The sequence below is a fragment of the Pecten maximus genome, chromosome 11 (assembly GCF_902652985.1).
Source record: "Pecten maximus chromosome 11, xPecMax1.1, whole genome shotgun sequence".
Lineage (NCBI taxonomy): Eukaryota > Metazoa > Mollusca > Bivalvia > Pectinida > Pectinidae > Pecten > Pecten maximus.
In genome coordinates this window covers 26475770-26528214 of record NC_047025.1, presented here as the reverse complement: position 1 = coordinate 26528214, position 52445 = coordinate 26475770, and the positions used below count along the sequence as shown (strand labels likewise).

Genomic DNA, 52445 nt, shown 5'->3' with positions numbered 1-52445 from the left:
ATGATGTTTATAAGATGTCGCTATATAGTCGAGTCACAGTTTACCGTTAACATATTAATTACAAGAGAGAGCGAAATTGAGTATCTTTACAAACCTAACGTTTTAATACAATGTGTGTAGTCTGAAATAGCTGGTTGTCTGTGTGTAAATGACAAACGTGAGAGATGATGCAACAGAGAGTCGTAGTAAGGGGCGTGGTTACAAACACTAGACCTAGCCAATAAAATCATTGCATTATGAATGAATGAACCAACCAGAGTCACGTGACTTGCCGTATCAACACAATATTTACAAGCAGCACTGGAGCGGTCCACAGATTCATTCGAACCACGTGCGTAAAGTAGGGTTTTCGTTGTAATAGACGAAAAGATGACGAAGGACAAGTATGATGTTAAATCGAGAAGTAAAGAAAATGGAGAAGATTCTAGCCTGACACAGAAAGACGGAGAAAAAGTAGAACTAAAACGTCGAATCACACTGTTCAATGGCGTCGCAATCATCGTTGGATCGATTGTTGGAAGCGGTATTTTTCTAACCCCGAAAGGTGTACTGGAAGGGGCTGGATCGGTAAGTCTATGGCATGTGATGTTTCTTTAGTATAAATTGTCCGTCGTGTTAAAATATTGTACATTAAAGTTTTTGCGTATTCATGTATACATATAAAACATGACCGTTGTGTTTACTATCGGATTTAGACGAGGCGAGCACGTGTTCACTCAGGACTATCAGCTAGCTGTTGGCTGGCTGGCTTTAATGACCTATTTCCGTATCTTGGTGTCGATTTCAGTTACTGAAACACTGTCGTTTTCGATACCATATGTGATTGTTGACATTAGACTGTTCAGTAGAGGTCAGATGCGTGCATTTTGATTTGGATTGTAATCGATAATGGTCTGGTATCATCGATTTTGTTGAGGCAGCGAATGCAAAAACAACTTATTTTCCATTTATAGAATACACACACATGATAAGAAAAGAACTAGATCAAGTCAAGAGTCAGTGTTTTTTATACGTTACTCGTTAGAAAGGTTGCATGGAAAACATGTACAGTAGCTATAGGGTACCTACGAGAAAGGGCTATATATAGCTCATCTGGAAACATTAAAAGCGATGTAAGTGCGTGTGCGTAACAGTGGCACAGCAGAGCGGAAGTATTCCAGTGTATCTGTTACTTTTTATATAGACTGTTTGGAAGTACTAAAAAAGTTATTAAATTTGTTGATTTAAAATAGACACCATATAAAACACATTAAAAGCCCTTTTCAAAACAAAGTACATTGTATAGAGAAAATGTCACGTGAAATTTTATTACAGTTGTGATTGGGTTATCATCAATTCTTGTTTTAAAAATCCATGAAATGCATTTGCGAGGGATATGAAATTGGGCTCCATCTGTTTGTCATGTTTTTTCTGGGCTTCGACATAAAGACTGTTCGATCGATATCTATGAAATTTGTACTCATTATCAGACTTGTGCCCGACTTATAATTATCATACCCTTGATATTGAAAAGATTTCATTTTTGATATTTCTCTGTTACTAATTGGAATCAGGTAATCATAAAAACAATAATTATCGGTCCTGATCTTGAACCAGACAGTATAGATATCTATTGTGGTACCTAGTCATCTTAACATTTGGAAATCCACAAACAATGTTGAATCATCCAGACAAAACTTTTACTTTTCACAAGAATTCAGAATTTCCTAATTTGACGTGAGATTCTCTTTTTCAAGTAATTATATGTAATTATAATATAAGCATACACTACTTTTTCTCCACATGGGGAATGCTTCCACACTTGGGGACTCCTTATTGGTGTTATTTGATGGAAATATAATCTTAATAAAATTTTACTTTGATTCCATAGCTACTTTGATTTCATTTATCAATTATAATCTATTCACTACATAAAATGATTAACAAGCAGTTGCTTTGTGGTAATTTCTCAATCTGTGTTATGTATGTAATTTGAAAAGATCAAATTTTAAAAATTGTATAAATGAATATACATGTATCACTATATATAAATTTATATTTATAATAAATATTAGAAAGTAAACTTAATAAAATGTTAAATTAAAGTTAGTGGCTGCAATAGCTGAGTCGGAAGCATCGGACCCTTGATCAGGTGAAAATCGGAAGTATATATATGCGGTTCATTCTGTATCCGTGGCGTTTCTCAGGAAGCTGAATCATGGATGGTGTGCAGTACGTTAAACGATGCACTGTGGAAGTCACCATGCTGAAGACACTTAAGCTCAATTGTTCTAGGATGCAACAGGCCTTTGTTAATTTCTTGTCATAACATTTGGAATTCCACAATGATTGTTGAATCATTATGACAAAAGTTTTCTTAATTCTCTGAAAAAGCCTTTCTTGGTAAATTCTTTTTAATAACAGGATACTGGTATGCAATATCTGTCTACAAATTAACCTAGTGCGGTCTATGAAGTGTTTCAACCAGCACTTTAGGTGAAGTATGTACTTATTGATTTCATGATGTGATTACATTCATCATCAACCTGTAGTTGGAAAAGCTGGTGACAGACTGCAATTTCATCATCAACTCTACTTTAGTTGGAAAAGCTGGTGACAGACAAAGCAATTCATCATCAACCCTGTTTAGTTGGAAAAGCTGGTGAGACAGTGCAATTTCATCATCAACCCTGTTTAGTTGGAAAAGCTGGTGACAGACAAAGCAAATTCATCATCAACCCTGTTTAGTTGGAAAAGCTGGTGAGACAGTGCAATTTCATCATCAACTCTACTTAAGTTGGAAAAGCTGGTGACAGACAAAGCAATTTCATCATCAACCCTGTTTAGTTGGAAAAGCTGGTGGCAGACAAAGCAATTTCATCATCAACCCTGTTTAGTTGGAAAAGCTGGTGAGACAGTGCAATTTCATCATCAACCCTGTTTAGTTGGAAAAGCTGGTGACAGACAAAGCAATTTCATCATCAACCCTGTTTAGTTGGAAAAGCTGGTGACAGACAAAGCAATTTCATCATCAACCCTGTTTAGTTGGAAAAGCTGGTGACAGACAAAGCAATTTCATCATCAACCCTGTTTAGTTGGAAAAGCTGGTGACAGACAATGCAAAGTTGGTGAACAATGCCCAGTACATGTTTACTCTGTTGTGATCGACTTCAGGACCCAGTTGCAATTGTTCAAAAGGTGATTGACTAATCACTTGATTAGTGAAAATTTCATTTCTCCTTTACTTCAAAACCCTTGCATTTTTTGACTGTGTGTATTCTTTAAAATAGGCATTTAGGAAGAGAGTGTTACAGAATTTCATAAAATTTCATCTTTTCAGTTTTACCAGAAATGATATTAAGATTGTTGCTAAATGGTGATTAGTCTAATCACCTGAATACAATATAGCACTGTTATTGGCATAGATTATTAAACATAACTGATAGTATAATATCAATATTTACTATTTCAATAGAGCTCAGGCCAGAGGTACAAAAATAACAAAGCATCACTTCTGACAATACCATGTCATCTCATTGTTTGTCGGAGAGATACATTGTATCAACAATACCATGTCATCTGATTGTTTGTCCGAGAGATACATTGTATCAACAATACCATGTCATCTGATTGTTTGTCCGAGAGATACATTGTATCAACAATACCAGATCATGGTAACAACCATTTCCTCTACAAGGTACTTAGCACCATTTGTATGTGAGAATTAATAAAAACATTCTTTGTTGTCTAAACTGTGGAAATGTGTGGTCACTGGTGTATTAATCTTGCTGGAAGGGATATCATTGGTGAGTGTTTATAGGTGAGAACATGAGCAATCCGTACAGATCGTACAGATCGATCAAATAGGAATTAGTCATGAACTGCTTAAAAAGATTTAACAAAAACCAAATTAGCCGCAGACTACTTCAAATAGATTTACTGGAGCTGAAGACTTGGTATTGTTCAGTACTTCGCCAATATTTGGATCATATCCTGTACAAGTTGGGCCTAGTTAGTTCATGGTCTGGCTTTGTCTGAACTTCTTTAACCAGTGTCCAAATTACAACCATACACAGTAGTTCTATATAGGTATTCAGGTAAATATAGCTCGGGATTACCAGGTAAAAACTTGCATCATCACAGCATTGTTTATAAAAGAATAGGGCCCATGACCTTTTCACCTATATTGAATAAGCGACAAGGTAAACTTGAAAATATCCGAATCATTGTTTTGTCTGTCTAGAGCTTAAGACTGACCTATACCTTAAAAGTGTGTCAGCCTAATGTACATGTATGTATGTAAACTTGACGATGATATTAGTCTTATGATATATCATATAAATGTCTGAAACACTCATATTAAGGCTTATTTTGCCATAGGACTTGGTTTTATATGCAACATAATTTAATGGAAGAACAATGGTTGTAGGCTGAAAACCTCTATGTTCATATCACAAGACATTCACAATATATATAATAATCTTAAGTAGTTGTTGATGTACAAATGGTAACCATCAAGTCAGAATAATCTGATAACAATATGAAAAGTAATACATGAAAAATAGCAAATTTAAGGTTATTCTGCAAAAGTCAAACATGAGAGTACTACAACAGTGTGACTACCTGGTACTGCTGACCAGTATATTACATTGTAATACGGTACAACAATAGGGTTTCTACTGTTGACCAGTATAAAACAGTACAATAGTGTTTCTGCTGTTGACCATTAAAACAATACAATAGGGTTTCTACGGTTGACCAGTATAAAACAATACAATAGGGTTTCTGCTGTTGACCAGTATAAAATAATACAATAGGGTTTCTGCTGTTGACCAGTATAAAATAATACAATAGAGTTTCTATACTGTTGACCAGAATAAAACATATACAGTATGGTTTCTGCTGTTGACCAGTATAAAACTATACAATAGGGTTTCTACTGTTGACGAGTATAAACAATACAATAGGGTTTCTTCTGTTGACCAGTATAAAATAATACAATAGAGTTTCTACTGTTGACCAGTATAAATAATACAATAGGGTTTCTACGGTTGACCAGTATAAAACAATACAATAGGGTTTCTACTGTTGACCAGTATAAATAATACAATAGGGTTTCTATACTGTTGACCATTAAAACAATACAATAGGGTTTCTACGGTTGACCAGTATAAAACAATACAATAGTGTTTCTGCTGTTGACCATTAAAACAATACAATAGGGTTTCTACGGTTGACCAGTATAAAATAATACAATAGAGTTTCTACTGTTGACCAGTATAAATAATACAATAGGGTTTCTACGGTTGACCAGTATAAAACAATACAATAGGGTTTCTACTGTTGACCAGTATAAATAATACAATAGGGTTTCTATACTGTTGACCAGTATAAAACAATACAAAAGGGTTTCTGCTGTTGACCAATAAAACAATACAAAAGGGTTTCAGTTGCTGACCATTATAAAATAATGCAACCACACATACATTTATTAAAAGAATATGTGATCTTGATAAGGACAGTAATTTGATCCGAGATCTGATGAACTTGTTTAAGTCGCTACTGGGTACGTCACCTGAGTAGCTGGGTAATCGCATTCATTCACATGATTAGTCATTTCATTCTATATTTTAGACAAGAGAAGTTTGTTCAGGAAGGCTGAATTCTAAAGTTGCTGTTTTAATTGGGAAAGAAGCTTGTATTCAAATGTTATTGGCTGAATTTAGAATAGTGTGTGTGTGTGTGATGTATATATATACAGGCATATCTAGCAATATCCCAGCCAGAGGGAAAGAGTTTTAAAGTTCAGATGAGACTTTTGACTATTTCCCTACCACACCTTTTCTGTTAACATTGTACCTGTAAATTAAGGTAAACAATAAACTTAATTGTATTGGTAGGAAAATACCCACGGTATTTTGTATTTATATAAAAAACAACAACAGCAGGTAATATGCAAGTGAAAAATGAACTAGATACCTATTGCCGTAACATAATAAGGTACACCTGATATATATAGATATATATATAGGATCCAGTGTTATCTGGATTATACTGTTTATATTACTTCTTTGACCTATATATATACACATTTCTACCACAATACCCTGTGTTATTCAACTCTCAGACCATCAGTTAATCATTACATCTGTTGATTAACAATCTGTTTATACCACACGTGGTATAAACTCTGTACGCATTTCGATTGGCTAACACGGTGAACTTTGACCCAAGCTGCAATTGTTATTGACGTCATCAATAATCTAATGACGTCACATCACCGGGTCCCGGACGTCACCGGTACACTTTATTTGCATACGCGAAATTATACTTGGCCACGTTTCCCTTTGATTCAAGCCGATATTATTGTGGTAGAAACAGGTCACACGACTCGAAATTGTTGGATATGGAATTTATTTCACACTCGTAAGTTATTTTTTAAAAGTTGCAAAAAACACTCGCTAAAGCTCGTGTCTTTTGTCACTTTTAAAAAATAACTTACTCGTGTGAAATAAATTCCATATCCAACAACCACTCGTTGTGTAACCTCTATATATATAATGGTACACTTTTAAATGACCTTCACGGATCTCTGCAGTCTACATATAGATCTCAACATGTACAGTCAATTTAGGTATACATGTACTTGGTCTCTGGAGTTTAACAGTCAACCTTAAAATCTAAGTGTTCCTCATTAGGGATTAACTCCTCAATACATTATAGATATAATCAAGTAAATATCAATGGAATTTTCTGTTTCAATTTATTATAAAGGTTTAATAAGATTTCAAGATTTCTTTATTCACTCTGACACACAGCCTGTGTAACAAGAGGTCAAATATTTTTTCTATGTTACAAGCATGACAGGCAATATTAATTCTTACAATATTGGAATCATTTAAAACATTATAATATAGATAAAACTGGTGAAAATACTGAATGCAAAAAAGGAAAATAGTACCACTAATTATTGTGATGTCATCATAACATATTACATAGTTTTTGGACATATAGGCTTACGTTTATTAAGTTTTTTATTAAAGATTGTAAACATTCCTTTCATTTTATAGTAATTGGGTTTTTTGTAAAAGTAGGCAGGAATATATTTGCGTCATAACTGTATTACGTTATAATTATTACAAATAAATAAAAAATGGAATTCATCTCCTATACCCGTAGAACAAAGTGGACATATTCTGTCTTGTTGTTGAATACCTGTCCATCTTCCTGTTTCGACCAGAAGCTTTATGTTGGAAGTTCTAAATTTACAAAGTACCTTTCTGTCCTTTATGTTTAATCGTTTAAGGTAATCTTCCATGCCAAAGTTGTCTTTAAATATACTATATAAGTTTGCCCTCGTGACGAGTTTTCCAGCTGATCAAACCAAGTCTGAATGAACTGATCGTGTATTTTTTGTGCAATTATTCTTTTTAAGTGATTAATATCAGGTAAACATATAACAATAGATATATCAAAATAATTTGGCAAGACTTGTCAAATTTATAATTATTATCCTTATAAGGAAATATGCACAGCAGGAAGGGATTACTGATTAATATGGGATTATACTACATGTATTGCTGACAGACTAATAGTGTGTGGTGTTTCTTTGTTAAAATCTGTCATAATTCAAACCTAATGAAACCCATCAAGGATAGCAGGAAACAAGTTTGAAAAAAAAGTTCACAGACAGGATTATTTTTTCAGTTAATTAGTAGATTTCACAAGTAAGGAAACTGAAGCTATTTGGGGATTCTGAAAGGTCAATTTTAAAGTAAAAGGATTTTTTTTGGGGGGTGGGTGTAAATGTTTCTCTTTTAAAGGGAGATTCTTTGGTCCAAAGAATTTTTTTTTAATTGATTCACAGTTTTTTTTCTATTCAGACCATGGACATTATGATTCAGAAGTCTTCCATCTAATGTATATAGCATTTATAGATGGAATCGGAAATTGAGTTCTAATTTGCCCATGGGAGGTCTCATCCTTGATCTTCTGACTCTTGGTCAAGGTTGTGTAGGAGTCACTCACCCTGACTCTGACCTCTTATACCCTGGGGGTTAGGTAGGGGGTAGCTGGGATCATTACTGTGGACGTACCATATGTCTACTGGACTGTTTCAAGGTATTGTATATGTCTTTGATTATAATTCACAGCCTGTCAGAGAGTTACTGAAGCAGGTCCTCTTGGTTGCATGATAACAGGAGGATTTTCACTTGGACAACAAAAGCAGTCTTGTTAGAGGGTCGATCATCACAATGAATTCACATCCGAGGCATATTATACAGATACTGTATACTTACCAAGTTTTTTTTATTTGACCTTTGAAAATTCAATTTTTTTCCTTTTAATTATTTTAGATAACAGGGATAGTTTACCAGAAGGTATGATGTATATTTAATTAAACTCTTTAATCTTCTCAAGTTTAAACAGTCCTGAGAAAAAAAAAGAGTAATATTATCTAACCACTTTTTTTTCTATAATCTTTTTGTATACAAATCTGATTGTTTATTTTATAAATACATGTGTATATGTCTGTACTGTAATAACAGTAGTCATATGGGAAATATTTTTAAATTGTTTCTAAAAACATTAGATTTATTACATGTGTAATATGTTAATTAAATAAACAATTGCTGAAAGTTTTTGTTCATTAATGTAGTACATGTATAAATTACGATGTATGCATCTGAAGTAAACATGTTGTTCAGATAAAACGTCAAAAACAGTGACATTCATAATTCGAGGACAAAAGTCCATTACCATCTGTATTTTTGGTGGGATTTTTTATTACATTTAAACTACTGAATGAATTGACTTCTGAGAATTTTGAAAGATTTTTCAATGATTAAAAAATTGCTTCAATTACTGCACTCTGGAAGGAGCCGATCTTCCCCAGAACAGCCAAAAAGGGCGTAATAGCTGACACTGTGTCGTATCCTCATAGGTTGTTTGATATACATGTATACCAAAGGAAAAATAACATATTGTTTTATACTTTTTTTATGGAATTTAATTACATTTTTATTTCAAACAATTAGAGATAAAAAATGTTATTTTTTGGCATTCTTGTTGTTTGTGATCTTGTTATGTCGGCAGTAATTTATGCTGTTTTAATTAACAATGTAACAAAACTGTCAACATTATCACCTGAACGACAGATTTAGTCCACAGTGATGAGTTAATGATGTGTGCTGTTGTTAGGGTTTAATTTACAGCACATGACTTATTTACATGTGTACATCATGATGAGGTAAGAAAATTTCGTCCAACATCTATGTAAACACTTGACATCCGTTGCTTTAATACTGTATATCTTTCTGTTAACCTATATAGCTACTGGACAGAAATACGGTGGTGATCACAAGATCAATTGTACATCTAGGGGAAAAAATCTGTTACTCTCAAGTAAATCTTATGGATTATAATAGTGTTTAATTATGTAACTATGTATGTTAATGACATGATGGATGTCAGACAGGAGCTGGTAGTAAAACTGACATAGATACAGGGACCATGAGAGGTTAATGTTAATGACTATACTAGCTACTTACCTGCACTTAGACTTTAGATAGATAAATTTACCTAATTTGTTCACACAAGAAATGTGTATTGTCTTGACTAATGTACATGTGCACTTAGATTTGTATGCCCCCCACCCCCACCCCCCTGCCATAAAATGGGGGGGTATATAGTGTTACCCATCCTGTGCGGATGAAATGTAAATAGCTTATCTCCTGAATTGCCGATCAAATTTTCACAATCATTTTCATGGATCAAGCATCCATGATGGCTGCCTATGCCTCTGATTGGCTCAAATCATTTGCAGTAATAACTTCTGTTCTATTTGATGGATCTCAATGAAACTGGATGGGAGGGATGAAAACACGATAGTCTTCATTTTAAAAGAAAATGCTGAATTTTGATTCAAGATGTCCATTAAATGGGGGCTTCTGATTGGGCAAAATGTAGATAATGACAGATTCAAATGAAAATTGGTATGTACATTTGGTTGGGTAATACATATCCAGTAACAACTTTTGATATGCTCCCGCCTTAAAAGTCCCCATGCCCATGTTGTCAAATTGCGTCCTGTCCCAATTCAATTTTTAACACCTAGCAACTTCATTCTTTAACAGATTTTCATTAACTATATACGAAGGTTAAGTATGAGTATACTACTGACAATGACGTGTTTCAGGGTTCAAATTATGTCAAGGTCACTGTTGCTAGATATAGAAAATCATCAACTGTTTGAACACCGATAGCAACTACATTAATTCTATCATAGATTTCCATCAAACTTGATACAAAGATTGATTATGAGTGTACATGTATACGTCTGACATTGTTGTATTTCGGGGTGTCAAGTGGCAGCGGGGGCAAATATGTCTTACAGAGATTTTCTAGTTTTGTCTATCTTTGTTATGTAATATCAGGTAATTTTGTAAACACATTGAATTGTGTTTTATACTGATGGGTTGATATACAAACCTCAAATTGTATTTCATTTTTCATATTTACTGAAAAATGTACATTCTCATGTTGAAAAAAAGTCTCAAGGATGCACAATGACCTAACACCAGCATTTATAACTTATTTAAGTGGCTTAAAAACCATAAAAAAATTCAGGGAGTTACTGGCTTACTACTGTTTCATAGTTTTAAACATTTTTTTTTCTATATTTAGTGATTTTTTTTCTGTTTTGATTACAGGTGATGTTTTTAGGTGTAGATTCTTGATGTTTATCTGTAATATCTAATATTTATACTGGTTAAGGATCAAATCACATTCCTGACGATATCTGATGTTAAAGTCACTGAACCATCAAATTCGATGTTTACAGATAACTAGAGATGAGGAATTTAACATATGTATATTATCTGATATAAACATTTAAAGTTTGATGATCTCTCCTTCTTTGTCTTGATGTTGAACAGGACTGAGGTCATGACCTTAGTGACCTTGTCAGTTCAACTCCTATTTACAAAATGTACTACATATACTGGCCATAACTATGATGTATATGTATGTATATATATCATTCTTTCTCTGGAAAGTTTGTTGTTTTCCTGTTTGTCACAGCTAAAAAGTGTTGTTTTCCTGTTTGTCACAGCTAAAAAGTAATGGCAGCAATAGCTCAGTAAGTTAAAATGCAGACCACGTAACCTCAGGTGAAGGTCTGAGGGGCGTGGTTCGACGCTCCATACCTAGCTGTGTCGGTTTATGTTTCTCAGGATGCTGAGACATGGGCCAGTCTGTACTGTCATAGTGGTGTAATTGGGCAAGACACTTTACCCTAATTGCTCTGGATGGCATATGACGGGCCTCCTGTACGTTGTTCAGTGAGGTGGTCTCAAGCTACTACAAGGAAACCCCACCTCAAATTGACCCTAGCTGTATATGGGGCAATAAACCCAGCAAAAAAAAATAAATAAATAAATAGTCAGTAGTGAAATACATTGTTCAGTTACCTAATGCTTATTTCTGGGGGTATAATGTGGCCGAATACAACATAAAAATTTAAAAACGGAGATGGATATCAATTTTCAAGGTAAAAAAATGGTCACAAACATAACGTGAAAGAGGTGTCATATACCAATTCTAGACAATGAGAAGGAACGCTATGATGCCTAATTTCAGATAGTCATCCAACATGTGCTAACAATTTAGATTTATTCATGATTTAAGTAGAAAGTTTTATGACATAATGCTAGTGTCTGAATAACAGTTTACAATACAAATTTTAGACCATTTGCCTTACGGTAAAGTGAGCTTATTAAATATGTTTACGAAAAGAAATGACTTAACTGCACTTCTGATTACATGTAAGAATTAGGATATAATGTATGGCTGACATCTTTCTGGGATGAAGCCAAATACAGTTTGTGAAAATGACCTTGATCCATACTCATGCATTAATCAAGTCACAGGTCAGCTCTGTTAAAAATGCACTGCCAGAACCATGATATTTGACTGGATAGGTGGTTCCTGGCCATGGGATGGAAGCTATACTAAGTTCTCAAAATAAAAAAATAAAAACAAAATAAGAATAAGAATGACTCATTCATACAGGGGCGGTGGTGGCCGAGTGGTTAAGGTGTCCCGACACTTTATCACTAGCCCTCCATCTCTGGGTTGCGAGTTCAAGACCTACGTGGGGCAGTTGCCAGGTACTGACCATAGGCCGATGGCTTTTCTCCAGGGTACTCCGGCTTTCCTCCACCTCCAAAACCTGGCACGTCCTTAAATGACCCTGGCTGTTAATAGGACGTTAAATAAAACAAACCAAAGACTCATTCAAGCTCACATGGGTCAATTTTGTTTTAACGCTAAAATGACTTCTGATTACCAAAAGGCTATAACCATGTCGCTGGTAGCACTAGCAATGGTTTTGACTTAATTAAGGTGAAGATGTATATTTCAATAATACTTGTACACTGAAAGGACATCATGATGAGCCAAACGACCTAGATTCATGGTATTTACATATGTATAGCCATGCAGTGCAAGTTCTTTGTTGAGATGCCTCCAATTGTTTTACCTACATTGATTTTTATGACCATGAACAAAACTAATGGAAAATGTCAATGATTCTTATTTTTAAAATTTTGTTTTGAATAACTTTATGAATTGCAGTAACATGTAAAATTGATTTCAAAAGGTAGAAAAAGGAGGGTAGAAATAGAATTATATTACATGTACAGTTGTTGTTATTCTATCACTAAGCTTTTTACATAGGTACAGTATATAGTGTATGATAAACAGGAAATTGAAGCCTTAGCTTAGATACAGGATGTTACCCAGCCCACTACACTTACAACCATGCAGTTACTGACACAATTTTAAAACATTACACTAGTCAGGATTATTTTCCAGAATATTTAAATGTTTTTACTGCAGTAACAATTTTGCTTCAGTTTGTAATCCGGTACATTTAATTACTTCATGATCCACTGTACATACAGACATACTGCCTTAATTCAAATGTCAAATTGAACATGTACAGATATCAGGATTACTTTGTTATTACTGTTGTGACGAGAGAAATTGTGTAAAAGGCCAGTGAGGGCATTCTGATGCAATATTGGTGTAATGCTCTGGTAAATGTAGTTGATCAATAGTTTCCTGTAACCTCCCATTACAGGCAAGTGTACATGCATGATCGAGACAACATATTAATCAAATGACTGGTTTTCACAAATGTATAAGGTGAGAGACAAAGGTCATACAATTTCATCATATCCACGCAGGTGTTATAGGCTTGGGAAACGTGTTAGACAAAAAACTGTTCAGGCAGGTTTAGGTGCGTGGGTACCAAGTATTTCAGCAAATCTTTAAATCTTCCTTCATGAAACCTTAATTATCAGCTTGTTGTCGATCAAACTCATTAGTCTGGTTCTGATTTTCATGCCACTGGGAAGGTTTCCATTTTATTGGTATTAAACATCTTAACCAAATGTTTTACATCTATACATCATGTGGGGGCGTTTGGTTTGGTTTGGTTTATTTTGTTTAACGTCCTAATAACATCTAAGGTCATTTAAGGACGGCCTCCCGTGCGTGCGACATGCATGCGTGTGGTGAGTGCGTATATGTGTTTTGGGAGGCTGCGGTATGTATGTGGGGGCGTGCATATCATTGAAGCCCACGCTTCAACTTTAATCGTCCTTTAAACAATAGGAATTATTGAACTCATCCTTTTGTTGTCGCTTTAATATGAGCATGTGTTGATAATGACTGTATATATTAATATGACACAAAGCTATCTGTGTTCAGTTGCTATGTTCTGACGCAAGGATATGTACTTGGTAAAATAAATGAGTAACACTCCAACATCAGATAAAACATAGTTCTGATTTTATCTGTTACATAACAATACACACTCCAGACAGCAATGAAGAAAAATCAGAGCTGAAGAGAAGATAGAACATGCAGGAAGAAAGGGAAAAGACGAGGCACTAAAACAAAAGGGAAGACAACTGTTATGAACATGCTAGACAATGAAACAAAGGGGAGACAACCACAGGTGGCTTAAAATAGGGAAAAGGGGAGACAACAACAAGGATAAGAGGTGGCTTAAAATAGGGAAAAGGGGAGACAAAAACAAGGATTAGATGTGGCTTAAAATAGGGAAAAGGGGAGACAACAACAAGGATTAGATGTGGCTTAAAATAGGGAAAAGGGGAGATAACAACAAGGATTAGAGGTGGCTTAAAATAGGGAAAAGGGGAGACAACAAGGATAAGAGGTGGCTAAAAATAGGGAAAAGGGGAGACAAAAACAAGGATTAGAGGTGGCTTAAAGTAGGGGAAATGGGGAGATAACAACAAGGATTAGAGGTGGCTTAAAATAGGGAAAAGGGGAGACAACAACAAGGATTAGATGTGGCTTAAAATAGGGAAAAGGGGAGATAAAAACAAGGATTAGATGTGGCTTAAAATAGGGAAAAGGGGAGATAACAACAAGGATTAGATGTGGCTTAAAATAGGGAAAAGGGGAGACAACAAGGATTAGATGTGGCTTAAAATAGGGAAAAGGGGAGACAAAAACAAGGATTAGATGTGGCTTAAAATAGGGAAAAGGGGAGATAACAACAAGGATTAGATGTGGCTTAAAAAAGGGAAAAGGGGAGATAACAACAAGGATTAGATGTGGCTTAAAATAGGGAAAAGGGGAGACAAAAACAAGGATTAGATGTGGCTTAAAATAGGGAAAAGGGAAGATAACAACAAGGATTAGATGTGGCTTAAAATAGGGAAAAGGGGAGATAACAACAAGGATTAGAGGTGGCTTAAAATAGGGAAAAGGGGAGATAACAACAAGGATTAGATGTGGCTTAAAATAGGGAAAAGGGGAGACAACAAGGATTAGATGTGGCTTAAAATAGGGAAAAGGGGAGACAAAAACAAGGATTAGATGTGGCTTAAAATAGGGAAAAGGGGAGATAACAACAAGGATTAGATGTGGCTTAAAATAGGGAAAAGGGGAGATAACAACAAGGATTAGAGGTGGCTTAAAATAGGGAAAAGGGGAGATAACAACAAGGATTAGAGGTGGCTTAAAATAGGGAAAAGGGGAGACAACAAGGATTAGATGTGGCTTAAAATAGGGAAAAGGGGAGACAAAAACAAGGATTAGATGTGGCTTAAAATAGGGAAAAGGGGAGATAACAACAAGGATTAGATGTGGCTTAAAAAAGGGAAAAGGGGAGATAACAACAAGGATTAGATGTGGCTTAAAATAGGGAAAAGGGGAGACAAAAACAAGGATTAGATGTGGCTTAAAATAGGGAAAAGGGGAGATAACAACAAGGATTAGATGTGGCTTAAAATAGGGAAAAGGGGAGATAACAACAAGGATAAGAGGTGGCTTAAAATAGGGAAAAGGGGAGACAAAAACAAGGATTAGAGGTGGCTTAAAGTAGGGGAAATGGGGAGATAACAACAAGGATTAGAGGTGGCTTAAAATAGGGGAAATGGGGAGACACCAAAAGGGGATTGAGCTGTGAATAGAAGTCAATAAAAGAATAACTGGAGACAGCTATAGGGACATCCAGGAGACACCAAAACAAAGGGAAAGACAATAGATCTCATCCAGGAGACACCAAAACAAAGGGAAAGACAATAGATCTCATCCAGGAGACACCAAAACAAAGGGAAAGACAATAGATCTCATCCAGGAGACACCAAAACAAAGGGAAAGACAATAGAGATGGATCCCTGATCCAGGAGACACCAAAACAAAGGGAAGACAATAGATCTCATCCAGGAGACACAAAAACAAAAGGGAAAGACAATAGAGAATGGATCCCTGATCCAGGAGACACCAAAACAAAAGGGAAGACAATAGAGAATAGATCTTATCCAGGAGACACCAAAACAAAAGGGAAGACAATAGAGAATAGATCTTATCCAGGAGACACCAAAACAAAAGGGAAGACAATAGAGAATATATCTCATCCAGCAGACACCAAAACAAAAGGGATGTCAATAGACAATGGATCACTGATCCAGGAGACACCAAAACAAAAGGGAAGACAAAAGAGAATTAAGTCCCATCCAGGAGACACCAAGACAAAAGGGAAAGACAATAGAGTATATACCTCTTCCAAGAGACAAGAAAACAAAGGGAAAGACAATAGACAATGGATCTCATCCAGGAGACAAAAACAAAAGGGAAGACAATAGATCTCATCCAGGAGACACCAAAATGGAAATTCTTATTGAATTGGAAATGATGTACATAAACGATCATAATAAATATTACACTGCAAAGCCTGTGCAGAGAATTGCAAGAGAATATTAATGAAAATAAAATCCAGTTTAATCCTGTCATGCAGGCTCAGGCTAGTCTGCTTAGTTGTACAATTTAATGCCAGGTCTGTGTTAGTGATGTGGCTATAGACAGTACTGGAACTGGAACAGGTGTCTTGCATGTTGGCTGATGCAATATCCCCACCAGAGAGTGAGCACCATTTACATGATTAATTAATACCAGGAGACATGCTGAGCAGATGCATGTGTAAGTGTCCATGTTTACATCTGCAAAAAGTGTGAACTACAAGCCTTTGTCCCTTGTCTGTCTCCCTGGGAACACACGACACAGGTTTATTGACTATCTTCTGTCTGTAGGTACATGTGCCTGTCTCCTGTTCAAAGGCTACCAGGATATTTCATCATCATTACTTAATTTGTAAAGGCAAAACCTTGGGAATGATATGTAAAATCTGTAGATAGATACCGTATTCATCTGCAAATAAGCCCCCTTCTTCATTTTTGTAGAAACCTCCATTCTAAAATTGTATTATTTAAGCTAAAAGGCCTAAACTTAAGCTATAAACTGAATTTACACTAGGTAGGCTGCACATTTTAGGATAACATGCTTGTAACATGGTTTGACATGTATATATATAACTAGGAAAATGAAGTGTAGGAATATATAGTTATGTATATTTTTATCTCGATGCAAAACCTGACAAGAATTCAAATACATGTATATCCTAAAAATGGTTTAATATTTTACTCATGAATTGTTTATTATTTTCTAATCTGAGGTAAACTAATCTTGTCAATCTTAATTGAATTTATAAATCATTTACAACAAAAAGGAGTGTGACAAACCAGATGAGACTGTTAAGAAAGATTAAAATCAAATTTATGTCCGACTTTCACCAATTTTAATTGTGTACCCAATAAAACTCTAATGCTATATCACTATCGTAAGTGATTGTTCAGAGAGATCTTCTACATTATTATGTACATTGTATATACACATTTCTACCACAATACCCTGTGTTATTCAACTCTCAGACCATCAGTTAATCATTACAGCTGTTGATTAACAATCTGTTTATACCACACGTGGTATAAACTCTGTACGCATTTCGATTGGCTAACACGGTGAACTTTGACCCAAGCTGCAATTGTTATTGACGTCATCAATAATCTAATGACGTCACATCACCGGGTCCCGGACGTCACCGGTACACTTTATTTGCATACGCGAAATTATACTTGGCCACGTTTCCCTTTGATTCAAGCCGATATTATTGTGGTAGAAACAGGTCACACGACTCGAAATTGTTGGATATGGAATTTATTTCACACTCGTAAGTTATTTTTTAAAAGTTGCAAAAAACACTCGCTAAAGCTCGTGTCTTTTGTCACTTTTAAAAAATAACTTACTCGTGTGAAATAAATTCCATATCCAACAACCACTCGTTGTGTAACCTCTATATATATAATGGTACACTTTTAAATGACCTTCACGGATCTCTGCAGTCTACATATAGATCTCAACATGTACAGTCAATTTAGGTATACATGTACTTGGTCTCTGGAGTTTAACAGTCAACCTTAAAATCTAAGTGTTCCTCATTAGGGATTAACTCCTCAATACATTATAGATATAATCAAGTAAATATCAATGGAATTTTCTGTTTCAATTTATTATAAAGGTTTAATAAGATTTCAAGATTTCTTTATTCACTCTGACACACAGCCTGTGTAACAAGAGGTCAAATATTTTTTCTATGTTACAAGCATGACAGGCAATATTAATTCTTACAATATTGGAATCATTTAAAATATTATATAGATAAAACTGGTGAAAATACTGAATGCAAAAAAGGAAAATAGTACCACTAATTATTGTGATGTCATCATAACATATTACATAGTTTTTGGACATATAGGCTTACGTTTATTAAGTTTTTTATTAAAGATTGTAAACATTCCTTTCATTTTATAGTAATTGGGTTTTTTGTAAAAGTAGGCAGGAATATATTTGCGTCATAACTGTATTACGTTATAATTATTACAAATAAATAAAAAATGGAATTCATCATATATAAATAGTGGATATTGCTGAATATTTTATTAGTATGTTAATGGTGGCTTTAGTTTGCCTTACTGGAGCCCCATGTTGGGGGAGGATACAGCGAGCAGACACAAGTATATTAAGAAACACGAGCGTTACAAGGTAGTTCACAGATGAAGGATGAATATTGTGGTCGTGATACTGATGTGGCAGTTGAGGATGCTGTCTAGTATAGGTACTGCATGAGGTTAACAACGTGATACGCGCCACGGCTACTTTATACATACTGCATGTATGTGTCACAAAAGTACCATATAGCCATACAAGTTCTGTATGTCACACATGTGTCATAGCCACACAAATTCTTTATGTCACACATGTGTCATGGCCACACAAGTTCTTTATGTCACACATGTGTCATGGCCACACAAGTTCTGTATGTCACACATGTGTCATGGCCATACAAGTTCTTTATGTCACACATGTGTCATGGCCATACAAGTTCTGTATGTCACACATGTGTCATGGCCATACAAGTTCTGTATGTCACACATGTGTCATGGCCATACAAGTTCTTTATGTCACACATGTGTCATGGCCATACAAGTTCTTTATGTCACACATGTACCATGGCCACACAAGTTCTGTATGTCACACATGTGTCATGGCCATACAAGTTCTTTATGTCACACATGTGTCATGGCCACACAAGTTCTGTATGTCACACATGTGTCATGGCCACACAAGTTCTTTATGTCACACATGTGTCATGGCCATACAAGTTCTTTATGTCACACATGTGCCATATATATATGGCCACACAAGTTCTTTATTATGTCAGAGTCTGTCACATTAGTCAAACCATCTTGTGTGTTGAAATAAGACCATATCCACATATAAAATTTCCATAACAATGCATGCATAATGTTGGGACATATTGGAATCAGATTATAGATAATGTACATTAACCTCTTCTTGCTGATATCTGATAATATATATACACTTTGTATAGGCATGTTATATGATAAATCATATCTGTTACAATGGATGTCAACACATTCCAATTAGTTGACAAAAAAAGAGTTCGTTACATGGATGCAGATTTAACTCATCATGAAGTGCCACAGTCTTTACTGCAGCTTGCTCATATTAGTATATAGACAGTCTTTCTTTCTAACTTTGTTGATAATTTTGATTAAATCTTAGAATCTTAAAAGAAACTTTTAAGCATTTTTTCTGATAGCATGTTTGATGAGGGACTCTCGTGTTAAATTCATCACAACATGTTTGTGAAGACAAATGGATTCAATGAAAATTGTGTTTGTTGTTCTGCTTCTGTGACACTAATGATCAGAGTTAATAAAACAGAAAATGGATATATGGTTATTTGGTTACAAATTTACAGTTCTGTGCTACTACAGTACTGTAAAACCCTAGGTATGATTGTTAACATTAAAAAACAGCTGTTGTAAACTCCGCACTTTCTGCTGTGTAGCCATATATAGGACCATTTTGTGCAGAGGTCGTCTTGCTATTGATTAATTGATCGAGACTGATGGGTATTTTCGAATCATTGCTGGATTTAGACAGAGTAAAGCAATATTTCCATTTAAAAGATGTTTGTCTGAGAGCCAGGACATCAACATTCATAGAATAATATTCATGAGAGAATATCGAAATGCTCTGGGTTTTATCGTGGTCGGTGAAGAACGTGCTGTATAAGGCTGGAGTGTGAGGAGTGGTGTCTGTTATAGTGATTCTGTATGTATGATTGGTACTGAAGCTATTGAATAACAAATACCAGTTTATATCTTTGATGTTGGAATTTGTTGCCAGGGAGATATATTTTAGCATAAGAGGCTATAATTTCATGGGGCTGTTATAATTACATGATGTATTTTATTGTCATGTTGTGTTTTGTTTTATGCTTCTTCTGAAGAACTGAAAGGCCTGAAGTCGAGATAAATATCAAGTTTAAGGTATATATAGTGATACAGACATTGTTATAAGAAATGACCTTGATTCATATTCAAGGTCGCAGGGATAAATTTGCTACAATGCTTTATCAATGAAGTTCTTCTGAAAAAATTCAAAGGCTCATAGTTTTCATAGATAATAGCAAATTAAAGTAATAGAGCGAGAAAATGGTTGTATTAAGATATGACCTTGACCTTGAATCATATTCAAGGTCATGATTCAAGGTCACAAAGATTCAATTTTCTACAACACTATCAACTTCTGAGGAAATGACCAGTAGTTTGCTATCATGTAGTACTAGTACTGTTTCTGGTTTGTAAATGGCTATGATGAAGACGAGGAATATTGCAGGGTCATAAGTGTCAAATCTATTAAACTGTAAAAATAATGTCTTATATATAATGGAGAGACCTTTAATTATGTCAACATAATTTTTTTTTAAATATTTGGCCGGTCATCAATTCCTACGGAAAGTTGATATTTATTGTAAAAATGATATTGACCAGGTGTCGGCTATTATGAGAAAAACCAGTCATGTCCAAAGTAATGACCTATAACAAAGATACAAATTAACTAAACATTTTCTTTTGGCTTGATGTAATGAAAGCTAGGTTAATAATTTTCATTAATGACCTTTTCCAGAGAGAAGGGTAATGTAGGTAAAATACCTTCGTAACAAATTGTAATTGATATGGACAATGTCAGGAGAAACATTATCATCCTGTACAAGCTGGTGAGACATATCCTGTCACCATTTTTGTATTTTGGGCGGAGATATTTTATTACCATAATTGTGTAAGCCAAACAATGTTAAATTCCAGCATTGTGACGTCTGAAACTCCATTGATATTAATATCAAGTTAAATGAAAATAAAATGACCTTGACAAATTTGAAAGTTGCATTAATTAGTGAAATATTAGTTGAAACTTTCAACAAAAACTGTTAGTGTTAAGAGAAATGACTTCTGTTTTAATTGGTTTTGTTAGGTTTTGATGACGTTGTGATAACATACGTACACATTTAAATAGGATGATGATCATGACAGAAAGCAAATTTCTAATGTTATTTAATACAGGAAACAAGAGGAGGTAAGATTTATGATAACATTGGACCCCAAGTCATTTCTACATCAGTCTTCACATTAGTATATACTAAGTTGTATATATGTATGTAATACAAATTTAAGTAAAATTTGACTTACATAGCTGTCAAGTAGTTTAATGCACTGTTTTAATTGCTTTAACAGTCATTTAATAATCAGAGGTTTTAGGCTGCTAATTATTAACATTTTCTGTTAAAATTGGTATTTTGATACTGTAAGTCATTTAATTTTGAGTGAGATATTCTAAATCCTATATGAGAGTAATGGTTCCAAATTTTGTCAGTTAAAACTGATATTTTAATACTGCAAGTTGCTGAAATTTTGAGGGAAATATTAATGAAGAGACTGATGTGCTATCTAGAGATCTGGATAGATGAAATAACATCTCACAAATAAAACACCTTCAGTCATCATAATTCATAAAATACCATAATATGGATATTGAAATATTTATTGTATGGACACTTTTGACCTTGGTGTATTGGCTCCAGTATTTAACACACCGCCTACGCCTGATGAAAACAAACCAGAAAAACCATTATCACCAAATCAAACTACAGGCTTTAGTGACGTGTTTACACATTTTATATAAGGTTTTTATCTCGTGAAGTATTACCAATTAGGATTGATTTTAGGGCTGCTGGTACTTGTGTGAAATTCACATTAACCGTTGGTGATATATAGACATTAACTAGAAGTCTGAGGTCTCTTTGCCCGTGGGCTTCCAAGCATGCTTAGACATAACCAAGCAGAAGATAGCTGACATTCACACAATAAAGTTGGCCTCTCCAGGACATTAGGAATCGGATTGGAGAGTTGTGTTAAGTCTCGGCCTGTATGGACCTAATCAATGAGCAAATGGGATAAATACGAATCAGCCTTTTATACACAATCTGAATGAGAAATAATTGTTTATTTTCATTTTTCTGTTAATATTACAGGTAATACTCGCACCTCACATGATCTTCATGCAAAAGGTCAAGTACCTCGGTAATTTCTGTAAATAAACAATATATATTTTTCCTTTTTTTCTAATTTTTTGCATTCATAAGCAACATATAGAAATATATTATCAGCCTCAAAATGATGTTTTATATGGCACCCAAGAACATTCGCTTATAATTATCCAGCCGTATGTTACTAGGCTATTTATATCCAAATACAATACAGACTTATACATTTATTACTGTACATATATACTCTGATGTGAAAAGGTTGATGTGAATATTAAAATCTAGTGGCACAATCTGACCAGCAATGGGGTATAAACTTAAAATATTATAAAGTTCCTGTGAAACTCAAGCCTACCTTTACATGCTAGTATTTATCCTGATGTAAAAGTTCATGTTTTACTAAACTTAATTAAGTGAATTATAGATTCTTTAACCTCAGTATTGTGGTCAATTTAGATTACCAGTATGGTAGAAACATTTAACAGGACTCGGGTCTTACAGAAATGTATCATTTCATTATATACATATATCAAGATAATCATCAGTGATCTGTTGGGATTAAACATGAAATATTATAAAAAAAGTTAAATTGTTTCACGTCACTTCAAATAACCAATATATAACACAAGTTGATCATACCATTGTAGAATGCATATTTACTTTGAAATACTGCAGTTTTACTCACAGAATTCATAAGAGTTTGAAACACAACTAAAACAATATTCTTGAATTTACAGGTTGGCTTGTCACTAGTGGTATGGGCAGGATGTGGAGTCATCTCCCTTGTCGGAGCTCTTTGTTATGCAGAACTTGGCACCACAATCACACGATCTGGAGGTGACTATGCATACATGTTGGAAGCTTTTGGGCCTTGTATGGCTTTCTTACAGCTATGGGTAAGTATATTTTTCTCATTGAATATCTAGATCAAGAGTCAAAAAACAATGTTTTTGTGGGGAGAGGGCTAGCATAATTTACTATATTTAGCAATAGGGTAGCCCCTTCTCCCCCAAAAATGTGACATGCCCCTGTGGCCATATCACCGTTTCCAATTTCAGGACGTTTCTCTTTATATTCAGTTGAAGGGGCTATATGCCATTCATTTAGATAATGTTCAAGGCCCTACATAAATTTGAGCAAACAAAATACACAGACAAAACATTACAGTCAATAATAGGTCCTTTTTTTCAGGTATGAACTAGGATGTCATGTGATTTCTAAAAAAATTATTCAAATGCCTTAAATTTTTTTTTTTGCATTTCATGTGATTAGTAAGAGAAATCTGACTATGTCAATTTTTTCTGTTCTACAATGCAACGTGTGCCTACCTTGTACTTTAATCCTGGTCGTGTGACGATGTCCCATGATTTTACAATGAATTACATTATAGGAAAAAATGTGCTAGGATGTGGTTTGTAAAGGAAACCACATTCTTTTTGTCATTGTCCTTACAAAATGTAAAGACTCGGCATGACCACCATCCAATTACACATACAAAACTTAAATTCCCAATGGGGCACACTGTTAACAGATACTTACCCGTTCTGACAGAGCTGTTTCTGTGTCATGTCACTTTTTTACAAAAAATATTTAAGGTATCTTTTTGATAGATCTGTTTAGAGTGATAATTGAATACTGTATTTATCATCATATAACATTGAGTACTGTATTTATTCTGCTTGTTTTGAAGTTAAGTTTTGGAGGGCTTAGTATTTGTGAACCACTATAGCTTATTAGACTAAAACATTATTCTTATTGTATTTTATTGTATTTCCAGTACTTCTTATATATATTATGTGATTGTATTTGTAATTTTTTGTGTTTTGATAAAGGGGCGGATTGCCTCGAAAATTTAACAAGCCTTATTGTTCACACTGTTTGAATTACTTCTTTGCCCCATATATATATATAAATATCCAAAGTGTTGATTCTGCAAAAAATGGAGATGGGGCTTATAGACAGGGTCCGCAATGTTATTCATAGAGGCTAGAGAGTTCAGACTGCCATATTCAGTGTATACCTTTAATATTACATTATTTCGACATCTTATATGTACATATATTCTTTTATTCTAATTATAATTTGACTGCCAATATAATACAAAAATGAAAATTTATTTCACATTCTAATGAAGATTTGTTTGGTGTATGTTACATTATTGTTTTCAGGCAAATCTCATCATCATTCGACCTACAGCGCAGGCCCTGGTGGCGTTAACCTTTGCCTACTATGTACTGCAGCCGAGCTTTTCAACATGTGACCCCCCTCTCATGGCTCTTAAGCTCCTAGCTGCTTTGTGTATAAGTAAGTTTCACTCACCATTTCATAGATTTTAAAGTTAATGACTTACCTGGTTCTATATATAGATCTAGAATCACTCATCAAAGGTGATTTTAGATTGGCTTATATTAGTAGTGTGGTCTAAGGTCTTCGGTGTCTGAAATGTTTTTGTTTCCTCATCGTGCGTCATCCATTGTATTGTTAGTTTTTAGCAATTGAACATGTTTTTCTAATTTCGATGTATGTCTGAATGTTGTTAAAAGCCATGAAACCTGTTTTCACATATTGTTGAAATAGCTTGTTCACATGCAGGTACAGCTTTATTGTGCAGTTTAATGATTACTTCGTCAACTGAGAACTACTTATTGATATACCTGTCACAATCTACCACAGACAGTACACATGTCACAATCTACCACAGACAGAGTATACCTGTCACAATCTACCACAGACAGAGTATACCCGTCATAATCTATCCATGAGGATGGCAAGGTGTGCAAGTCACCGATATAATAATGATATTACGCAGGCAGTTTATGTAACCTCAGGTGATGATCTTAGGTGCAGGGTTCGAGTCTCCCTATCCGTGTCAGTTTGTGTTTCTCGGGAAGCTCTAGAAACAGGCTGGTCTGTGCTGTCATGGTTGTGTCCTCAGGCAAGACACTTTACCATAATTGCTCTTGATGGCAGTGATTGTGAAGGGCCTCCTGTATGTTGTTCAGTGAGGTAGTCACCAACTACTACAGGGATACCCCATCTCAAAATGACCCTGGCTGTTTAATAGGTGATAAACCCAGCAAACAAACAAATAAACTCAGGCATATGCTAGCTATAGTCTTGAGACATTTGGTGTTGTCAACAGTTCATTGTCACAACCATGACAGTTCTCAGTCATTATACTGTGCACAACCTGTAAAGGTCCCAGGGGGTCGAAACGTTAACTTTGACTCAAAAGTATGGGATAGGCTTTTTGCAGGACACTCTGTGGTAGGGAATCAATGCTGAATCTCAGCTGATTCCTTCAGACAATATATTGTCACTCTGCAGTATGGACTATATTATCACTCCTCGGAATAAGGGACAACAACTGTAGAATCTCAGCTAATTTCTTACCCTGGCTCTTTCAAATACTCTATTAAGGTCATTGCAGAATCTCAGCTGAATTTTTACCTTGATTCCTTCAGATATATATATATATACTGTCACTCTGCGGTAGGGACATTCTCTAGAAGAGTGCCGAATCTCAACTAAGTCGTTGTACAGGTTCCATTGAATATGTTATCACACTATCATATGTTAGTGATATTGTGAGGTGAAACAAATCCTTAGCAAAGATTTTTTTTAATTTCCTTTGTTCTAGAATAAAGGAATTAAACTGTAATTCTACAAACTTAGTTTTTGGCAGTTTGGTTAGGATTTTCTTATTTCAACAGCTCCTAGCTAGTCTTCCTCCGTAACAACAGAGTCATTATATTATCGTTATGTTTGTACCTATTGCTATGTACCTGTCTGCCCATCCCTATCTCTATTGTAAGATTATTAAACCTGCTACAGTTATACAGGTCCACGTGGCAGCTTTTGGTGTGTTTTTATAATTGTCCAATTGTCTAAGGAAAAGGGCAGCGATAGCTCAGTTGGTTAGAAAACTGGCCAGGTAACCTTCGACGATCTGAGGTGTGTGGTTCACTGGTTCGAAGCTCCCTACCTGTGTCGGTTTTTGTTTCTCGGGAAGCTGATGAGAAAAGGGCTGGTTGGTGCTGTTTTGGTTAACGTTGTGTCCTTGAGCAAGACACTTTACCCTAATTGCTGATGCTCGTGCAGCGGACCTTCTATATTTTTTTGTTCAGTGAGGTAGTCTCAAACTACTGCAAGAAGCTAGACCGTCTAAAAATGGCCCTGGTTGTTCACAGGGGATAAACCAATCAAACTCAGGAAACTGGACTTTTTCGTATAAACACCTTCAATTGTATGGATGTTGCTTGAACTTTAATACAAAGAATTTTTTTTTCTGAATGCAAAAATATCATCGGGTATTTTTAGGGGTTTTTTTCAGGCAAGTCCAAAACACAATATCCAAACACTAAGAGATGAAGTGTGTCCCATAGGAAATCATGAGTCCACTCAAATCTATCCAAGTCCCATAAATCACGTGCACGGTACATGTGATTGTATGGCAAAGATTCAAGGGCACAAGATTACACTTTGGGTGACAGACAAATCAGAAGATTGAAAATGCAAATCTTTATTTTCTATTTTCATATTCACTTACATTTCTTCAGGTGTTCTTCTCTGAGAGGCACATCTCTATGACTTTGCCTGCTTTCAATGTCAGTCAGTATCATGAAATATATATGAATAATTGGGTGAGTAACAATGATACCAGAACTTTCCTGAATAATTAGGTTGTACTGTAAAAAACTTGTTATAACCTTGACCTAGGTAACGTTTTAAGGTATTGTATATATATGTATATACATCTACATTAATTTCATTATGTCATACTTGAACAGTTTGGGACCATGTAAAGTGTCAGCAGAAGACAGACTGGTCATGATGTCATACAAAAGTATGGAGTAATGAACATAACCTTTGGTTTTAGCAGTTTTAATAATGCAGTCAGTCATGGTTTTTTCATATTTGAATGCTTACTTGGGGTTATTAATATTCTTTCCAGAGGCTTGAAATTTTGAACATGTACTATATCTATTCATCACGTTGACAAAATTTCATGGTCAGGTTGAGGGGATAAAGGGATAGCTATAGGCTCGTACATATGTATGTAACTAAACGACCTCCTCATTCTACTGACTCCATGATCCCATTGTCATGAATCTTTGTACACTTACTCACAACCATCATTTCTTGTATGAGTTGGCGTGTCAACCATATGCATCTGTGGTAAAAAAAGAGGTCACTGTTACTATAAATAGATTTTTACAGTCCTTCCTCTACCAACTTCATTAATGACCTAATCGTGCTGAATCTTCATTCATATAGCCACAAGCATCATCTCTTGTACAAAGTTGCATTTAAACTACAGGCACATTGTATGAAAAAAGAGGTCACTATTTTTATAAAGAGAATTTACAAGTTTACAAGTTTAGGTTTACAGGTTTAGGTTTTACAGATTTTGGGTCAAAATTGGGACAAAAGTCAATTGAAATTATGACTTATATTAATACTGTACTAGGGGAGGGGCTATCCTTAATTTTGTTTAATTGCAATTGGAAATAATACAGACTTGCATGGTTATCAGTTTGGGGTAGCATTTTGATGGTAAATATATATATATGCACATGTTGGCCCTGACTGACCGTAAATTAAGGGGCTGATGAGATCTGGCCAAAAAGGGGTCAGATTGTTGATTATTGACCGAAATATTTCAGAGCTAAGGTGACTGTTACTGCCTATTGGCCTCTTGTTTTTTATTTTGATTTTGAAGCATTTATTATCTATAAAGGTGTTATATACATGTATGTATATACATACATGTATATATATATATATATATATATTTTTTTTTTTTAAGAGGCTTATTAATATTGTATGCATCAATACTTTCAATTCATGTGGTCTCATAGGAAACCCTGTACCTTGTAAACTACATCACAGCACAGAGACATATATGGCACAAATTTCTGCCCTACAATCCATTTGGAAATCGTAATTGTTAGCTGTATTAGCATTCCAACTGAACTACGATAAAGACATGGATGGGCTCAATCATATCACAGGGTGTACATGTATGGTAAAATATTGGTAATATTACCTAGAATAGTAGCTATATATTCTGTAAATATGAATGACGAATAAAAAAAATAAAAAAAACTTATTAACAGATGAATGTTCCAGGGAAGTGTTCAAATGATGAGTGCATGCAAACTCCTTAATGAATATTCATGAACCCAATATATTTTTACTGATAAAATTTAGTGCTACAACTGTAGATGTACTTATAGTTGTTGTTATTCAGATCATGTTGAGAAGATCACTTCACTGATTTTAGGTTTTAATGTACCCTACATATTATACATGTATATATTCAGTTGTAATTGATTTATAAAGCTATTTGCCATAAATATTCGCGTATAGTGCGCACTTTTTTTCAAAAATTGACAAGTGAAAAAGACCACTGCGCACTATACGCAAGTACAAGACTTTGCCCGTCAGAATGAATGTGATTTGAGATTGTTTCCTTCCACAGCAGGATTATGATTTAATACTTATATATATATATATAAGATATCAAGCATTAAGAAAGTAATAGTTAACAAATAATCAAAGAAATGAATAATTATTTTGAATACCACAAAAGATCATACTTGCGTTAAAATCACAAGGTAATTGAGGGTAGGATTAATTATTTTGTTTGTACAACATCGTAGATGGGACCGCTCCAATTTGCAAGCTGACTAGGCCTGTCGCGGTATAATGTAAACAACCTGTCAATCCAATGTGTCAAATCTGACCAGTAATTCCAATTAAATGGGGTAAATAAGCTTTCATAAGTTACAAATTCCTATCATCTTATATATATATAATTATGCTTTAGAATTCATCTACCGCGCAGTTGAATATTGAAAAAAAAAAAGTTCATTTTTTTTTTTTTTTTTTAAAATGAACCTCAAAAACGTACCTGCGCACTATACGCGAGTGCGCACTATACCCGATTATTTACGGTACTATTATCTGTTTTAATTTCAACTTATTGGAATGCTGCTTTACCTGCAATATGCAACTGGGAAACATCAGAAAGTCACTTGTGTCAGTGAATTTACAATAGAAAACGTGAAACATCAGAAAGTCACTTGTGTCAGTGAATTTACAATAGAAAACGTGAAACATCAGAAAGTCACTTGTGTCAGTGAATTTACAATAGAAAACGTGAAACATCAGAAAGTCACTTGTGTCAGTGAATTTACAATAGAAAACGCGAAACATCAGAAAGTCACTTGTGTCAGTGAATTTACAATAGAAAACGCGAAACATCAGAAAGTCACTTGTGTCAGTGAATTTACAATAGAAAACGCGAAACATCAGAAAGTCACTTGTGTCATTGAATTTACAATAGAAAACGCGAAACATCAGAAAGTCACTTGTGTCAGTGAATTTACAATAGAAAACGCGAAACATCAGAAAGTCACTTGTGTCAGTGAATTTACAATAGAAAACGCGAAACATCAGAAAGTCACTTGTGTCAGTGAATTTACAATAGAAAACGCGAAACATCAGAAAGTCACTTGTGTCAGTGAATTTACAATAGAAAACGCGAAACATCAGAAAGTCACTTGTGTCAGTGAATTTACAATAGAAAACGCGAAACATCAAAAAGTCACTTGTGTCAGTGAATTTACAATAGAAAAATATCTTGGATCTTGTCACATGTTATCTTTGAAAGTGTGACACTTCCGTACTTTACAATTTTGATCTGATTTGATTAATGTTTGCATGAAATGTCAGTTAGATAAGCCTGAATGAATAATAGGACAGATACATTTGTTTATTTCATATACTGTAGCTTTGTCATTTTAATAATCTAAATTTGTATATATTTTTTGTTTAAAACTTTTGAAAATACTTCATCACGGTATAATGTAGCTTTTGATGACAGAACATCAAACTGACAAGGTAAACCACCGACATCCTCTCAGTGTAACACTATCAGATGTCGCCATATAATTACCTAACCATTTGTTATATGGCGTCATGTGATGTCAGCTGTTCAATGTATAGGTATCGTCAAATGATCACCTCAAATCATCTCCCTCCCCCAAACAAATTTAAAATCAGCAAAAAAAATAAAGTGATGTGTCTCGTGCTACAACCAAAATATTTCTCCTATCATATGACTTTCATCATGACTGTAGAAGTTTACAAATTATTTGTACAAAAATGTTTAGTGATCTTAAATTGACAATATAGTAATGAGGGGCGACAGTTGGCTGACTATATCAGTTTTAGTCTATTGATGTACATTGCAGGGATTGATGAACAAAGAAGGGAATATCTATTGGCAAAGTTTTTCAAAGATTTGTGATGTGTTATCACCTAAGGATATTCACTACCTAAACATGATATATATTATAATCCTATTTTCAAAAGAGTTCCAACATACTTAAATTAATAGCGTGACCTTTGTCACAGTAGAACATGATAATGATTTTGAGTTTAGTGAGACAAATTATTGTAAGATATTGATTAAATTATATAAGTAACTTACAAAACACCATTAAGATATATAAGTAACTTACAGAACACCATTAAGATATATAAGTAACTTACAGAACACCATTAAGATAGATAAGTACCTTACAGAACACCATTAAGATAGATAAGTAACTTACAGAACACCATTAAGATATATAAGTAACATACAGAACACCATTAAGATATATAAGTAACATACAGAACACCATTAAGATATATAAGTAACTTACAGAACACCATTAAGATATATAAGTAACTTACAGAACACCATTAAGATATATAAGTACCTTACAGAACACCATTAAGATATATAAGTAACTTACAGAACACCATTAAGATATATAAGTAACTTACAGAATACCATTAAGATATATAAGTAACTTACAGAACACCATTAAGATATATAAGTAACTTACAGAATACCATTAAGATATATAAGTAACTTACAGAACACCATTAAGATATATAAGTAACTTACAGAATACCATTAAGATATATAAGTAACTTACAGAACACCATTAAGATGTATAAGTTACTTACGGAACACCATTAAGATGTTCTGTACACCATCAAACAAAAAGATGAATATACATCATTGTCGAATACCTTGACAGAGGAAGTAACTCTAAAACAACTAAACTTTCTTAACATTTCTTCTATTGATGAGGGAGACAAGGGGCTCTGATACGCTTGCTTACAGAGCATCTGACAATGTATATGTTCACATCTTGGTGAATGGATTTGATAGCATGCAACCTTGAGCTCTTCCCCTTATGTTTTACATCTCCACATCAAAATGACCCTGGTTGTTCACAGAGTGACCATGCAAACAGAGTTATTAGATAATTAAAAACAGTATATAACAGAACTCTCCTTAATAACATTAAATATTTAATCTGAATTTACATTTAATGCTATACCCTTAATGCTATGCTTGTTGAAAATTACATGGGAGACAACTCTTTATCATGTAGCATATACCCTTAAATTTGAAAGATTAGACGAGGATACAATGTACTATTTCCTAATAAAAAAATGGTGTTGTTGACTGTCAAATGTGTTTTTATGATGTATGATATATATATAATCATAACTGCATGTAAATGTGATCTGTCTAAAACAAACACAGGGTTATCAATACTCAATATCAACTCATCACTGCTCTAATTACTGAACAGGTCATTAGATCTGACTATACAGAATATATATGTACTGTCACTATTAGTTGATTTATGGTAATGAATTTAAACAAGATTGACAGATTTAATCATTTGATATCATGATCAGCATTTATTAGGATCATAGCTTCGTATATAATGAAATCATTAAGATTTACATTCATTACAAGTACATTTCTGGTAATTGAAATGCAATACTGGTAATTGATACAGATACACATTTTGGCTATGTAATAAACAAAGCAGTTTTAAATGATTTATAAAATACTATACAATTGTACTGTATTTTTAAATACTACAATTTGTAAACCATAATGGTACATAAAACTCCAAACTATTGAATTTTCATTATATATAGGGAATATATAGCTGACTAAGATGAAATAAAACTTAAGTATCTTATAAGAACAGATATAATATTTATGATTTGATTCACATACTACAAACAGTTAGCTGTATGGTAACATCTGTTCCGTTCTTATATTACCTATATTTTGACTAATTGGTCTGGCAATGTGACATGGCGTTAAGTATATATACCTGGCTGTATGGTATGACATTGTTAGGGTATAACAATGCAGACTTCACACTTATGGGAGAAAGTCTGTACTTACGCGGGACATTAATATTGTCTTTTTTTCCACATAAAAAAGACCTTCATCCTCGTGATGCTGCAGGCTTGACACGAGGTTTACCACGAATGTCACAGTGTCTGACTGTGCTGATCTGTCTACTGTACTAGTTTCCTCTACTCATATACCGTATTTGACCTAATAAGGGCGCAGGTAATTGACAGTGGGGGCGCCCTTATTAAGATTAGTTATTCTGAAGTTTTATGAACCAGACTATACCTTATAGCAGAATACCCAAGGCTGTGGAAACGGTAAAATATTCAGTCATAACAATATTCCAGATGAATATATCTTTTCATTATCATATATTAAGCTTAAACATCACTTGAATATTCCTGTAAACTTGTAAACCATGCCAGCTGATCTTTAGACCAGAGAACGTGTGTTCCACCATTTATGTTCAAATGGAACTCTTTTGTGTTCTATTTATAGACACAGGTGATTTCCCAGATCATATCAGACATGTTTTCTTTGACCTAATAATTGATTTACAATGTCTTTTACTAGCTTTCTGTTCTGAACAAAAGTTATTTATCAACAAGAATGAAGTCTTTTACTTTATCTTCAAATAAAGATAGTTAGTTATTATTTGTATGTGTGTTTTAAGTTTCGGGTGCTCTTTGCACTGACATGTCATCTGTAGGAATAGACAAAATGTGGCGAAAACTTGTGTTCCAGTTACTTAATTTGCTGAAGAAAATTAAACACATAAAGTAGCAAACTTTTCACATGAATTATTACTTTTGAACACCATTTTGACACTCAGTCAAAGATTTATTTCCTTGAAAAAAGGTAGGGGCGCCTTTATTAGGTCAAATACGGTATATGCAATCAACTTGACACATATAACTTTATCATTTTTTTTCACCAACAAGGCAGAACACATTTTACTTAAACAGATTTAGAACTGAATGAAAGACAGTTTTCTTTTTTGTCTTCAGTTGATAATTACAGTTTCATATTCCCATTCTATAATAGAGGGGTTTGGGATCCAACCCAGAAAATGTATCTCTTTTTTGAGAAAACATTAAGAAATATTATGTTACACTGATATGAAGGATTTTGCCATGACCTACCCTTCTCCCCTTCCCTTCGATGGCCAAGGTTAAAAAAAATCCAGCCTTGCTTGTAGGAACTTTGGTGAAATTTTACCAGTTATATTTGTGTAGTACGATATGGTTGTACATACTTATTTATAGGCAGACTTTGACATAATTCTACCAAATGAGCTGATAGTATATAAAATATATCGCAATGTATTGTGGTTTGACTTCAGCTGTCCATCACAAACTTTGAGGGCATTAATATGCATCCAGGGCCACAAATTGTTTATTATACCGTTTATTATATTGTTTATTATATCAGTAATGATGATACTCAAAAATAAACTGAAGATATGAAATATCATTTTTATCACAAACCCCTGTGATCCTGGTTGCTCAATTGATACGATTCCAAGTCAAGGTGTTATTGACAGTTTCTTTTAGAAACTCTTGGAAACAGTTGGCGTGTACATTTGTTGATATTTTCGTGTTCTGAGCAATCTTGTTTTGCAGAATTTTATCTATTTCTGCTTCCTCGACTGCACGAAAACGTTTGCGTTTCTGTTGATCTGCCTTTTGTAAATAACTGGAAGGGAGACAACTCCTCGCAACAGAATGTGGGGGTCGCCATGGGGGCACACGGTCCAGGGAGATATGATATTTATCTCCCTGGCTCACGCGCCTCAGGGAGATATGATGTTTTATCCCCCTTCCACGTGATGCGTTTCGGCTAATCACAGGCACTGTTATAAACATAAGGTATAATAATACAGTTTGATGTATTTTACAAAACTATTTTCACATTCATATATTCTTTTTTACTTTTGCAGGTATTTTGACATTTGTAAATGTGTACAGCGTTAGAGCTGCCACTAGGATACAGGACATATTTACAGTCGCAAAGATTTTGTCCCTTATCATCATAATCATCACGGGTTTTGTTCTTATTGGACAAGGTAGGTAACTCTGTCAACACCATTAAATGACAAAATAAAAATCTCCTTCAATCACAGTTTCTATAATACTGTAAAATCAATGATAGATCCATGATCCATATCCCAAGTCTTTATTAAAATGACGGACATATACCTAAATGCTTCACCACTTGTTTGCTCATATCTTACACAATGAACTACAGAAGAAAGAAAGAAAAAAAGCAAAACTGTAAACATCAGATATCAAAAGTTAATTTTCCAAATCCTCATTTTCCTCATTTTGAAGCTTGATAGGCATTTTGATAATTGTGCTGTTAACTTGTAAAATCAAGAACTGCTGTTGTAACTAATTAAATATATAATGACCTTTCGTTACAGGTGAGACGGAATACTTTGAGAATCCCTGGGAGTCAAGCACAGGGAAGGGTGGAGATATTTCTGGAATATCCCTGGCTTTGTACAATGGACTGTTTGCTTATGCTGGATGGTAAGTATTGAGTACATGGCTGATGGGTATAAAATGAGGTCACTGTTACTATAAATAGATTATTGATCATTTCTCTTCCAAATTTAGTTTCATATGATAATCGTTAAGATAAATACACAAAGTAAAAGTCATCCCCTCATAGGAGTTAATGTATCAACCACCATTGGTCAAAAATGAGGTCACTGTTACTATAGATAGAATTTTCTCTACCAAATTAATTTCAGTCTGATTGTTGTGAAAATTATTACACATGGTAATAGTCATCCCCTCTTTTAGGGTCAAAATGAGGTCACTATTACTATGATAGATCATTTTGACGTTCTTGCTTTACCAACTTCATTTTAATCCATATTGCCATGAATCTGTAAATACTTTTCTGATAAGTATCCAGAGAATTCTATCGTCTGCAATGTCTTCTTATGTTAAACTATTCAAGTCAGGTCTTCATACAATCTGAATGTATGACAATAATCAATCTCAGTATATTTAATGTTTTCTATTACCTAGTCAAAAGAGTATGAGCTCTAGCTGTCAAATGTTACACAGTATACATTCTACACTGCTGTTATTTTACAGGGTACAGTCACTGTCATTCCAAGAATGGCTAATTATAAACACTGTAAAAAAAATGGTTAAACAGTGAAATAAATCTGATTTATAGATATAACACTTCGTATTACTAATATCATGAAACAAAATAAAAACAATTTATCTTGATTTATCATATTTTGTTCTTTTTCATTTTGATAGGAATTTCCTGAATTTTGTCACAGAAGAAATGATCGATCCTTTCAAGTAAGCATCCATTGAATTATTCAAACTATAAACACCTAGAGAGTGTTGTATTAGTAATGGGGAGTTTCAAGTTTGTATTTACATAAATTTACTTCTTTTTTTTTATTTAGTAGTCGCATGGTGTAGGGTTTATGTACATAACAGCAAATGAAATAAGATCTATGAAACTTGTTTAAAATTTCATTAAAGGTGGATTTCTTTAGATTTGAAAGACTGGGAGTTGCAAATATATATATATATATATGTAAAAATATACAATTTTCATTCAAATGATTTTAAAGAAATCAACATAAATTTAATTTCATTAGCATTTTAACAAATCATTGAACTGTATTCCAGGAACCTATACATTTATAACATCAACTCTATATAATGTAAAGTTGAAGAATTTATCTACCTGCAATTATTAACATACATATTCACAAACACAGCCAAATACAATGTCAAGGGGAAAATCAATATCAGAAGATCTAGATCTAGAGTTTATGATGAATCCGACAGATGTTTGCAAATAAATAGTTTTTTAGTTTTAGTTTGTATGGATTATAGACAAAACATTGTAGTTAGAGAAGGATTGATATCAGTTAATATAAGAAATCATAATCTTATGTTTTGTAATAGATTTTGTCTTTTGTTTCAACAGCAGTTTCCTTTACCAATATATGTGTATTGCAGAAAAAATACAGAAATCAAAAGCACAAAGTTTATGTCTGATAGAAACACATGGCATTACCAGCCTATCAAATGAATAAGAATATTTTAGTTTAGGATGTAATTGTTTTTTGTTTATTCTAGAAACCTGCCCAGGGCTATCTACATCTCCATCCCCATAGTAACAGCAGTGTACATCCTGACTAATATCGCCTACCTCACCATCATTTCGCCATACGAGATGTTGAACTCAAATGCTGTCGCTGTGGTGTGTACATTTTTGTCTTAATTTATGTAAAATTAAACAAACTGGTGTTATTTTATAAAGTAAATGATAATGCAACAACAATGCTTTTCCCATTTGCCAGTGATCGACTTTCTTAGAAATATTTAAGACATCTTTATAATTTTGATAGGATACTCCAGTAATATGTCTATCCAATCCCATGACTCCAGGTTTGTGAAACAGGTGTCACCAAAAGAAGTGATTTAATTCAAGAAGTTCTATATAATAAGTAAAATTTTCTCAAGCACCTAGCTATATGCATAGAATTTCTTGTTTTTTTTCTCTAGAAACCTCCTAAAGGATAATGGAAAATTGGCCTTTCCCAATGTTAACAATGATGGTTATCAATTTTCCACACTTTGACCATTTTTTCCTTTATGTTGTAGACATTTGGATACAAAGTATTCAGTGTGATGGCATGGATTGTACCAGTTTTTGTATCCCTCTCCACATTTGGAGGTGTGAATGGTCTACTCTTCACATCAGGAAGGTAAGTCACCTACACGTGTACGCTGTGTTTCCTGTATACAGTATAGTATCAGTATACCTGTATGTACATTGTAGTGATAATGATGCTGTGGACAATCATGATATCTGTTGCCTACCTGAGGAAGTCAGTTAGGTGTACATTGTCTTAAATATATAGAAAGGAAAAATATAGAATATGATGTCTCCGAGCTACAGAGAATAATTTAATCTAAAAAGGTAATGTCTTTGATGAACTTTAATGTAGTACTAAAAGGATCTTGGGTCTTTTAATTAGTGCAGTTAGACATTGCTTCAATTAGTACATAAAAAACCGACGCCAGCTAGGGATTTGTACGTGTAATGAGAATGGTGCTGATGTGATGGTTTTGGCAGTGGGACTTGGATATAAAGAACATCAATCTTAATCAAGCTAACATTTAGTAACATCAAACTGTTTCTGTGACATGCTGTTCATGTCATCGCCCCACATTTCAGGCGGAAGACGAACCTAACTAACTATAAAATGTACCTATATTATATGGATGTTCGTCTCAAAAATGAACTCTCAAGTAACTCAAAAGCTTTGATGCCTGTGTGCGTTATAGATCTAACATGTTAATGTGCAGTTAGTTGTAGCTGTACATTTCCTGTACAATCTTAATGAATTTGTCATGTCTGAACTGCACGCCTCCTAACTACAAAGCAAAAATAAACCCTTATCAACGTGAGGACTGAGGACCTGTGTGTCCCACTGCATCTGCTATGTCACATGTCTCATGGGCCTGCCTGGACAAAGTTTGTTTTAGAATATATTTAGTTTTGGTCACTCACTCTCTTAATCTTCAATCTTCTGAGAAGAATGTTTTCAGATATATTAGTCCTATGTTCAATTAGAAAACAGGAATTAAGCAAAGTATTTGTAAAGTGTATTACTAATGCTTTGTTTTAAAATGTTTTGTCTATTAAGGAAATTTCATCCTTATGGAAAGATATTAAACCTGTCAACCATAGATACTTTGACTGTGGTCTGTAGACTTTTAAAACTTTCTGGCTATCCTGTCAAAAAAACATTCGCAATAGCTAATAGAATAACTGATATTGATGTATTCAATCATACCTAAACACTGACTTTTTGTGTGAGTATTACCTAGCATATAGTTCATAAATGTATGTATTGAATTATTTTATTGATATCATTCATGTCTAACATAAAGAAAAATATTAAACTCAAAGAATATTTATAAATTTCCCAACGTATAGGGTTGTAATGGGTTTGGATTTAATATATTATGCAGATTTCCAAAAATAGATATATCGAAAACATTGACTGGGAATGAATCATTACCCTTTGATTGATCCCCCAGTGGGATCAATGTGTGATCCGGATCCTAGTGGGATCAATGTGTGATACTAGTGGGATCAATGTGTGATCTTAGTGGGATCAATGTGTGATCCTAGTGGGATCAATGTGTGATACTAGTGGGATCAATGTGTGATATATATATATATACTTATGGGATCAATGTCTGATCCTAGTGAGATCAATGTGCGGTCCTAGTGGGATCAATGTGTGATACTAGTGGGATTAATGTGTGATCCCAGTGGGATCAATGTGTGATACTAGTGGGATCAATGTGTGATATATATATATATATACTTATGGGATCAATGTGTGATCCTAGTGAGATCAATGTGCGATCCTTGTGGGATCAATGTGTGATACTAGTGGGATTAATGTGTGATCCCAGTGGGATCAATGTGTGATGCTAGTGGGATCAATGTGTGATACATTGGGATCAATGTGTGATCCCAGTGGGATCAATGTGTGATACTAGTGGGATCAATGTGTGATACATTGGGATCAATGTGTGATCCTAGTGGGATCAATGTGTGATACTAGTGGGATCAATGTGTGATACTAGTGGGATCAATGTGTGATACATTGGGATCAATGTGTGATACTAGTGGGATCAATGTGTGATACTAGTGGGATCAATGTGTGATACTAGTGGGATCAATGTGCGATCCTAGTGGGATCAATGTGTGATACTAGTGGGATCAATGTGTGATACTAGTGGGATCAATGTGTGATACTAGTGGGATCAATGTGCGATCCTAGTGGGATCAATGTGTGATACTAGTGGGATCAATGTGTGATACTAGTGGGATCAATGTGTGATACATTGGGATCAATGTGCGATCCTAGTGAGATCAATGTGCGATCCTAGTGGGATCAATGTGTGATACATTGGGATCAATGTGTGATACTAGTGGGATCAATGTGTGATACTAGTGGGATCAATGTGCGATCCTAGTGGGATCAATGTGCGATCCTAGTGGGTTCAATGTGTGATACTAGTGGGATCAATGTGTGATACATTGGGATCAATGTGTGATCCCAGTGGGATCAATGTGCGATCCTAGTGAGATCAATGTGTGATACATTGGGATCAATGTGTGATCCTAGTGGGATCAATGTGTGATACTAGTGGGATCAATGTGTGGTCCTAGTGGGATCAATGTGTGATACTAGTGGGATCAATGTGTGATACATTGGGATCAATGTGTGATCCCAGTGGGATCAATGTGTGATACTAGTGGGATCAATGTGTGATACATTGGGATCAATGTGTGATCCCAGTGGGATCAATGTGTGATACTAGTGGGATCAATGTGTGATACATTGGGATCAATGTGTGATCCTTGTGGGATCAATGTGTGATACTAGTGGGATCAATGTGTGATACATTGGGATCAATGTGCGATACTAGTGGGATCAATGTGTGATACTAGTGGGATCAATGTGTGGTCCTAGTGGGATCAATGTGTGATACTAGTGGGATCAGTGTGTGATACTAGTGGGATCAATGTGTGATACTAGTGGGATCAGTGTGTGATACTAGTGGGATCAGTGTGTGATACTAGTGGGATCAATGTGCGATCCTAGTGAGATCAATGTGTGATACTAGTGGGATCAATGTGTGATACATTGGGATCAATGTGTGATACTAGTGGGATCAATGTGTGATACTAGTGGGATCAATGTGTGATACATTGGGATCAATGTGTGATACTAGTGGGATCAATGTGTGATACTAGTGGGATCAATGTGTGATACATTGGGATCAATGTGTGATACTAGTGGGATCAATGTGTGATACTAGTGGGATCAATGTGTGATACATTGGGATCAATGTGTGATACTAGTGGGATCAATGTGTGATACTAGTGGGATCAATGTGTGATACAGTGGGATCAATGTGTGATACTAGTGGGATCAATGTGTGATACTAATGGGATCAATGTGTGATCCCAGTGGGATCAATGTGTGATACATTGGGATCAATATGTGATACTAGTGGGATCAATGTGTGATACTAGTGGGATCAATGTGTGATACAGTGGGATCAATTTGTGATACTAGTGGGATCAATGTGTGATACTAGTGGGATCAATGTGTGATACTAGTGGGATCAGTGTGTGATACTAGTGGGATCAGTGTGTGATACTAGTGGGATCAATGTGTGATACTAGTGGGATCAATGTGCGATCCTAGTGGGATCAATGTGCGATCCTAGTGGGATCAATGTGCAATCCTAGTGGGATCAATGTGCGATCCTAGTGGGATCAATGTGTGATACATTGGGATCAATGTGTGATACTAGTGGGATCAATGTGTGATACTAGTGGGATCAATGTGCGATCCTAGTGGGTTCAATGTGTGATATATATATATATATATACTTATGGGATCAATGTGTGATACTAGTGGGATCAATGTGCGATCCTAGTGGGTTCAATGTGTGATACTAGTGGGATCAATGTGTGATACATTGGGATCAATGTGTGATCCTAGTGGGATCAATGTGTGATACTAGTGGGATCAATGTGTGATACATTGGGATCAATGTGTGGTCCTAGTGGGATCAATGTGCGATCCTAGTGAGATCAATGTGTGATACTAGTGGGATCAATGTGTGATACATTGGGATCAATGTGTGATACTAGTGGGATCAATGTGTGATACTAGTGGGATCAATGTGTGATACAGTGGGATCAATGTGTGATCCTAGTGGGATCAATGTGTGATACTAGTGGGATCAATGTGTGATACAGTGGGATCAATGTGTGATCCTAGTGGGATCAATGTGTGATACTAGTGGGATCAATGTGTGATACATTGGGATCAATGTGTGATCCCAGTGGGATCAATGTGTGATACTAGTGAGATCAATGTGTGATACTAGTGGGATCAATGTGTGATTCTAGTGGGATCAATGTGTGATCCTAGTGGGATCAATGTGTGATACTAGTGGGATCAATGTGTGATACTAATGGGATCAATGTGTGATCCCAGTGGGATCAATGTGTGATACATTGGGATCAATATGTGATACTAGTGGGATCAATGTGTGATACTAGTGGGATCAATGTGTGATACAGTGGGATCAATTTGTGATACTAGTGGGATCAATGTGTGATACTAGTGGGATCAATGTGTGATACTAGTGGGATCAGTGTGTGATACTAGTGGGATCAGTGTGTGATACTAGTGGGATCAATGTGTGATACTAGTGGGATCAATGTGCGATCCTAGTGGGATCAATGTGCGATCCTAGTGGGATCAATGTGCAATCCTAGTGGGATCAATGTGCGATCCTAGTGGGATCAATGTGTGATACATTGGGATCAATGTGTGATACTAGTGGGATCAATGTGTGATACTAGTGGGATCAATGTGCGATCCTAGTGGGTTCAATGTGTGATATATATATATATATATACTTATGGGATCAATGTGTGATCCTAGTGGGATCAATGTGTGATACATTGGGATCAATGTGTGATACTAGTGGGATCAATGTGTGATACTAGTGGGATCAATGTGTGATACTAGTGGGATCAATGTGTGATACTAGTGGGATCAATGTGCGATACTAGTGGGATCAATGTGTGATACTAGTGGGATCAATGTGTTACAATCATAACGAAACTGGTCAGTTCTTATATATTAGATACCTACACACATCGGATTTCGGCACACCATTCATATAGTCATTGTTTTCAATAAAATATCTCATTTAAATCAAAAGTTATCTGTATATATTTGGAAAACACTGTCTAAAATCAAAACCAATATTTTGCATATTAAAAATAAGTTGACATATTATCTTATACTGTTCCTGATTTAAAGTGAACTTGTGTTTTAAGTACATTTGTATTTTTTAATCAATTATTTATGTTTAAGTCAAAGTAAGTTAGCAGTGTTCATATCCTCACTGAGTATAATTGGCCCTTTATATTTCAAGATCACCCTTACATCATCGGTAAAGTGTTATTACGAAAAACATGTCTATTTAATTAAGACATGCACCAATGACATATCTTAAAATGTCTAGACGTCAGGTATGTTAGAGTGACCAGGTACATGTAAACTATGTCGTGCACCATAAAAACCCTTGTTTCTTTAGTTAAAGCTAAATTGTTATTTCATGTTTTATGAAAATATTTTGCACAATAATTTTTTGATCATTGTTAATAAAACTTTTATAGCATATTGACTCAAAATATTATTTTCAGACAAAACACAAAAAAACTTCAGAAAAACAATTTATATGCACTTTTGAAACAAATACTGCCATATGCTAGAATATGATGTACGATCAGGGTTAAAACAGGTTTTGATTATCATGGTAGGTTGTCTGGGTTCACACCCCAAGTAGTAGCTGTCTCTAATTTATTTCCCATTTGTCATCATTGGGTTACTATGACAGCAGTCACTTTGATGTATGTTGGTGCTGCCCCCTAGTGGTGGTAACATGTGTAATTAGACAGTATATGGGAGAGTATAATGGATGCATTAGGCTAGTTGGAGCATTACCAAGGGTATACATTATTTAGATAATATATACATGTATACAAGATTTTATAGTAAAATATGACTAAACAAATACTTTCAATTATAACTTCATTATACAATACAATTCATTTAAATGATATGAAATCAGTTATAACCAATATGAGACATTATTAAAAAAAATATAAGATTCTTTTTTTACTAATTTTTTTCTTATATTACAGGCTGTTCTTTGTCGGGGCACGGGAGGGACACCTTCCAGATTTCCTGTCCATGATACATCATCGTCGCTTCACACCCATGCCTGCGATGTTGTTCACTGTAAGTTTGACTTTGAGATTTATAATATTGCTAGAAATATCAAAAGCTCAGTGTCTAATAATAATAATAATATTAAAAACACGTTGAAACAGATCAAGTGTTTTTAATGTTATCCTTTTTATGGAGGCGTTTACGCCTGCCATATTATTATATGTATGAGAGCACCTGTCCAATATTTTTCTCTGATATTATTTACAGGGTTATACTCTGATAGCTGCTTCAAATTCATTTGCACAGATCAAACTATTGGAAATTTTAGATAGTGAGTGTAGTTGAAATTATTTATTTCTTGTATTTAAAAGAACTTTAAAGTACATGTGTGCAGATATACTTTTTAGATCAAATGAAGGGTTCTTGTATATAATTACTTAACATAAACAGATGTCTCTACTGTTTCATAAATTATGGTGACAGGTTTTGATTACTAAGTTGCCATCGTCAGGACCCCATTGACATATTTTATAGGCCTGAGGTACACTTTTTGTGGCTTGTCTAGGTTAACATTGTAGAATTATATATAACACAATATACCATCCAATTCTAGGTAATGAAAACTGAATCCGTTTCATCAGTCAAGGTATTTTTCATTGGCTGAATTCATTTTTTGGATGTATGCGAAAATCTGTGAAAATGCCATGTTAGTGTTTTTATTAAAAACATTTCTGATCAGATAAATTTCAAGGCTGGTGGATTCTAGACATTGTTCTTGACAGATTGATCAGATCTGTGTATTTTAATCAATACTAACATAGATTTAAACACACATGGGCTGGTTTAAGAGCTTCCGTGTCACCTAAACACACACAGTCAATTACCAGCTTGCATCAAGTGAACTGTACCGGAAATTCAATACACACAAATGGCATGTTATGGTGTTGTATGACCACTACATACAGGTTATATTACTATACAAATAACACAGGAGTCGATGCTGTCCCCATCTGGTACACATACATAATATCTGGTATGTTGTAGCTCACCTACCCAAGGGCAAAACACATTATGTTTTGGTGTGATATCTGGCTGTCTGTCTGTCAAGAAATGTTAGATTTTTAATCAAACTATTCTAAATTTTCTCTCTAGATATATCTTTGTCAGGGATCACTAAATATCTTATATGCTTTTAGCTCATTAAAAGGCAAGACACATTGTGTTTTGGTGTGGTGTCTGTCTGTCCTGCATAAAATGTTTAATTTTGACAACTTGATAACAAAGAAGCATAGGTCATTAATATTTGATGTTTTTATCCCCAAGATTAATGACGCTGGTCACTCATGTGTAACATCTTATGTGTTTTAACAGGGCCTCCTCTCATTGGTCATGCTGGTAGCAGATGATGTTTCTTCCCTCATCAACTACATGAGCTTTGTTCAGTGGTTGTCTGTTGGAATGTCAATTGTCAATCTCATCTATTTACGGATCAAACAGCCCGATAGACATCGTCCGATCAAGGTAACCTCCATTTACACTTCAAGGTAAAAGCCTAACTATGAAGGAAAGAGACGTCTCAAATGAATGAAATATTTATTACATACAAGATTTTACATTTATTTTCAGTTTCATGTGTTTCTGATTTTTGTTTTAATCGAGATTAAACAATCAAAAACACATTAAGAAATATTATTATATTTATATTGGATCTTGAATAACATGAAAAAGAAAACTTAAATTTTCAAGTAAAAATTTGGAGGACAAATTTAAATGAAGGCAGCTAGCCATATAATTGCGCCATTTTCAATTCATGATGTACTGGGTTGTTTAAATTGTCCATATGATGATGTCAGAATCAATTTCTGACTGGCACAGCCAAAAAAAAATGCTCCGGATGTCACTAGTGACAAGGACTGGATCACAGGCCGATTATGTGATAGAATTGTTTTTGTCATTTCAGTTCCCACTGTTTATCCCCTTCCTGTTCCTGGTATTTGTATTATTCCTGTTAGTGATACCACTGTACGCTGCACCATACGACACTGGCATGGCTGTGGTCATTATTCTCTCCGGAGTGCCTGTTTATGTTCTTGGTGTTGTTTGGAAGAGCAAACCAAAGATTGTCACAAATTTTATCGGTAAGTTGATGTTTCAAATGAAAAAAATTAATTTCAGAATTAAAAAAAAAAACCAAAAAAAACCAATGTGATCACAGAAAAGATGATGCTACTTAACTATTACCAGGAGCGTTTTCATTTAAATCTGTTAGACTGTGTTAGACTGTTTGGATTAGAACTGTGTGTTTATGAAAAAAGGACGGATCTGTTGATTTTGTATTGTTTTCAGATGAGTCTTGCCAAAGACTTTCAAGGCCTGTATTAACATCTGTAATTCCATTTATATCTACGCCTGAAATATTACTTTACAAACAAATAAACTGGTTTGTTTGCATAAACAAGCAGGCCCACGGCATTCTCCAAAAATTTAATCATTCACCATAGTGTGCTAGTGTGTAAGGGGAGATAACTTTTCTTTTTTTAACCTATATATCTAAGGCTGTGGTTATATACCTTAAAACTCTCATTAGGTACTGGTTGGTAATGTTGCTGTCATAGAGGTTTGACTAGAACTTATATTCTACCTTTTATCGTGTCAATGGAATCATTTGTTGCTACTTAATTAACAAACATTTTGCCAAAAATCATATTTAAATTGCATGCATGTTTCACCTGAATTACAAGTTTACCTCTGCCTTAATTTACAGCTTACCAACGTAATGATCTTATTAGATTTTATATTAATTATTTTCAGGGAGTTGTACAGTGCTCGGACAGAAGGTGTGCGAAGTGACCAAGCAGGAAGATTAAATTATTCCTAACAAGCCTATTTTAGTGGTAATCATATTTTCATAGTTCAACTCCGCCATAGCCGGTCCCAAGCCCGTGTTGAGAAAGGAGGAGGCTGTCATACCTGGACTACTGCCCCATGTATACCACAGCCCAGCATTCTGACCCCTGACCTGTGATCAAACCATTAACCTGCGGTCTAACCGCTGACCCAAGATCTGGTGTGGGAGATTTACCTAAACCAGGCAACAAACTGGTCTGTGAATCATTGGTTTCATTTGTAGCATTCACATGTGAATACATTATGAAAAATATCAAATGGAAATATTAAAGGGATATTCATTTTCTTGTTGAATGAATACATGAATACATCTCATTAGTTTCAAAACATTTTCAAAAAAAGTTTTGTTTGTGATTGTTATAGGTGTATGTTAATGGTGGTGAAACCATCAACTTGTCCTTTATTTGTGTCACACACTGTTTCCTGTATGACTCATGAAAGTATGGTTACTCTAACATAAGCTTGTTTGTTTTAACGGAAATCTTATGTGTTCAAATTTTGAAAAAAAAAAACTGAAAAAAAAACATCCATCATCATTTGAATGACCACTGCATTATTTGTGTATCATTATTCTTGGAGGATATGAACATCATCTGTATGCATTTTTATTTTAAAATGATTTACCATTTCAACATTTGTATAATGTTCTCATGGCCAAGAAATGCCAGGCAGCCTGATACTACCGTCACTGCTACAGCTTCATGCTTTAGCTTCTGAGGTGATGGTTGGATAAACGTTATCCAGATATTGTTGGCAAGAGATTATCAAGTGTGATATTTTTAAGTTTGTAAATGGTGTACGTGTATTTGCTCTTTTTCAAAAGAGTTGAGTGAAATCATGCTCATTTAGACAGTTTGTCAAATTAACAGCTACATGAGCTTGTATGTGTGATTGTGTGCATGCTGGAGTATGATATGATGTTTGTATCATCTACACCAAAATGTTGTTCATTATTTAAATTGTTGACACCATCTTTCACTAGGCCAATGTGGTGATACACCATGAGATGTTTACGTTAATGTTTCTTGTATCAATCTGTATTTATTAGCTGTGAGATTTAGTTTGAACCCATTGCTACTTCCCACATACAGTTACTTAAATTTAAGAATTGAAATTATTTCAGTTGGCATTCACGGAAAATATAAATGCCAAGTGGAAATGACAATTTGAACACAAAGCAATATCATAGCTCCTAGATTTTAACTTGGATGTTATGGGAATGAATGTAATGTTCTTTTTATCATATACCTTTGGTGCTCCATTAAATCATATTAAATCACATATCTTGCGATTACAAAGACGGTGTATTATCAAAGAAAAATACCACTGATGTCTGTGACATCATTACATTGTTCGTTAAGTCAGCAAATATTTATCATAAAATATAAAATATGATATTCATGTTTTTCTGATTTGACTGCAAAAATTCATTCCTAAACTTTTTTTTTCCACCACTTCAAAATATAAGAAAAGATATCTTAAAGAAGTTTTCATCAGCAGTGATGTTTCCATGATTTCCATCGTTACCATTGGTAAATCTGTTCAGGGATAATTTAACAGAAGTGTATATCTATTCAACCTTTATTTTCTTGGTTATGACTAAAACATCGGATTCAGCCAAGAATTTTTTTTCTGTCATATATCATTACAGAAGTGAAAATCTGAAATCTGAAAATCGTTTTGTGAACATATGGAATAAGTAGTGTGCATTTTATTAACATCAGATTTAATATACATCGGAGATTTATGCCAAATTTTAAAGATCCCACATCTAGTCCTTATGAATATTATTTATATTTAACAACATTTCCCATGACGAGGAGGTAAAAATATTTGCATTTCCAGGGTTTTATCTCAGGTGTAGACTTGGAATTCATATTCTGTATATATTGTAATATAATTTATTGGAATTAGTCTTAACTAAACATATACAAGAATATGTCAGTTAAATAATTTTGAATCTCAATAGTTACTAGCACCTCTGTCAAAGGCATTCCTTTTGGTACTTACACAGGGACTTATATTGGCATATATATTTACAATTCTGAGGTTCATATGTAAACAAATTCTTGATCTAGGAATTAATGCCAAGTCCCTGTGCCTGTACTGTGTACTGGCATGTTCCAGAACATCAATTATAATTTACTTTGATATTATACATTAATTTAGACATATTAAGACACACATAACACACATCAATGTATAATTACACTTTTATTTCATCCCACTGCCATTAAAGTTAAAGATTTATAATCTTGTGTACTTAATTGGACATTGTTACAATATGAACCTTTTCTTCCACAATTTCTACATGACACCAGTAATATTATGTTTACAATATATTAATATATTCATGTCGTTTGAATTATTTTTGCTACATTTGTTCTTGTATTTTATGTTAAGTTATATGATAGCACTACACTATATATATATAACCCTTATATTATGTACATATTTGTACTGCCCACTTTTTTATGCACTTTTTCGCCTATATTTTAAATTTTATTGCAAGCAGCGTCAATTTCATTTTTATCCATGCAATGCCTTCATATAAATATAAATATATAAATATTGCATTAAAAAGGGAAATAAGTTTTCTTTTAATTTTCAAATTTCCTAACAGCAATATGAGTAGAAGTGTTATCACATTAAAAAACTGTTATCACAGTAAAAGTGAAATATACCAATACAATGTACATTGTATTTGTAAAACATTTTTCAATTAAACCTTGTACAATGTACATGTGTTATTTGTTAAGATTTCCATTTTATATGTGAAGATAAACATGTGTTCTATGCTAAGATATAAACATGTGTTCTATGCTAAGATATAACATGTGTTCTATGCTAAGATATAACATGTGTTATGTGTTAAAATATAAACATGTGTTCTATGCTAAGATATAACATGTGTTATGTGTTAAAATAAAACATGTATTCTATGCTTAGATATAACATGTGTTATGTGTTAAAATAAAAACATAATTTTGTTATATGTTAAGATAAAGACATGTGTTATTTGTTAAGATTAACATAAGTGTGAAGATAAACATGTGTTATGTGTTAAGATAAAAACATGTTATGTGTTAAGATAAAAACATGTTACGTCTTAAGGTAAAAACATGTTACGTCTTAAGGTAAAAACATATGTTACGTCTTAAGATAAAAACATAATAATGTTATGTGTTATAATTAAGATAAAGACATGTGTTATGAGTTAAGATTAACAGATTATGTGTGAAGATAAACGTGTTAATATAATAACCTGTATTATGTGATAATGGAGAACCTTCCTGCATTTGATCTCGTAACTCATCAATACCATGACACGTACCAGATACTTGTCTTATGTGACCATGTACTGATTCACCTATTTGTCCTTGAGCATGCATGCATATATTGCTCACTTTGTGTGACTGTAATACTGATCACCATTTGTTCTTTGTGACTGGATCCTATATCAGGTGTAAATAAACAAAACAATATGTTTAAAAAGCCAACATAAAGTTTTTAAAAAAAATCTGTTTTACGGAACTTAGAGAAAAATGTCATTCCAACAAACCTATGGTTTATAACATATGGGAAATATATATCTGAAAAGATAGAATAAAAAAAAATGACAATGTTAATGAGAGAACTTGGGAAAGAAGGAATAAAGGAAATATAGATGAGGGAATGACAGAATAAGGGGATGATGGAAGAATAGAAAAGGGAAATAGAAGGGAGGGAAGGTCAGAATAAGGGAAATGTATAGAGGAGGGAATGACAGAATAAGGGAAACAGAGAGGAGGGAATGACAGAATAAGGGAAATAGAGAGGAGGGAATGACAGAATAAGGGAAATGTATAGAGGAGGGAAGGACAGAATAAGGGAAATGTATAGAGGAGGGAAGGACAGAATAAGGGAAATAGAGAGGAGGGAATGACAGAATAAGGGAAATAGAGAGGAGGTAACGACAGAATAAGGGGAGGATTGAAGAATAAAATAAGGGAAATGTAGTGGAGGGTAGAACAGAATAAGGGGAGAATGGAAGAATAGAATAAGAAAATAGAGAGCAGAGCTATGTTTACAACGCTTTTTTATCCTTTGTTCGTGCCTATTGATGAATCTCATGTGTTAAGATATATGTTTTCTGTTTTGCACCCTTGCTGTACGTGATATACAGGGACCAGACACATTGTCAGAAAGTGATCATAGTATACAAGAATTGTATTCATTATTTAAATTATATGATATTATGTGACTGGCCCCTGTGAAATTATGCTTATCAGCTCGGAGAATCATTTAGATATCATTTTGTCTGTATGTTTTTGCTTAGGTATGTACTGCTCTAAAGCCTTATATTTTGTTGGTACAGTATTTCAATGATTTACAAATATGTAATGGTATTGTTCCCTCATTGTTGTCTTTGATATTACAAAGCTTATTAACTATTTAATATTAATTCAACAAAAACCTGTACCATAGAGTATCACAACCATATTTATTGCAGTTAAGTATGCATGGAATAAATCAACTTCCTTCTTTTGAGTTAAAATTTGTGTTAACCTCAAGGATTCAGTTGAAGGACATATTGATAACCTAAACCACAAAAATAGCAACTACCTGGAAGTTAAATAATATTTCAGATATACATGCATTGCAGTGAAACCTGTCTAAAATGAATTCTGTATAATTTGTCATCTGTTGTAGACATGTTTAACTACACACTACAGTGTAATAATGCCATATTAATGATCAAGACAATCACGAGAAATTACAGAGAGTTTAACATAGGATTGAGCACTACATTTTATTGTATGGCTACTCTTTGGATGAACTTAGGTAATCTTCTAAATAAAATTTGAGATTTTTAATTGTGCTTGAAATTCAAGGGGCATGGTCCAAAGGAATTGAATATTGCATTAAAATTCATAGATATATTTTTTAATAATGGTCCAACCACAAAATTTATAACTGTTATGCAAGAATGATGACTTTGGAACTGATCCACCAAATTGTTCATGTGTTTATTTTTACTGAAAATGTCAGTGGGGATCATCTCAAAAGATAAGCTATTTTTTTTTTAGTTTTGAAATGGTCCCCTAATGTGATTTGTGTCTCATTAAGCCTTGCCATTCCATGACATGATGTAGTAGATGCTAGCAACACTGAAGATGGAAATGTGTCAAAATATTGTAAATAAAAACAACTGTAGTTTTCATTGATTGTCTCCTAATTTTATTTTCAAATCTGATCTTTGTTGTACAATCAACATACAATTGTACATTTGGACTTATCTTGACTACTTTTTCAAGATAAAGTGAGTTTATCACAAGGCATCATCTGATACCCACGGTTGATTGCTCTACACAATGCTTCACGACGCAATAAAATGTGGGTATTCGACGATGATTACATGGTGCAGCAACTGTCGTCTGTCTTATTTGAAATGACTCCTTAACAACCAAGAGTGCTAAATACAGTTACGATATTGGGTCAGCATCATGGTGGGAGAAAGGGCTATAAGATACGTTCAAATGAATTACCCCGACTCTTTATTAAAGATCTTTCAATCAGCTAAATGATCAAGAGGTCTAGAGGTATATTTTTCCTGTAGCATGCAGGGATAAAGGATTACTTTGCTTGTTCAAAGAATTACCTTGCCTCTCTTTCAGTTTTTTTCTGCATAACCAAAAGATCTTGAAGAGTTATGATTTAGGCCAGTATCATATTTGGATGAAGACACACACTTTGGTTTTCAAGTGAATTATGTCAGACTAACTTTAAAAGTCTCCCCAGTAAAATATGCTCAATGCAGTGAATTGAATGAGTTTGAACGGTACAGGCCCATTGGGTCATTTGCCCTCAAAGAAGTGCTGATGAAAAACAGGCAATAGCTATGGTTGTAATATTTGACTTACTTTAAAGATCAGAAGGTCTGTGTATGTGGGAAAAGAAATCAAACAAACATTAGGCTTGCTAACTATGAAACTGAGGGGTGATACTTGAGTGTTTTATATAGACCTGGGTGTGAATGTTCTGTTTAGGTCAAAGGTCAACATAGAGCTCTAGCTAGGACCAAATGTTGATAGGGCTATATATAGTACTAGTTAAAGCACTTAGGTTGATGATAGGAAACATTTCTAGGAGATTCC

The 52445-nt window shown here is 34.3% G+C and overlaps 1 protein-coding gene across 1 annotated transcript; it reads left to right on the top strand.

Annotated features, from left to right (window-relative positions):
* Positions 1-268: 268 nt before the first annotated feature.
* On the top strand, positions 269-51511 carry LOC117338298 (large neutral amino acids transporter small subunit 1-like). Its single transcript, XM_033899585.1, has 12 exons — positions 269-567; positions 23068-23226; positions 24499-24634; positions 34501-34626; positions 34984-35092; positions 35843-35887; positions 36683-36806; positions 37211-37314; positions 43374-43470; positions 44773-44922; positions 45362-45539; positions 46213-51511. Exons 1-12 carry the CDS (start codon positions 370-372, stop codon positions 46266-46268), a joined length of 1482 nt encoding a protein of 493 aa, XP_033755476.1. The 5' UTR covers positions 269-369; the 3' UTR covers positions 46269-51511.
* Positions 51512-52445: the final 934 nt, after the last annotated feature.

Bases quoted from the DNA above. Each gene is read 5' to 3' on its own strand.
- LOC117338298 (XM_033899585.1), top strand. From the start codon at position 370: ATGACGAAGGACAAGTATGATGTTAAATCGAGAAGTAAAGAAAATGGA. The intron at 35,093-35,842 runs GTAAGTATTGAG...TCATTTTGATAG, and splicing joins CTGTTTGCTTATGCTGGATG to GAATTTCCTGAATTTTGTCA. The intron at 36,807-37,210 runs GTGTGTACATTT...TTTATGTTGTAG, and splicing joins ACTCAAATGCTGTCGCTGTG to ACATTTGGATACAAAGTATT.